This window comes from Callospermophilus lateralis, chromosome 13 (genome assembly GCF_048772815.1).
Source record: "Callospermophilus lateralis isolate mCalLat2 chromosome 13, mCalLat2.hap1, whole genome shotgun sequence".
Classification (NCBI taxonomy): domain Eukaryota; kingdom Metazoa; phylum Chordata; class Mammalia; order Rodentia; family Sciuridae; genus Callospermophilus; species Callospermophilus lateralis.
This window is the reverse complement of record NC_135317.1, coordinates 17,341,846-17,413,934: the sequence shown is the minus strand read 5'-3', so window position 1 is coordinate 17,413,934 and position 72,089 is coordinate 17,341,846.

Sequence of the window (72,089 nt, the reverse complement as noted above, 5' to 3'; positions counted from 1 at the left end):
TGCTTCTAATACCCCATGTCTCCCTCAGGACTGAGATAGTGGACATTCGCACTTAGTACATGTTGGATTTTCTCTTCCTTCCAATGAGCCCCCATCCTGTGAAATGAATGAGGCTTAATGTCAAAGCAGCAGTGAGCAAATCAACCACCCAAATGACTGGCGATGGCTGGCAGTGTGTTCCTACTTGGGATTGACACTTTGTCCACTGCAACAATAATAGCCATAGAAAATTCCCCTGAGAAACACCGAGGGTGAAGAACTATGCATGGAAAAAGGTCAATTCCATTGTTTTTCCATGAAGCAAACGTATTTTAAAGAACCGTTTTTTGAACCAAAAAATTTCAAAAATTGAAAGGAATTAAGAAGAGAACCCTAAAGAAAGCCCACATATTTCTTGTGAAAATAAGAAAAACTGGTTCACTCAAAAATCACAAATTGCTTCTAAAATGCGTAGTTCAAGGAAGACATAAGAAATATGCACAATATCCTGGGCTCTGCTCACAGATGTTGGTTCCTTAATGCAGACACTGAAAAGTGGCTGTCCATCAGCAAGGTCTAAAATTTGGGAATATTGTTTCCCATTCAATATTTTTTTAAATTAATATATCATGTACACACCTATCTATAAAGTGATATTCAAACACTGGTCAAAGTCATGCTAAAAAGTTAATCTTAAACTTCTCTTACAGAAACTCTAACAATAGAGAGTCTGCATTCTTTCTTGGATTTTAAAAACAGGCTCAAGAGTAGTGTTACCACAGTCCTGGACCAGGAAGGGAGGGAAGAAGAAGGGATGGAGAGCAGTTAGCCAGTGGGTATGAAGCCCCAGCCAGATAGGCAAAACAAGGTCTGGGGTTCTCATACACTGAAGGGTGACTGGTGTGCCTAATACTGTATGGTACAATTCAAACTTTCTAGAAGAGAGGGTTTTGAGTGGTTTCATCACAGAGAAATGAAACATGTTTGAAATGAACATTTCACTAAATACCCTGAGCCGATCATGATGTAGTGTAAAATGTACAAAACATCACACTGCACCCCATAGAGAGGCACAATTGTCACCTGAAAATAAATAAGTAAATAAATAAAGGAACAGACTCAGATTTGGCAATGTGTGGCCTGCAAAAGGGCATATACTCCCTGCCTGGCCAGAGTCCTCTCCCAGGAGGGTGTGTGCCTATTAGTGGCCTGCTATCCTGATGCCATAGCCAAGTGACTTATAGCACTTCTATATTAGCCCCTAAATGTAGAGACATTTTAGCAAACCTTTAGGAAACATTTAGCTAATGGAGCAGGCATTATAGTGTAGCAAATCTGTCACTTAGCTTTATTTCAAATCAAGATGCATTGGCATATAATCTTGTACAGTTTTTAACTCAAAAGTGAATTTTTGGTGATGGCAAATTAAAACTCTATCAAAAAGGAAAAACTGTAAGAATTGGTTATCCACTGTCAAAAAGTTCTAGCAAAATTTGTGGCCTCTGCTGTTTTTTTCTTCATTGTGTTCATTTGTGTAGCATCTGAAATTTGCTCTATTTTTCAAATTATGTTTTGTTAAGAGGGAAAACTACGGAACTTAGAATTAACAGATCAATTCCTGGCTGATGTCTAAAAATTTAAATTAGGAATATCCAAATTAGAGAACCTTAAACACTCAACAATTATTTCTAATCTGAAATTCCATTCTAAAGATATACACGTATGTGGGTATAAAATTATTTTTAAAAAAACAACATTCAAATAAATTCATCTTAATTTCTCAATCTCACATACTGGCTTAAAAACAGAATTTGTGTGTGTGTCTTGGGTAATGGTTTTCTAACCACTTCTGGTCTTTGCTCCTGTCAAGTCAGTCCTGCACAGTCAGCGATCTGCTGACTCAGAGGGTTCCTGCCTGCCTAAATGGGACATGGCAACTCAGAGGGGACCACAGGAAAACTGCTGAAGGAACCAATGGAGCAGGCTCCAAGTTCACCCAGAAGCACAGACCATTAAATATACAGTAGCATGTGCTTTACACACATGTATTCTATGAATTCATTTCATAAACTCTTCCTTCATTCACATATTTTCTACTTTTGACAACAGCATGTGTGAGCGAAACACAGTTACAGATGAAATTGTTTTTTTCACGTCTTAGAAGATTGATGAACAGCTCACATGCATCTTCCTTCCCCAGGAGCTGGTTGCAAAATCATTTGCTAGTCTGTTGTTAGGTAGCCTTTGATACCAGGGATGCTACCCCAGTGGATCCCAGTTCTCAGAACTTCACTCAACACTCTTGACCCAAGACTGCCAAGAGACTCTGCAGGCATCTCCCTACTCCTTCTCCTGCCTTATCTTCATCAATGACAAAATGACCGGACCCTCATTCTCCATTCTGTTTGTCCTTATGTCTTTCCAGAGAGCTGAGGTAGCTTGTGAGCTGGTGAAACCTGAGTTTTTGCACCATATTCATGTGACTCGATTTGGAGAGGAGGAGGGTCAAGTGTAAACCCTTCCAGAAGGTCGGCTTGCCTCCCATCATGGAATGAGTGAAATCTGAGCATATACCTTGACAGATCGTACACTTATTTAAACCCTTTCCTCTTGACTTACAAATGAGCAACTCCTAAGCCAATTTCTGAAAAAAAGGGAAAATATCACTGGCAGCAAAAGGAAGAAAAAGAACTCCCCATCCGACTGTTAGTCACTAGTGTAGACAGGTACATATTGCTTGGGAAGAAGATGCAGTGAATTTCAATCCAGTTCATATTACTACTATCTATCCACAGAAAGCAAGGGAAATGCTGTGAGGAGCTCCAGGAACACAGATCTCCTTTATAGAGAAATTCCTCTCTGTTTTACCAAGGGGAAAGCTCTCTTCTACATTTGCTAATGTTCCATTACTGTATTGATATCATTTTTGTCTTCTGTTTGAATTTAAGTCCAAGAGGGGAAATATAATCACACTTAATTAAAAGAATAGACCACACAACTCAGTCATCACTGAGTAAAAATCCAGCCTGTGACCACTAAAGATATTGTCAGGTTGCACCAATTTCCATTGCTATAGTGATGATATATTGGATTAGTCATAACACCATGGATAAAAAATTATACTTGTAGATATAGCAATTTGACCCTGACAAAATGTGGGTCTCTTAGGTGTTTATAACTTTATATTTTCTTCCTATTCTTTTTATTTTTCAACTATTTGTATTTTTTTATTTCTGGCCTTAATTTTTCTTAAATTAATAAGTTATTATTGGGACCTAAGAAATAGGACTTCAATAAAACATTATGTATAAGCACTTGAATTGTTTTCCTATGTACCAGCCTATAGATCTGTTTGTTGGCCCAGAGACTGAGAAGCCAGATCAGTCAGATCCTTGGGAGTTTGAAATCTGGCTTGATACATTATATCACTTATATTTATTACACTCATCCTTTACACTCATCTACTAAATGCAACCTGTGGTATTGTTTTAAGGATTAAATGAGATATAACAATGGATGTTTGGACACACAGAAACCACAATAAGTTTTGCATATATTAGTATTAATATTTTTACCAAAGAATTTTTTCTGGAATAAAGGGTCAAACTGTGTTTTCACTACCAATCAATAATATTTTTACTACCAGCCATATGTTCTTTGAGGGCAAAGGATTCCAAAAAACCAATCAACATGCTTTGTATAAAACACATATTCCATTTCTACTCTGTAGGCTGAATTAAACCTCAATATCAAATGGATTTAATTTAAGGCAACATGTGAAACTAGGCATACTGTCTGTGCTAGACCTGCTTTTCAAAATGCATGTTATCTGAGCTAAAATATTTAGTTCTCTTCCAGATTTCCCACTACCTGCTTTGGGACAAACATAAGGGAGAGGTTCATGTTTATTTAATGTCACCTGGCACAGACAGACTGGAAAGGTTGCAGGATGGTTTGCTCCAAATCACATCTAGCTGCTGTGAACACTTGCTCTAGGAATGTACAACCCGAGTGGATAGTCAAGATGACTGGGGTTTGCTGAAAGCAGACTGAGGAAGGGATTAGCAGCTTTTCCAAGATGCAGGCCACTTGTGTGATTCAGTGTAGAATTACTCCTTTCACTAATGTCAGAGATGAGCATTTAAGTCCCATCAAAAGCATGTGTGTTCAATACCAAAGTAACTGTGAGCAGAAAGAAAGCAAAGGAGTAGAGGAAAGAGTGGCCAGTGAGGCTGCCAGTGCCCCCCAACCCAGCGCCTTTGGAAGGCTGGCTGTGGAGATACCTGCTCCATAGGGTGCATCCAGACCGCTGACCACAGCCCTGGGAGCACCACCAATGATAAGGGCCCAACAAAAAACTCACATTCATTCATTCAACAGGAACCCTGGCTTCCTCTCCAACAAGAATTTACCCATGAGCTTATGTTATTCTGATATCTTTTTTTTTTTCAGCAAAGGTATACAAGACAATAGAAAACAAACCACGTGTATTCCCCCATATCCCAAACCATGGTGATTCCAAAGAAGCATCTAAATTCACTTGAGCCTTTTCATTAATTAGCTAAATAACCCTAACAAGTGAGTTCTCCATTTCAGTATTTAGAAAGACAGAAATAAATAACAGGGAAACAACAACAACAAAAAAACAGTCTAAACAGTTGTAAATGGTGCCTCTCAAGACCCTGGGAGTGGAAACTGGTGGAGAGGGGGCAGGTCTATACTGAGGACTGCTACTATTTTATCATAACCCTGTGGAATTATTAATTTTTTGAATGGCAGAAGTTCATTACTTTTACCCAATTACATGTGAAAGAGATAAATAAATAAATAATGGAACACTAAATAATAATAATAAGATCAAATAACAATTCAGTTTCACTGTTTTTTTTCCTTTTGTGGAGGTCTATCAGTTAGAAACTGTGTCTAAGTGACTTGTGTTTGCTGTTTAGAAAGTTACCTGTTAAGTAAAACAGAACATGTAGCACCCTCGAGTCCAGGCCGCCCCACCCAGAGGGCCAAAGGCAAGCTTGCCACAGAGCCAGCCTTAACACTCTTTCCCGAGGCTCTGAAATGAAGGCCACCCAGCACTGGGCCTAACCCATGGCTGAGGTGATAGGGTTGATTTCCTTTCCCCTCCTTGCTTCTCGAAGCCTAACCACTGTATGAGCTAACACTCAGGTATTACACAAGCTTAAAGACTCACTGGAGATACAGGAATGAACTGTGTAAATCATACTTAAAAACAAAGCAGAATGGACATTTCTGGGCAATGTTTTATCTGGACCGTACCTTAGTGGAGAAACAGGCAGGTTTCCCAGACTGAGCAAGATGAAGGACGCCCACAGCAGTGAGGCTGATAAAAGCAGGAGGGAACTCGAGATGAATGCAATAGTGCTTGGAATTTCTTATGTTTGCCTCAGAAAAATATTCCAGCCTTTCTGACTGTTCCAGAATCAAGTGTTAGGGGGTAACATGGTAAATGCTTAAGTGGGAATCTTTTGGGAACAACAGGTGAGTCAACTCAGCAGTCAGGTCCAGGAGGATCAGGATCTCCACAGAGGACAGTGAGGGAGGAAGTAGGTGGAGAAGGGACACTGCTTCTTAGGGAGGGTAGAGACCTTTCCAGGGAAGGAAAAGCCTGTGGGGACTGGGGCCTGTGTGAGGGGTGAGGGTCCAGGGAATGCTGCTGTCCCCACAGGTGGCCCGCACACCCCAGCAAGCAGAACGCTTTCTGCCCCAGTAGACAAGATGGCGGCACTCTTCCTATGGGGATGGTAGCACCTGTGGAGGCTGAATGTGGCTTTGAAGAGGGCAAAAAAGCATCTTAGAAGATGCAATGGCTTCTGACCAAGTGGGCCCAGTTTATAAACACAAATATGATATGTGTGCTTGTTAAAGTTTCATGAAATGCAGAGGTCATTAGGAGAACAAAGTAAAAAATCCTTCCTTGTGGGCAATAATGAGAAATTTTCAGTTGAGAAACACTGGACTCAAGGAAAATGCAAAAGGAAAACTATGGTTGGAGAAAGATGCAACGTAAGTGGATAAAAATGGAGAAGGACCTCACCATCCTAGAAGCATAGAGCATTTTGTCCCTGAAAACCAATTTTAAAATTAAAGTCAGACATCTCAATACTCAGCACAAAAAGGTTCTTTGAACTAACAGGAGAGCACTAGATATCCACAAATCAAACTGCTCTAGTATCTAGATCACATTTTGTTTCAACATAAGATTTCCTCTGTTCAGCAGATTCCTCCAGACCAACCCCAAATATTAGGAAATGCAGCTCATGACCATTCTAAATTGTATTTGACCTTGAACTTCTATATGATCCCAGTAGACTATCTTCCTACTTTCTACACACTGACTTTGGAGCCACACCTATAGAAGTGCAGTTTTCTATTTTGATTCAGAACCCAGAAAAATGTTATCTCATACTCATGTGAGGTGGGAAAAATGTGTGCCTAACGGAGATCTCATGCCTTATGGGAAAAAGTTCAGAGTGTGTTTCATGAAAACGGTTCACAGAGTGTTGAAAATTGTGTGTTTGGAATTTGGTGGTCCCTAGTCTCCAAAGAAACAATGGCTCCAGTGGCTACCTTCTACCCAGCCAAATGCAGAAGATCTGCAATACTGGAGATGGCCACATCAACATTCTTCAAACCAGATGACTTATTACATTACTATTTTTTAAAAAAGCTATTTCTCAACAGAAAGAAAAAATTAGTTGGTCCTGTCAATCCCACTAATCCTCAGGCTCCCTGAGGGCAAGGTCCTGCTCCTTGCCCAGCTTTCTCTCCAGGGAGCGGGGATGTCCTGGCACGGGCGGCTCCTCTGTAATTATCTGACGAATGCACAAATAAAATGCATTATTTCTGAGTATGTTTAGAACTACCTCAAAGCTTGAAATTTTAATGTGAAAAATCTGATAAGAGTATAATATTTAGTTACTATAAAGCATCTCCGAATAACTGAAGTACCAGAAATCCTATATGCCAACTCCACTGGGGTTCTCCAGAGGACAGAACCAAGATGCACAGATGACCGATGATGCTGAGAGGATTTACGGATTGGCTTACGGGATCAGGGCTGGCTGGTTCCCACCACGGCCCTCTGCAGGCTGGAGAGCCGCGAAACCAGCAGCTGCTCGTCCAGGAATGAGGGCCTCAGAGGAAGAGCAGCCAGTGAGGCGGCCCGGCCGGGTCCAGGTGAAGGTCTGAGTCGCTGGGGAGAGTCTGCATGCAGAGGCTGAGGAAGAGGCTGAGCGCCCGGCAGCGCTCGCTGGGTCTCGGCCGCTAGGGAGGCAGAGGCAGGAGAGTCCCCGGGTCGAGGCCCTGCCTCAGAACAGAAAATAAGAAGGGCTGGGCGTGTGGTCAGTGGTAGAGAACCTCTGGTCAATCTCCAGTGCCAAAGGGGGAAAAAAAAAGAGGCTGAAGAATGGAGTCCGCCCTTCAGGGCAATGGCAGCAGCAACAAATGAGTTAATTAACCAAAAACCCAAAACCAAAAACCCCCACGGACCGAGAGCACAGCGGCTCGCCCGGGCTTCTCTCCCAAGGTCCTCGCGGCCCCAGCCCATTGGACAGCGGACAGCCCCGCCCACCTCCAAGGCGGGGCTTCCCCCGCAGCTGGGTCCTGCTTGGCACTCGCCTCTGGAAAGACCCTCCCAGCCGCACCCCGCAGTGTGCTTTGTCCGTGTTCTTGGTGTCTCCCAGTCCAGTCGGGCTGACTGTCAAGATTAGCCATCACACCCACTGAGGCGATTCTGCATCTGGTGGCACACAGGGGGCATCCCAGGCCAACCCGCTCTAGAGCCACCCGTGGTGGGTGCTCGCCTGTAGATTTCCTAATGCGTGACGTAGTATTCCAAATTCAGAAAACCCCGCTTCGTCTTCTTCCTTTACTTCCTTTTTAATGCACACACTCATAATTATGTAAATAAGCAAGTAAGGAAACAGAATTCTTAAAAATTGAGTAGCAATGAATATAGTTTGAAAGACCAGATTCCTGCCAGCTGGGAAGCTACCTCGGTTCCCTTAGAAAGTATGAATTTGGTTCTCTTGTATTTACTTCTAATGGAAAATTAGCATTATTGGAAAAAGTACCAGGCATACCAAAGTACATTTGATTGATGTGCTAATCTATTTCATTACTCTTCACATCTATGATCCTAGAATTCATTCTATATAAGGGCATTAGTGATAATTTTGGTATGGATGCACCCCTCTTTCACCCTCTCACAAAAAAGAAAGGCCCCAGGTGCTCTCTGCAAGAAAGAATAGTGTGGAGGTGGGTTTCTCAGTTTCCCTTTCTGCAATAAGAAAAACTAAAGTGACCCTGAGTATTCCTTTCTTCCTTCCTTCATTGGCTCAGTGAGCATAGTTGAGGGCCTATTCTAGGCTGGCCAGTATTCTAGAACTGGAGAGTTAGCAATTAAATATAGAAAGATGAAGCCCCAGACTCATACAGCTCATATGCAGAGGCTATTAACAAAATAAATGGGTGGGGGGGATAGGCATTATGTGAGGAGACTATGAAGAATTTAGACAAAGTGATTATAAAATGTGGCCTGATCAGGTGACATTTGAGCAAAGCTCTAAAGATTTAAGTTAAAAAGCAAGATGTGTAGGTTTGGGAGGAAAGAGTGTTTCAAATAAATATGATAGCAAGTGCAGATGCTTTGAGGTAGTATGTTCTTGGCACAGACAAAAACCAGAAAGGAGTTTTCACTTATAAGGAAGGGCTGCCTGAATCATCCACCCTGTATCTCCCTCCATCTATTTAAATCTTGCTGGTCCTTTAAAACATCTCAAATGAAATCTCTTAAAGGAAGAAATTTCTGGTATCCCTCCAAAAAGATTTGGCTTCTCCACCCCCTGAATCTGAAGAACAAGTTGGCTCAGCTGATTCTATTTTACAAGTTAACATATTTGTAGATTATAAACACATATCTAAGGTCAAGACTTTGCCACAAATTTTTATAGCCCCTTCTGAACCCAGTTGCCTTATAACAACCCTGTCCAAGCTGCCTAGGAAACCAGAGGCAGCCTTTAATTAACATGGATGTTCGAGAAATCTAAGTCGGGGACATTACTTCTTCACAGCTTGCCCTGGGTTGGACTTGGAAAACATATGATGTGGTGCCCTCAGTATTACAAAAGACAGGGTGAGTTTGGTTTCTGTGTTGAGGAGAGGATGGCTGGGGGGGGGGGTGAGGGGGACGGGGGGGAGGGGGGTCCTCCTGAGTGCGATTGGGGCCCGCTCTCAGTTCTGCAGTGGGGATGCCATCCTGGTCAGTACATGTGCCTTGCCTGATAGAGTTTTGGTTCATACTTTATTTTCTTTGGACTCCTGAAGCTAATGGTAGATTAAGTGAAGGGGCCAGGTTCAGAGTACCTAGTTTATTTGTTTATTCTCCTATCACACAAAAATGGAATATCTGTTTCCCATGCATCTGAAAAGGTAGCACAGTCCCCAGAGCCACCCGGGTATGAAAATACACACATATATATATATATATATATATATATATATATATATATATATATATATATATCTGTATTTGCAAAGCCTACTTAACTTCTTCAGATAAACAAAACATTGGTGAAAATACATTGTGAATCTCTGTTGGTTTCAGAAACAAATGTGGTTTTCAAAAGGAGCTTCATATTTTCCTCCATGTGAAAGGAGCAGAGCAGAATGCTAAATTGAAAAACAAACACCAGGGAGTAATAATAGGTATTTGAAACATGGAATCCATGGAACAGAACAGCCACAACTACCTGTCACTCATGTGGTACTAACTTTTTTTCACATCAAGTGGCTCATTTTGAACCTTTCAGAACCACTTGCTCATTGGACCCACAAATACAGATGTCTGCCATCTAGTGGCACAAATCATTGTTGGCAGCCTAATTTTTTTTAGAAAGCCTTAAGTATTTTTTTGAGAAAATGTTAATATAAGCCCCACTCAAAAAGGTCACAAATCTAATTGGTCACATTGTCCTAATATGCCCATCTCTCCTCTGGCCTTGATGCCAAGTGGAGCAGGCTTATCTAGAGACCCCCTTTTGAATACTAGTGGAGGTTCAATAGATTTTTCCTAAGGGTATAAATTTCATGAAGACAGCACCTTGTCTGGCTTACTTTTCCCTTCATCTTTAGCACTTAGAACACTGCCTAACTCAGGAACAGGATAAATTTAACAAACAAATTAATGACCAGGAGAAAAGTTGGAGGTTACCCAGACTGTGGCTCTCCTGGCTCCCGAGTCTATGCTATGACAGGAATTTCTAAACATCTAAGGAACAGAAGGATTGATAATTTCACTTTTTAAAAAGTTAGTATATTACTTAAAATTTGTGGAAAAGTAGTAATTGTATTGCATATGACTATTAAAATTCATGCATTTTTAGAAGGCCTATATAAAGACCCGTCAAGGACAGGAAAAACCAATCTATAACCACATTTCAGAATGTTCATGATAATCAAATGATTATGCACACAGGTGACAGTAATAGACTATTTTTAAATGTTTTTTGACCCCTAGATATTTGTATCAATAATATATGTTGTGTACTTGCTTAGAAATATAACCCCTAAGTAGAGCATCGTGGACATGCAAAAATATGGTCTGTTTAATGAGAGTGCCAAAAACAAACAAAAATGTCAAGAAATACTTATATTTGAGATACAGTTTCTGTTTTATAACACTTTGTAAATATTGATAACCACAGTTAAAAATATATATGTAGATATAGTAAGGTACATTTGATACAAGCAGTTCTGTCCTTATTCTACACCTGAAATCAGCCATTACCTGATTCTGTTTAAATTCTTGTGGGAAAAAGTACCCTAGCCTTTGCAAAGCCTAAGAAGCATCCTAAACTGAATATGACTGATTTTACCAGAGACAGAAGCCTATGATAAGATACTATACCCTTTGCCAATCCAGGCTATTAATCTACTCATAAAAAGAAAATTTAAAAATCTCTTTTTCTCTCTTCAACTTGTAGGTCTTAAAATTTAGCAAACACAAGTACCATGCAAGATATTAATTTAGAACACAGATTGACAGGCCCTGCCCCCATTTCTGATTCAGCTGGTCTGGTTTCAGTCCCCAAGTCTGCATTTTTAGCAGCTATCCTAGAAGCTGCTGGCGCATATGATCCTAGGCCACGGTTTTAGAAACATCACCCCAAATCCCTCTGATTGAAACTTTTCCGGGGTTACTAAGAACATTTAGGAGAGCTGAATGTAGCGCTAATGATCAGCCAGAAATGATGACCTGAAAATACAGGCCATTAGAATTACCCGGTGAGAGGGGTCATTTCTTGGGAGATGAGTCTCAAAATGTGAGGGTCCCCAGGGAAGCCGTGATATCCGTGCAGGCAACACTCCAATCAGGTGAGAATCAGCTTCTACTGGGGGAATTCTTTTATGTTCTGTATAATAGTTGAGGAAGACTGATTCCTGTTTGCTAATAATAAGCTATTTTCAATATCAGGATATTCAGGACACTTCTAGCCCTCAGATACCTTTTTCTCCCAGGGGGAAGGGTAACAGGGCCTCACTCAGCAACAAGATACTTGGTCTGAGTCTACCATGTGCCACACACTGTACTCAGCCCTTGGGATATATCTGTGACTAAAATATAAAAAGCTCTGCCCTCACAGGGGATCTAGGGTGTCATCCAATCCAGTGAGTTTCTACAAGATAAGAGTATAAAACAATGGGTGGTTCCTGATAAGATGCTTGAAATCTAAAGGAAAAGATGGGTAGCCAAGGAATTCGTGGTAGCAGAACACACATGGAAAGCTTGACAACAGAGATGAGTATAAGGAGCTCAGGCAGTGAGAAGATATGTTTTCTTGGGAATTCAGGACTCCTAATACCTGCAGGGCCACTATGGCCAACAGGGGACTGTCAACTTCAGGAAGCGTGCAGGCCTCTGCAGAAGCCACAAGACAGGAGGCACATCCAAAGAAAATCAAGCCCACTGATCTGACTTCAGGCCTCACTACAGAATAGGTAAGGGATTGGAAGCAGGGAGACAGGTGACGGGCCACTGGAGCCACTAGGCAACGGGGAGATGGGAAAGACCTGGGCAAGAGAAGGGAATAGAGGGAACAGTGGGAAGAAATTATTAAGTGGCAGGAAAACCCCACAGGACTCAGGATCTCCATGGCAAGTGTGAGGAGTCAAATACACTGGGGATATAGCTCAGTTGGTAGAGTGCTTGCCTCACATGCACAAGGCCCTGGGTTCAATACCCCAATCCCCAGCACCACCAAAAAAAAAAAAAAAAGAGTCAAATATGAGTTCCTAGGAAGATTGTGATGCAAAGGGGACACAGGACTGGCTTGGAGGAAGGTGACGACTCCAACATACAAACAGCACACTAAGTTGTCTGCTGAGTACTCTTCATAGAAATGTCAAAGGGCCATAAGCGGCTGGTGTGTAGCACTTGAGCAACAGTATGAGATGAGAAATCTGTGCCTGCTGATCCCCGATGCCCTAAAGTCACCTGAGGTAATCAAGAGAAGCAATGCAGGGAGAAGAAAACCAAGCAGCTGGTCCTCTGGAAGTGACTTAGCAGGAACCAACGCAGAAAACTAGACGTGCAGCCAAGAGACTCAGGCTTAGTAATTTTCGGGCCTTGAGTGCAGCATTCAACACCTCAGAGTCTCATTTTGCCCAAATATCAAATAAGAGGCCCAAACTAGATGACCTCAGAAGTCCCTGTGAAGTCCAAGTCTGGTAACGTTCTGCAGGGTCTCCAGGATAAAGGAAGGACAGCGAGGAGGAGCAGCTAGAGGGCTCAGGCCTCAAAAGACAAAGGCAAGAATGGTAACTTGAGGAGTCTTGGGGTCAAGGAAGGGGGCCAGAAGAGGAGTCCAGTCCAGCCTGCCACACGCACTCAGAGGAAAGGTCCTGCCAGAGGAGAAACAAAGTGGGAGGCGGAGCCCAGGGCAGAGGGGCAAGGCTGGGCAGGTTCTGCTCTGGTTGAAGCTGGACAGCAGCCATGGACTGCCTGGCCTGGTGCAGGCTTCTGACTTGGGCTTCAGTTTCTTGACTTAGCCTGACTTGACTTTGTGGCCATATCAGACTAATCAGAAGCTCCTCATGGCTCAAGCAGGGTCAGGACAGTCCCTGTGACTATGAGCTTTTTGAATTTCCAGAACTGACTTCCTGATCTTCTTGGCGTCTGAGTGGTCTGTCCTTTCTTTCTTTCTTTTTTGGTCTCATTCCTTGCTCCCGGTGAGGAACACATGCATGTGTATTACACAAAAGGTGTGAAAAGCAAGAGAGTGAAACCTGGTTTTATTGATCTTCTCTGACGTTATTAGTTGTTTCAGCTGGGGAAATTCCTTAATCTTAGTCGTGTTTCAGTAAATTTTTCTGTACGTATAGATTTAAAAGTGTAAAACAGTCTCTACACAAAGAGCATCATGGACAGCATGTTTCTGGCATAAAAACACACATGGAGACCAACAGAACTAAAAAGAGAGCCCAGAAATAAACCCACACATTTGTGGCCAATTGGTTTTCCACAAAAGTGCCAAGAACACACAAGGGAGAAAGGACAGCCTCTTCAATAAATGGTGCTGGGAAAACTGAATGAAGTCAGAACCTTATCTCGTACCAAAGACAGAAATCAACTCAATATGGATAACAGTTTACACGCTAGACCTGAGACTTTGATATTAGTAGAAGAAGGGCCTTGTGACATTATTTCAGGCAATTTTTTTGGGGGGGGATAGGACCCCAAAACCACAAAAGCAAAGACAGACAGGTGGGATAGCATCAAACCAAAAGGCTTCTGCACAGCCTAAGAAATTCAACAAGGATAAGCTCTGCACCCAGAAAAAATATCTGCAAATCATGTACCTGTTTTGAGTTAATGTCCAAAACCTGCAAGGAGTACAAACAGCTCAAGAGCAAGAAAAAAAAATAACAAAATTTAAAAATTTACAAAGGAACTTACAAGGCATACTACAAAAGGCTGGCAGGTATATAAAAAATGTTCCACGTTACTAATTACCAGGGAAATGAAGATTAAAACCACAAGGAGATATGCACTCATCCCTGTCAGTGATGAGATACTGCCTCATCACTATCCAATCAGAACTGGTGCTGGCAATGATATGGGGGGAAAAAGAACCTTTGTACCCTATTGGTGGTAGTGTAAATTAGTACAGTCGTCATGGAAAATAAGATGGCGGTTCCTCAAGAATTAAAGATGGAACTACCAGCAATCCCACTATTGGGTATGTATCAAAAGAAAATTAAATCAGTATGTCAAAGAGACCTCTGCACTCCTGTGTTCTTCACATTGTTCATAATAGTCAAGATATAGAAACTGAGCCTCCACAGATGGATGAATGGATAAAGAAAACATGGTACACATACACAATGGAATACCATTCTGCCCTAAAAAAGAAGAAAACCCTACATTTGCAACTACGTAGATAGACCTGGAAAACATTCCATAAACTGAAACATGCCAGGAACAGAAAAACAAACACCATGTGATTTTATTTATATGTGGAATCCAAAAAGGGAGACTGACAGAGTGCAATGGGAGGAGCCAGCGGCTGCAGGGGAGGAGATCTTGGCCAAAAGTACAAAATTTCCATTAGACAGAATGAACACATTGGAGACCTGTTGCATAGCATGGACAATTGGGATTAATAATAATGTACTGTACACCAGAAAATTGCTGAAAGTATGAATCTTAAGTATCCTCACAACAGAATGTCATGGAAATGAAGTGTTGAATATGTTAATTAGCTTGACTTAACGGGTTCATAATGCACACATATATTAAAGCAACACATTGCACACCAGGAGCACATACAATTTTAACTGTCAACTGCACATTTAAAAAGACAATTGTGGATTCAATGAGATATTGTCTGAAAATAAAGAATTCATATACATTATCACCACTGCTGTCATCCCCAACACCTGTTCTTTTCTCAGGATATCCTGCTTGACCTAGAAATTACTTCCTTTTCTCACAGTAGTTACTGTGTTTCTTGGTCCCAACACATGGCATTGTCTTTTTTTTTTTTTTTTTGACTTTTTTAAAAGTATTCCTTTACCCTTTTTTTCTTACCTCTATATCTAGGCTTATATCCATAGGCATCATTTAAGGCTATATATTTCTAAATTTAGTCTCCTGTTTTCTAAAGAGAATCCAAGAAGACTTATATTACAACTGAAAAGTTAAAAAAAAATTTAAAAAGACTAGAGAAAAAAGGGAAAATAGTTACAGAAAAACTGGCTACTGTGACTATTATTTTTAGGTCTGAGTTTTCAAGCAGCCAGTGCAAAAATACAAAGATAGTTTAATTCAATTACCACATAATTGCTTTTATTATTCCAGAGAGGTTCACTTTTTGATGTATTAAATAATATATAATATGAAACACATGATATTACAAGGAAGATACAGTAAATAAACCCGTGAACAAAGTTTTCAGGAGTTGGAAAGAAGATGCAGAAATATTCTTTATGTCTTTTCACAAATTCAGACTGTAGCAGTTTCATACCATTTCAAAGTTGTGGCTTCTTACTGCCTCATACTCGGGTTCTTCTCCTCCAGACGCAACCCATTTTACTGAGAACTCTTGGTTCCTCAAGCATACTCCTGCCTCAATTCTAACCAGAATATGATCCCCCATAATTTTATCAAAAAACTGGTTTTTTAGATGGGTTCACACCTTTTTGTCTGGGCTGATCTTAAACTCCTGGGCTCAAGAGATCCTCCTGCCTCAGCATCCCAAGTACCTGAAATGACAGGTGCAGGTTTCTGTGCCCAGTTTCAATGTTGTTTTTTAAAAAGCAACAAAATCCATTCATCATTATTAAGAGTTCTCCTTCCCAGGATATTGAAGAAATACTGATTTTGAGTTGTATGAAGATTTCCTTTCCAACCTGTGCTTTACACCAGACTCACTCATGCAGCAGTCTAACCCAAAGCTCACTTGGTGTTTTAATCTTATTTTTCATACTCCTCCCTAAATTGTAGTTTTGTTAAGTGTATTTTGTTAAATACTTGTTAAATCATTCCATTTTTTTATTCTGTTTATGTTCATTCATGAAACAAAAAGTAATATACATATACATGTCTTAGATCAACAGATGAATACATACATATCCAGAATCCAAAACATGTCACTTGTTCTTTACAAGTGAAGGAATGTGAAAGCTTACATTTCACCATAAAATCCAGCAATCTGAAAATGCATGTCATTAAACATGATAGGTTTAATCTGGCACCAAAGACACATGATCACTACTCCTCCATCAATGCATCACCCAGCATTACCCTGAAAGCGTAAGACTAACTTGGTTCTTCTAGCCAGTATCGTGTCTTACTGTTACAAATTGAAAATGTCTCATACAATGCTAGGAGCAGAGAAACTGCTGAATAAAGATATGCTTAACTGATAAGAAATTCAAAGCAAACATATTTCTACACTGCTAGACCGTTTTAAGTGAATTGATTTTTATGCAGTTAAATCAGTCAGTGTTTTGGAATGAGTCGTAGATTTAAAAATAGGGAGGTAGATTTATATTTCAAGTCAAGATTCAGAAATCTATTATTATCCCAGGTTTGTAGATAGTAAATGTTAAAATGTACATATGTGTTAGTCAGCTTTCTGTCACTATCACAAACACCTGAGATAAATCAACTTATAAAGAGAAAAGGTTTATTTTGGCTCACAGTTTTGTAAGGTTCAGTCCATGATTGATGTTCATCTGTTGCTTTGGGCCTGTAATGAGGCAGAACATCATGGTAGAAGCACAAGGTAGAGGAAAATCATCATCTCATGACCAGAGAGCAAATAGAGAAAGGAAGAGACTTGGTTCGTACAATCCCTTTTGAGGTCACTACCCCAATGACCTAAAGACCTCCCACTAGGCCCCACCTCCTAATGTTTCCACCACTCCCAGGAGCACCATGCTGGGGATCAAGCCTTTAGCACACAGGCCTTTGGCAACACTCCAGATCCATCGGAAAATTGCTGAGGACTACACATCAGATTTCTAACCATGGTTGGGGCCTCCAGTGTTGGACTTTTACTTTTGATACTATACACTTATGTAATGTTTGGATTTTTTAGAAGATACATTAACTTTTATAATGTGATAAGCAGCAAAAATGCTACATTTACATATTTTATATATCAATGTGCAGATGGGTCATTTCAGGGAAAGACTATGCTTTGACTTGAAAGCAACACAATATGGCATCTTCCCTCAAGAACTTCTCAGCCTGAGAGCTGAAATAATTTATTCATGTACACACACACAAAACAAGAATGGATGCGATCACTGATAAGGCTGAGATTCTGATAAAGTCCTGGAAGATGAATCCTTAGGGAGAAATGTCATTTCGAGCAGTCCTTGGAAAATTGCTAAACCGTGGCTCCCCGAAGGTGTGGCGGAAAGGGCATCCCCAGCAGCACAACAACAGGGCAGAAGGTACGGCAAGTACGGAGAACTAAGTGAAGGGCGACCTTGAGATTCAGCCTGAACTTAAAATGTAAATCAAGCCAGGGAACAGGTTGAAGCTGATGCAAGCCATTTAGTTGTTATTCAATAGATACTGGAAGGAGATGTCAAAGAAGGCATTTGAGAATAGGACAAAAATGGTCAGATTTTGACTTCAATGAGAGTCAGGCAAGAGTATAGTCAGAGAGATCATCTGGGAAGCTGCAAGAGGCAGAGGAAGATAAAAAGGTCCAACTTGAGACCTTCCTTCATAATGTGCTCTCAGCACACAGGAAGCATCTGCAGGCCCTGGAAGCTTGTTAGAAATGCGGATTCTCAGGCTCCACCCAGACCTCATGAATCAGAGTCTGCATCTTACTAGGGTTCTTATGTATTTGAATGCACACTGACGTTGGAGAAGCGATGAATTAAGGCATTGATAGTATGAAAGAAAAGTAACCAAGAGGTTGAGATATTATTTGGTTAAGTATTAGAATCTGGTGTCTGGAGAAATGTGGGAGGCCAGGGAAGGAAGTAAATCAAATGTACTCAGAAAATGTAGGAAGGTCCTGCTATTCATAGAAATGGGAACCCCAGGAGAGAAGCAGGATGAGGAAAGAGCAAGGAAAGCTACTCTCTCCAGTGAGCAGAAGGCAGTGTTCCTCCTGAAGCCAAGTGGGACCTAAAGAAGAGGAAATGTCTGTGAGTCACACCCCAAGAGTGTTTGAAACCATGAAAATGGATAACATTATAAAAGGCAAGGCAGGGAAAGGGCATGGGGGTCAACCAAGAAGGAAGCCCTGGCCAGCACCACACCAGACAGGAGATGGAAATGGGAGGCTGGGGAGGAGAAAGACAGGAGAGTGGAGAGCCGGGAGGTAGAATGTTCTGGAAATGAAGGGAGTTCAGAGATGTTCCCTGGGAGATTAGAGAAGCAGCCAAGGAAGGGCTACTGGTTCTAGGACTCAAGTGACAAGTGACTTCCAAGAGTAGTTGCTGGGCGCCCCCTCTGGAATCCAGTACTCAAGGGCTTGGCAGCGGAGAACAGCGGGATTAAGGAGACAGCAATGCTCTTCTCTGAAAGTGACCAAAAATGTGAAGAATGAACGTGAAAATCTGGAAGCGCACATGCTATCCAGCTGAGTCAACTTTACACTATCCAAACGTAAAGGTCTTCTTGTGGAATAGAGTCGAGAAGTTTTCTCATCCTGATTCCCAGAATCATAAGAAAGGCAAAGGAGTAGAGAGAGTAAGAATCAGATTTTTGGCTGAGCACAGCGAAGATCTGCTCTTCACTGCTCTCCAAAAATGGAATGAGCTGCCGGGCGAAAAGCATGAACTCCTCAAAACATACAGACCCCGCATTTTGAAGGACACTAATCAACTTGCACAGTAGAAGTTGTTCACCAATGACATCTGCGTGTGTCTGAATGGAGGTCTCACAAAGGATACGCCCACCTCCCAAAGCCGAGTGGTCATGGCTGCCTTAAGTGGAAAGGCAAAGTGAGTTCTTTGGGGAAAAAAATCCTGTCCTGGATTTTCTGGGTGGGACTTAGAGTACACACACACACACACACACACACACACACACACACACACACGGCTTACAAAGAGGAGGCAGTGTGACCACACAGGCAGAAAGAAGAGAAGGTAGTCACAAGGAAGGAAGGCTGACATCTACTCAGGAGGCTGAGGAAGGAGGATCCCAAGTCCAAGGTCTGCCTGGGCAACAGACAAGACCCTGTCTCAAAACTAAGGAAATGCAGAGGGCCACCAAAAGCTGACAGAAGCAATGAGGAGGGGTTTTCCCTCCTCCTCCCTCCTCTGCAGGAGTCTTGGAAGGATGAGAGCCACTGGCACCACCTGGATCTCAGACCTCTGGCCCTAGAATTAGAATGAATTCCTGTTTTTTTTTTTTTTTTTTCTGGGGGGCGGGTGGGTACCAGGGACTGAACTCAAAGGCTCTTGACCACTGAGCTACATCCCTGGCCCTATTTTGTTTTTATTTAGAGACAGGATCTCATCCAGTTGCTTAGCGCCTCACTTTTACTGAGGCTGGCTTTGAACTCAAGATCCTCCCGCCTCAGCCTCAGCCTTCCAACCTGCTAGGATTACAGGCATGTGCCACCATGCCTGGCTAAATTCCTGTTGTTTTAAGCCCTAGGGTATTATAGGGTATTTATCATCCCCTTTCAACTCTGAGATGTGTTGAGCTGTTCTCGTCTCACACTGATCTTACGCTCTTGGAAGGCAGAGCCCTGGACTCCCCTTTCCTATGCATCCAAACAGCATCCACAGTGTCTAGCACACAGATGCTGTGGCAAGAAAGCCTTGTGACAAAGATATACAGGCAGATGTCTATACCCCTCTACAGAGGGTCAGATGGATGGATTTATATGTTCTACTCTTAAGTATTCATTCAAGTGTATCTATGATGTAGTTATGATGTAGCTCAGTGGTGGAGAGCCCCTGAGTTCAATCCCTGATACCCCCCAAAACATACCATATTGTCCCATAAAAGTTAACTTTGGAGAAAAATCAACATAAATATTACCTTGAGTGTCACATTTAATTTTAAAGAGAGGAGGCACCATCAGCCTTCAGAGGAGATGAAGTTGGCTCCTAGATGCCAACTCAGGTGGCTCATCCTTTCTACCGATCGAATGAATCAAGCGATTGAAAGTGACTCATTTCAGAGAAAGCAAAGTGGTGGCTGCACTAGGGAAGGCTGGAAAGGGGTGGTGGGTCCTTGCAAGATGGGTGGACTTGGGGTTAGGGTGAGAAGAGCTAGGGTTCCATGCAAGGAAGCACCACAGCCATGCCAGTTTCCCCTCGGCTCTCTTCACAGAAGACCCCAGGTATGGCCTGCTTTAGGGCACATGTGGAAATCAACATATCATTGATATGGATCAAAGAACCCAATGACATTTGAAATTTACATGAATTCTGAATCTGTGAGTTAGCACCGGACGAGGTCCTCCTAGCAGTCAGTGCGGGCTGAATGGAACTTCAAATGATCATGCGCAAGAATTGACCCGTGTAAGCAGTAACCAGTATTCTCTCTAGTCTGGATTCCATGAGTAATTCCAGTGGGAGGGATATACTGCAGAGTGACAAGTGGCAAGTGAATGAGTTCCAGGGCCCCGTAGCTTCCTGAGATAAATGAGGCTCAGCAGAAGAGCGTTAGGACATCTCACCAGCAGAAATGCAGGGTCCCAGATGTAAAGTCCTGGCAGCCGCTCCTTCTGGAGACCCTCCCTGAAACAGGCAGAATGGGTTTAACTTTTGTTCAACTCACCTGAATTTTACCAAAACAGCAGAAGTTGGAGGACATCCAGCGTGGGCCAGGATGCCTAGGGTAGCGCCACTTCCTGTGGCATATTGGTGACTGAAGGTAAAATATGTCATGGCTCAGCTGTGAGCCAGGCTTCAAGGGAACAGCGGGCACAGGAAATAGACTAGGGCTGGGCTAGAACAAATGACCTAAGGAAGGAGGGATTAATTCACTAGTGGATAGTCAGCAACTCATGTTACAGTGGCCAGGACGGGTGTGGAGGACAGAGATTTGATCCTGCCAACAAGGACAGACAAGGAGATTTTATTTGTCAAGTGGAACTTGGCAGGACACATCTCCAGGCTGAAACGATACACTGTCAGGAGTGTGGCGGTACCTTAGGTCCCGAGGTTTGTCCACACCAGGGTTGAAGCAGACACTGAGAATAAGAGAATGGAGTTTTGCTCCTGGAGAGTTCTTGGCAAGAGCAAGGCTGACTGTCAAGGTCACTGCTAAAGTTTTTCCAGGCAAAACATTAAGTCCAGGACTGAAAATGTGAATTGAAAACACAAGATAAGCCTAGTCCTATGAAATGGCAAATACGAAAAGAAGACCAGGAAATTACTAGAACTCACTAGGGTTAGGCAGGCAAACCCAACTCAAGCTGACTGGGCCCCCGATCCCAGGCAGAGCAAGGTGGGAAGGCAGGGTTCAGAGCCCACACTGCATCTGCCAGCTTCTGTTTGTCTAACTCCTTTTTTTTTTTTTTCCACCACTGGTTTTCTCATTGTTCATATCGTGTTGGCTTCAGAGGAGCAAGTGCAATTGGTGAGGAGATGGCAGTGGCCCAGAATATTCCCTGTGTGGCCTCCTGTCATCACCAGCAGGCCCAGGCACAGGCTGCAGCTGAAGCCCCAGCAGAGGAGGGAGAGGAAGGTGCAAGCCAGACAGAGCTCAGGCCTCTGGAGGGTAGGGGCAGGAAGTTCCAACAGGTAGAAGAACACAAATCTTCAGCCCAAGGGACAGCTTGCCAGCAGCTAAAGAATCGACATGCTGCCAAGACTTTTGGACAGAAAGGAACACCCAGCTTCCAAGCCCCAAGCCAGAGGGCACCTCCATGCTGGGGCTCAGTGCTCCCACTGGGCAGTACTGAGAGGGTCTGGGTCCCAGTCAAGCACTGGGTTTCTGAATCTATTCAAAGGGCACTTGCATATGCATTTGATTCTCAAAACCACCACAAGATGTGGAAAAGGCAACCACCACCATCTCCATGTTCACACTGCAGAAAGAAATGCTTGAGGCAATCTTTATATAAGGCATGTCATGGTTCAACATTTTCAACAGATTCACTGCAACCAAACTATGTTTATTTTTGGTTTAAAGATGAATGTAACAGTGGAACAGAGCCCTCCAGGGTGGAGTCCCCTGAGGAAGGGGACACGTTTGCACCTCCCAGCCCCTCTAGGGGGGCTGGTGGAGGTAGTTGCACATTGACAACAGATTTGTGATGAGGAATCAACTTTGCATTTGATCTGAGCAATGAAAGACAAGGTAGAGTACACCAGAAACTAACTGCCCACTTGACAAGCTTTGTCTTGTGTCAAATTCCTTAGATGATCTCCTTATAAAATCAAAACTTTCCTCTGAGGTTGAAATTCTATCACAGAGTTCCATAAAGCTAAGAATTAGGACAGGCTTTTCACCAAACCAAAAGAACTTTAAAGATGACAAGTTCCGTGGATCATGTCACAGATACCATATCTAGGAAAGCACTGTAAACCTTGTTTCAATTCAACAATTAAGTATCAGGCTACTTAACTATGCTGATTTATATTTAAAATAAACCTGGGAGAGGAATTTGATTATTTTTTATTGGAGCCATATATGCCTTATTAAATATTCTTCTGTAAGGAAAGTATAATTTAAATTCACAAGTGTACTTTACAAAAGAAAACATTTCCAATTACTCACCCATCCTTTAAAAACCACGCTTGGAGGATAATGCTATTAGTCATAATATATGATGATATAAAATCAGGCTACATAAGTGAGGGATAGATGCAGCTCTACACACTCTGCATACCCAGTGGAGTCCCCTCTTCCTATGATTCACAATTAATTCATTGCTTATCTGAAGTGCCACTACTCCACAGCTGCTTTCCACATAAACTTCCTGCTCTGAAAACAAGACACGGCCTCTTAATAGTTACACTGAAGATGTCCAGGCCATTTAGGAGTGAGCAAGTAAATCCACCAATGTTAATGACATTATTTGGAAAGAACACCATGTTGGATCAAGAAATGACAAGACATTTTAGGTAAAAACGTGAAAAAATTAATTACATTGTAATTTACAAATGCAGAAGGCAATTTACTTTTAATCATATCCTTTAACTTTCTTCCTATTCTATTTATTAGAATGGATCCAAGAAATTCGAGTTCTGCCAATTTCACATTTTCCCCCACTAGGCTCACTTTCAACAGGTTACCTGCAATTAAAAGCTAAAATATGATTAAAAGAAATTCACATTTTTGCTCACTCTAGCTTGAAATAATAAAAAAAAGTTTTCTGTAAGAAAATAACCATTGTTTTTCCTATGAAACAAATAGGAAGGTCACACTCTAAACAGTGTTTATGCAGCCTTAAATAATCTTAAGAAATAAAGCAATATTTTAGTATTATCCTTCCCCAGGAAGAAAAAGAGGGTAATGAATATTCATAGATTTCTCTATGAATATTTAAAGAAAAGTTTTCTAAATAAATTTTAATGTGGGCTTAATACAAAACCCTTCTTATTATAGCACTTATTCTTTCTCTAAATCTTGACCAATTCCACATGTTCCTTTTCCCATACTACAATTTTGCCTCATTGAAATTTTCCATGCCAGAGGTTTTTTAAGTCTACTTTACATCTCAGATTCCCTTCCAACTATCAAGCCCATTTGAATTATTATCCACCATTACTGAAAAAAAACAGAATTTCATCATCACTATTTTCAAGTTATGTTCAATCTCACAGCTTCCCAGCCTACAGAAACCATCTAAATCAGACCTACAACCTAATTATTTTTCAATTAGTAATTTAACCTAAAGTTATATTTCCATATGGAAACCCCTTCAAAAATAGTATGCCCTGTAGCTTAGCAATCACTAATTATATATTCAGTTAATTGAGACAAACATGTAAAGAAAAATCTAAGGAAAGGCTATTTAGTGTTGGAAGCATAGGATGGGAACCACATGTACTGGAACACATTCAAGGGGGAGGCATGTTCCATGTCCATGTGCTCCTGGCAATATCAGCTTCATAACAAGAGGGTGCACCCAACACTCGTCTATCCACGGTATTTGAAACAGAAAGAACTCATTTTTAAAAAATATGTGGCCACCACAGTCCTGTCTACATGTATGTATCTGTTCTAGGTTCCTCATTTCCCCTTCTGAAATGTACATTCTCATGCATGATCTTTCTCTTAAGCAAATACACAGGCAATGTTTCAAACACAGGAAATAGTGATGAATGGTTCATGCAATATAATGATCTCATATAATTATTTGGACACATAATTATTAAACATTTTTTTTTCAAATAGTAACCCAGAAGAAAGGCTAAAATGGGGCGGGGCATAGATTATTTGTCTGGTTGGAACTCAGAAGCCAAAAGAGAAAGGAAAGGTCTGTGCAAAGCATACAGTGAAATAGCCAGTGTCCTTAACAACACAATTGCTCTGATGAATACATTTCTTTCCCAAGGAGAGCTGTGTTCACCCTGCAAACAGGATCCGCGGCAAGGGGTAGGGGGCACATATCCTCACAGATTTCGAATAGGTTCCTATAAGACTTGTACGCAAATGAAGGTTTGCCCGCTCGAAATCTGTCCATATGGATGCAATACTCAAACCTCTGCTTTCTCTTCACTTCCAACCTGCGTGCAAGAAGAGTCGCACACACGCAAGAGCACGCATATCAGGATCACAATTCCAACACGCACTCAGCCAAGTAGACAAGCGAAATCTACTGCCGTAGTTAGTTGTCCCCCTCACCGCCTCCGCCCTTTAAAAACAAGCAGAAATTAGCCCTGCTGTAAGGAGGCTGTGTGCCCGGGAGGGTTCCAGAGAGGAGATCCGGTGCAATTCAGCAGCCGCCTCTGCGCGAGTATAGACTGCCTGGGTCGGTAAAAGAAGCGCACCCCGGCTACGTACCTTCGCCCGCGTTATTCTAAGTGCAATATTTGCCTCTTTGCTCCCTGAAACGTAATTCCAGCAAGCGGCTCCGCTACAAGGTTGGCGCGGGTGCTCTCCTAAAAACCATAGGCAATCAAACGAGGGCCCCACCGGGCTCTTGGCACACAAGCGTGAGCACGTTAGTACACACACACACACACACACACACACACACACACCCTAGCAGCTCCCCCAGCCGGGACGCTTAGTGCCTTGGATCCGGCGTCTGAGGGAGAAAAAATCGAAGCGAAAGAAAGCTGGGTGGGGCGACCCCGGCTCTCTTCTGGCCACTGCTCGCCTTATTACCGTCCCATTACAGGCACTTGGGTGGGCGTCTCGGCATTTCCCACCCTCAGTCCCCGGAGCTCCAACTCCGCAGCAGACCCCGATCTAGAGGTTCAAGCCCCCACCCCGAGTCCCCAAATTGACAGAACAACCCCATTTCGTCCCCTTCACAGTTCCTTCTTTAAACTCCTCCAGCAAAAACATTTCCTACTAGCGCGAAAAACTTTTTCCTCCTTTAGCAAGGAGATAAAGCAAGAAACCAGGTCATCCGCTACCGCCACCCTCTTTGCTGAGCGCCGGGTGGCGAGCGCAGCCCTTACCTGGCAGCTGCGCTCCAGGTGGCCGTCCCACGCCGGTCCTCCACGCCTCCCCAGAGCACTGGGTCGTCCGGTCCACCGTCTCTTGGTCTTCTGCCGCTGGACGTTCAGGGAGCTGCTGTCCTTAGTCTCTCGCGTCCCTGGCTGGAGCCGCCCTTGGATTCATCGCCCGTCTTCCCAGAAGCGCTGCTGCCGCCTTGGCGGACCAACGAAGAGCATGGGGATCCGGGATGGCACCGACTTGCCCCGCGGTGTGCGCTCCCGGGTCCGAGAGCACTCTGCCCGCGGGCAGCTGCGGTCGCTCGTCACATGCCGCCACTGGGCAGCGGCAGCGGCACCTGCCCCAAAGGCAGCGCCCTGGACTGGGGAGAGCCGCCCCCGCGCCCGGGGCTCTCTTGCACGCTCTGGCCCTTTCTGTTCACGCCCTTTCCCCCCGTCTGCCCTCTCACTTTTCCCCCCTTCTCCTTTCTATCTCCTTTATTTCGTATTGCCCTTTTTCAAAAGCAGACAGAAGACGCTCCTAGTGGGAGGAGGGTCTGTCCCTCCCCACGAACTCTTCCTTGCCTGGTGGTGGCGGTCGCGGCTACTGCTGGCCCTCTCCTCCTCCCCTTCCTCCTAGCGTGCCTCCTCCTCCTCCTCCTCCTTCTCCTCCTCCTCCTCCTCCTCCTCCTCCTCCTCCTCCTCCTCCTAGCGCTGCTAGCGCTGGTGTAATGCACAAGCTGCCTAGTTGAGACCCAAACCTGCCCAGCTTCTGAGCATGCCCAGTTGCCCTGCTGGCGCCTGCTTGCCCGCCTCCCGCGTGCCGGCTTGGCTGGGGTTTTCCGCCTGGCAGGGGGCGAGGAAAGCCGGCTGGGTGATCCCGGGGTCCTTTCGGGTGGGCTCCAGGACAGTGAGCCTTATCCAGGAGAGCCTCACGCCTCCAGGGTGCCTCACACGTTCCCAGATTGGGCCGCCAGTGCTTCAAGGACAGATGCTGTTGGTCAGTTAGTTTCCTGTTCCCTTTTAAATTGGTTTCCTTGGACTGCTTGGAAGGCTTGGAAGGAAGTCGATTCCTTGGGCTCAATTTATCGATGAATGAACCCCAGCTCGGTTAAAATATATGACTCCGCTGGAAATCCGTCTCTGGGGACAGTCTGATGCATCTACTTTTTGGCGTTTAGTGAGAGTGTTTATGCGGAGGAATGTTAATAGAGGACATCTTGGCTTTTCCTCCTGTAGAAGTTTACACTTTAGGAAAAATTAGAGGAGAACCCGTGAAAAACACAGGCGTGCACGTGTGTGTGCACACACACAGACACACAATTCACTTTTTTTTCTAACGGGGGGGGGGGAATAATCTTGCTAGCCAGGCATTTAAAGCGCACATACAACTCAAGAGGAGTGTGTGTGTGTGTGTGTGTGTGTGTGTGTGTGAGAGAGAGAGAGAGAGAGAGAGAGAGAGAGAGAGAGAGAGAGAGAGACTGACTTACTATATACTACCAGCTAGTTAAGTAAGGGAAAAGTCTAGAGATAACAAAGTTTCAAAGATGCCAATGAGATTGCCCCCACAGCACTCTAGAGGTTTCCTTAAAAGCACTTAAGGAAAGATAATAGGAGAATCCCATAAGAAAGGACAAGCATAACTGTCTACTCTGGAAAGAGGAAGAAAGAAAGAGCAATTCATGAAATGAAACTTTTAATAACACTAAAGGCAACAAGATGATTCTAATTCCATTTAGAGTGAGAAGGTAAATAGGAAAAGATAGAGCACTCTTTTTGAAAAAAAATGTTAAGAGATTAGAGAAGTGGAAGTCTAAAAATTACTTTCGGATTTTATATTCTCCTCTAGGTAGAACAATTTTTAGGAGGCCAGGAAATAAACAGTGCTTAGAGAGAATTGAGGTCCTAATGGGGTGGGGGAAACACTAGTGAAAAAGTATGTGGCTACTTAAAATAATTCCCATATCCAGGTTCAGGTGAACTGTATGCAGAATACTAGACAGTATGTTGGTTCTAAGTTTGGTGTCCTATTTTTCAGCAGCTTTATCAAATTATTTTTCAGATGAAAATATAAATATACTTACTGATTTAAGAATGAACTGTACCTAAGGCAGTGCTACTTTGTAAAATATCAGAAATCAGAAATTTACCTTCGGATGCTGAGCCAAAACAATGGAGATAAACCAGAGCTGGAATACGTTTTGAAATTCTACATTTTGAGTTTGTTTAAAGAAATATTCAGGATAATTATAGGATTGATTCAATTATTAAATGGCATTCTGATCACAGATAAGACAGATAGCTAATATAGCCCTTATAATTAGATGAGTTGAAAAGACACATTGGTACAGCAGAAGATAACAGTGATAGTTTCAAGTGAAACACAACAGAAAATATACTAAAAGAGCTGAAAGAGGAGCAAGACGGACCAGATGTAGTATTAGAAGAAGTAACAATCAGGAGTGTTCCATATCAGATGAAAAATATCAGCGAAGAAATTCAAGAAGCTCATTGAACCCTCCACAGTGCACGACTAAGTTCACAAGAGGCAACTTGCTGAAAACCAAAGATAAAGAGAAAAATGTAAAAATGACCAGAAGTAGTGGAGTCATGAACTTGGGGGAGCAATGTGAATGAGTCCTGACTTCAGCAGAGGAAATCAAAGAAGGCAGGGTATAATAGGAAGTACAGAAGCATTCACACACAAGCAAACAAAAGTTCTTAAACTTGAATTCTATTCCCATTGAAAACAGTCTAAAAATGAAGGCAGAAACAATCAAAAAAGAGAGAGAATTCATTGTCAGGGGACCATGAACTATAAGAGCCACTGACGGCTGTTTTCCCTGCAAAGGAAGATGATCTAGGATTGAACCACCGAAGTGTAAACAGGAGAAAAGTTACCTAAGAGAGAAACACATCAAAGAGTAGCTATTTAAGACATAAAGGATGAGAATATCTTGTGGCACTTATACCATGTGTTGAGGTCATATACATAATGACAATATCCAAATGGTGAGAAAGGTAGGTATAAGATCCTGACCTTTGGTAATAGTCTAAGATACACTCTGTTTAGGATGATTTCTTTCTAGTGGAATCAATGAAAAAAATGATATCAAAGATATAACAAAAAAGTAATAGAGAAGATACAATTGAACTATAAACTATGTTTGAGAGAAAAAGGTTAAGAAGGCAGAGATTCGTGAACAAAGAACAAATGAGCCACATAGAAAACAATCATGAGATGCTAAATTTAAGACCCAGTTGTATTATTAATCACATCAAATATAAGTGTCCATTTAAATGACAAATGTTTTCAGAATGTATGAACAAGACCTTACTATTCCTTCAGAGGGAACACAATTTAAATATAAGAATATAGAAAGATTGAGAACATATAAATGGAAAAGTTCTACCAGACATATACTAAACCTATCAATATATTGATTTTCCTCAAACTGTTCTATAGTTACAATGCATTTCTAGTCAAAATCCCAGATATATGAGTGATGATATGTGAGTGATCTGAATAGCAATCATCAAGTGAACATATAGTCACGTGCCACATAAGGATATTTTGATGACAGACCACATGTAAAACTGTGGTTCCCCCAAGATTTTATTGCCTGGTGATACTGTTGTCTTCTTAGTTTGCATGAGTACACTCTATTGTGTTTACACAATGGAGAAACCACCTAACAACTCCTTCTGTTGTTAAGCAACACACTTAAACTGACTGTGGATCCCTAAATTTCATCAGACGGACCACTTAAAATGTATACAGATTACTGTGTATATTATACTTCACATTTTAAAAATGACACATAGAGTATCTGCTAGACCTAAAGAACTATCTCAGACAAGATGGAGAATACAAACTCAAGCACCATCTAACTCCCACTCTAAAGGATGAAGATGTCTGACTTGTCTAACACTCACGTAACAAGAACTTGGGGTTCATTGGTAAAAAAAAAAAAAAAAAAAACATATGCAACATTTTTCTGCTTAAGGGAAAACAAGTAGAAAATTTATGATAATTATTTCTTAGCCCTCTGCGTCAGCAGGATTGTCTTGATTCTAGTGATTGAGTCAATTCAACATATTTTAAAAGATGAGAACCAAGCGTAGAATAATTGGGATTCATATATTTTTTTGTGTGTGTTCTTTTATTTATCCACTGTTTTTATTTATGTTTATTTTAATTGATTTGTTTTTCTGATACTGGGGATAAAGCTCAGGTGTGCTCTACCACTGAACTCAATTCCCAGCCCTTTTTATTTTCTGACAGGATCTTGGTAAGTTGCTGAGGCTGGCCTTGAATTTGGAATCCTTCTGCCTCAGCCTCTGGAGTTGCTGGGATTACAGGAGTGCACCACTGAAACCAGCCTTAACTACTCATTTTAAAGCACAAATTTGCTAAATGCTGGGTACTGAACAGTGCACTAGGGAGACTAAGACATTAGTACGTAGTTACAGGGTGTAGCTCTTCTTGGGATAGTTGGAGAACATGAATGACTCTGGAACTTTAAAAGAAAGTGTAAACATATTATGTAATGCTACAGGAAGTAATGGGCACATAGGCATCAGCTGCTGATAAGGAAGACTTAGTCTAATGCTTATGAAGTGTCCATCTGACCTTAAGAAGAGTTGAGATTTTTATCTCTGGAAACATTTCAATATAGAACAATAATAATACCATTCAATTGTGAGTCCATGTTTCTGCCCAGCAAGAGGCTATACACTTTCTGTTTATTTTAACTAGTATCTTATCAGGAAATTCATATTATTACCCTTTTATGAATGGTAAAACTGGACAAGTGATACAGCAAAATCCAAATGTAGCTGGCCATTCTCTTTCTGATGAAAGTTTTTTTTTTTGGCGGGGGGGATGTTTACTGGGAATTGAACTCAGGGGCACTTGGCCAACTGAGCCATATCCCCAGCCCTATTTTGCATTTTATTTAGAGATAAGGTCCCATTGAGTTACTTAGTGCCTCACTTTTGCTTAGGCTGACTTTGAACTCATGATTCTCCTGCCTCACCCTCCCGAGCTGCTGGGATTACAGGCGTGTGCCACTGCATCTGGCTCAAATGACAATTTTTAAAGAACATTGCTACAGGAAGTCTTGCAACACTGGAAGACACATACAACCTATAAGATGGTTTCCAACTCAATGATGTTGCGAATTTATCCTGTATAGATGGGTAGACTTTGGTTTTGTGAAGTTTGTAGCTTAAACAATTGGATGAGTTTTCTTTGGAAGAAAATAACATGCATTTATGAATTCTAAATTAAGCACAAGCCCTTAGGAGGATCTTGATACAAGCAGGAGGCTCTGAAGGGCAAGTTTTTTCTTTTCCCAGTTAATCAATTCCTGAATATTGGTCATAAATGACTTTGATAAGGATCACTATTGACAGCTCCTCCATCAGAGTGTGGGAATGGAGATGACGGCTGCCTTTGCCCTGAGATGGCCAGGAGATATCAGAGAGACCAGTCAGCAGAGTTGTGCATGAGCTAAGAAAGTACAGTTGGAGAAAAAGGGGTGCAATTTGTGGTAAAAGTGAGAGTAATCAAGCAGGTTACCCTTGTCTCTTGGGTGTACTTTTGCCCGCCCATCTGTTGTGTGTTGGTTGGGCAGGGAGTAGCTGGATCTCTCTCTGTGTCTCCCCACCTCTTGGTGCTCTGGGGTTTACTCAGACTTCATCTGTCTTCCCATGCTCTGCAAACCCAACAATGGCTGAGGCCTCCCCAACTACTTGCGGCAGATTCATCACTACCCAGAAGAGGCTATCTTTCCATATCTGTTTCCAAATGTCCTATGTCACCTTGTAGACCATCCTCTCTCCAGTCCATCACATAGCGATACTATACTAATTCCTTTGATTCTTCTCCCTCTACCTTCAGTAAACTTCCAGTTGTCAAAGAATTCATCCTCTAAAACTTTCTCAAACTTGTCAATGGATGTGGGTTAAATCTGAGAAAAATCATGGAAGTTACCAATATTGAGAAAGAAATTAGAGCAGAAAAATGACTAATTTGCCAGTAGAGGCAATATGATTTCTAGAAATGACTTTTATTTATGTAAGTATTCACATAGACACAATATATATATAATGTTTTAGTGCCTTGGACACTTTTATTTGTATTATATTTATCTCTGATGTCATTAACTCATTTTTCAGTGGAGAAAAGATACTAAAATAAGCATAGGTGACTTGTTCAATGTGACAGAAGTGAAGAAACCTTGGAAATTGGATTGATACTCAGTTTTCTGTCACCCTCAAAATCAAAAGGTGGAGATTTCTGCTTAGGAATATAGGTGACCCAGGGATGGGAAGAGCTGTTCTTAAATAATAATGATATAAAACATAAAAAACTCTATTGTCTCCATTATGAATCAAATTGACTGTCCCTTATAATTGTTTTATAATATGTAAATTCAATTTTTAAAAGCATGTGTCTTATTGACTGTGGCTCAACTATAGTGTGATTTTAATTTGAGGATTTCCCTGCTGTTCTGCCAGATTTGAGTTTCCATACTTAAGAACACATATGACCAGGAACAAAACACGGTGATGCCATTTGCCCAAGTAAAAATACATAATTTAGAAATTGGATATACTTGTAAAATATCCCATAATGAATTAAAAATGCATGCATATGCACATTTATGTGATTCTTGGTCATCTGTTGAATTATTAAAGCCTATCGATAAGGCTTAATTACATTTCATCAAATACATTAGCTAATACATCCAGAGCTATTAACTATGTGCATTGTGCTAACATGTCCTGTAGGCTTTTCTAGAAAACATTTTGGCTTATAAACTTCTAATACTGTTTCAGGCTCTACCTATAGAGTTTTCATTTGGTCTTGAATCCTGAAGTTTTCTTTTCTTCTCCTTCCCTTCTTCGTGCCTAAAGACACTGTGGGGTTCTGAGTTATCTCTTTTCATTCATCCCTCTTGCCCATTTCCCTGCTTACTTCCCTTGTTTCCATGTTTTTCCTTCTTCTCTCTCTCTCTTTCCTTCTTCTCCAGAATTTCTAGATCTACAAATCTACAGTCCTCTCCCTCAACACTTCATAACCACTTATGATGACCATTTGTTAGCACTGTGTGTGACCTCATAGATTTTGTTTTTCCAGTAAAGTGCCTCCTCAGGAGGTTATTTTGTGTATCTCGCCATTGTTCTCTAATGTTAGGACCTTCCTCTGAACAAGTGGTTTCTCTCTCCTGAACTTTTGTGGGAGGAGTCATCAAACTACTCTCTCCACTTCAAGACTTGATCCTCCCAAATGCAGATAGAATAAAGGTTTTTTTGTAATTGACATCTTGTCTTTATTCTCTTTGTCAGGGCAGGACTCTTTTAAGCACATTCCTTATCTGACCTCCAAGGCCTTCTGAGTTTCAGCCCTTCTTGTGTATCCATATTTGTCTTATTTCAACCCTCATCCCAACTCCCACCATCCCCCATTGCACTTTGCAAGTTTCCAAACTCTCACCAACTCTCTCCTCCCCTGGGATGCTCTTCCTTTTCCCACACCTAGCTGATATCCTTGAGGTCTCAGGTTAAAGTCACTTTTTCAGGGAGGCTACAATCTAGGTTGGGTTTCCTATATACCCTGTACTCTTCCTTTTGAAAACAAAACCCCCAAATTTAATTCATAATTAAATTCTAATGCTGCCAGATGACCATGTGCTACAGATCTCCCTGCTTTTTGTATTGCCATCTCTCTAGTACACTGACTCTGTTCTTTGTTAAGATGTTTTTTTTTGGGGGGGGGGAAAGAGGGGCTTATTTTTGTTATAAATGACAGTAGAATCCATTTTGACATAATTATACAAGTATCAATGTTTATAGCATGGCAATTCACAATAATTAAACTTTGGCTATTTTTAATTCCTTACATTTCCCCAAAATATATTTCCCATAAAATTGTCAATCTTTTGTTACTTTACACTAAAAGTCCCTTGGGATTTTAATTAGAATAACATTTAATCTATACATCAATTTTGGGGGATAACTGACATCTTTATAATATTGGGTCTTGCAATCCATAAATATTGTATAGCCGATTATTAACTTAAATAAATATTCTTCTTTTTAAGAGAGAGAGACAGAGAAAGACAGAGAGAATTTTTTTTAATATTTATTTTTTAGTTTTCGGTGGACACAACATCTTTATTTTATTTTTATGTGGTGCTGAGGATCGAACCCAGCGCCCCGCCCCGTGCATGCCAGGCGAGTGCGCTACCGCTTGAGCCACATCCCCAGCCCAACTTAAATATTCTTTAATTTCTCAAAATGGCAACAAGTTCATCCAGACATAAATGACTTTAGTCCAGCTTGAGTTTACTTGAAACTCGATTTCTTCCATTACAGAGAGTTGCCCTATTTCTAGACGCCACTACTTCCAGGATTTTGTCTTACAGGACTCCAGATGGATGTTGGATGTGGTTTTGAGGGACCTCTGATTTGACCAGTCCTGAACTTCAATTGCTTCCCCCACAAAACAGACTGCTGAGAATTCTTCCCTGTGACCTCTTCTGCACAGCTCTTCAGCCATAAGGCTCTGGAGACAAAGGTCTCCAAAGAAAAGTAGTACATTGGGCCAAGCTCACCCCAATGTCCCTTTCCCTTCCTTGAGTGTGGTCCCTTAATGTTGAGTTGCACTTGCAGAAGTTCACTCCTTTAGTTTTCAAATAATCTATAGTTTTTAACCATTCTCCCCAGAGAAGTTGATTTGATTCAGTTATAAAAGTTGATAATGGAAAGTTATATTTCAAGGCTATGTATTCAACAGGTCCCAAAACATTCAAAATTGTTACATTTGCTTAGGAAAGACTGAAAACATGGCTGTAACAATGCCTGTCACTGACAATGGTGATGTTTTACCTGATTCTTTCCTTTGTTACCTGTCTTCTCTGTCTTATCCTGTATTTGTGCTTTCAGGATAAAACAATATACATAAAAACTATTTGAGACACACACACACACACACACACACATACACACACATATCTCCCATAAAAATATCCTAGAAGTATTGTAACCCCTGTGAACAGAAAAACACATTTAATTCAGCTTTCTGCTTCACCATCATAAATTTGTGGTTTTCCTTAAGTTTTCCTCTTAATCTCTGGTGGCTGCTGGAGTTCTTGTAATAAGGTCTATGTCCCAAACAAAACACAAAAACAAAAAGAAGGGGGGAAGGAAGGAAGAGAGGGAGGGAGGGAGGAAGGAAGGAGAATGTAAAGGGGCTTCTTTCTAACCTGGGATGGTTCACTAAAAGGTCAAAAGATACAACCAGGAACTGGTCCTGACATTTCACTCACAGTTCCATTTGCAGTGGAAGCTGTGAAGGGTGGTCTCTTGCTTATTATATAAGCAGAGTGTGTAAATAAGGAAAGCAGGGAATATGGATGTCAGATAAAAACACTAACCATCTCTTCTCCAATTTCTCTTTGGTATTAGGATTAATGTTGATTAATTCATGCACTTTGAAGCATTCCATACTTCTAGTTACAACATATTCTTGGAAACAAATAATTTTACGCCCTCCTTTGTGATTCTATTTCATCTGTATCCCTGCCCCACCAAACTGTGTATGAGGTAGATTAACCTGTCTCACATCACTGTTCGCACACATTTTATTGTCTTACTCAAGTCAGGTCGAAGATTAAATTTAGCAGAGGAGTCTTGAGAATAGCAAATTCCAATGGTTGTTTTCCTCTTATAAATTAGAAGTGCCCTAAAGGTGCAAAATAAATTTTACTCATTTACATATTCCCCATACTTAGTCAAAACCTTTTAATGAAATGTGGAAGCAATAGAAGAAGTTGTAACGAATAAATTAGAATGAAAATTAATGGAGAAAGAGCAAAACTTTTTCAAAACTTTCAGAGATGTGGAGTTTTCACTGACACTAGCAACATTTTTGTCTTTTTAATTAGTCTTTATATTCTTCTGCTGATTGTATCTTACTTTTTAAATGTCTTTATTAGTGCATTACAGTTACACATAATTGTGGGGTTCATTTTGACGTAATCACACATGCATGGAATATAATTTTCTCCATTTCAGTCCTTAATATTTCTTTTTTCATCTCCTCTCCTCCCTCCCTCCCTCTTTTCAACTTCCTTTATTCTATTGGTCTCTTATTTATTTATTGTTTTTTAATTGGTGCTTTATAGATGTACATAAAGGTGGGATTCGCTGTGGTATATTCATATATGTATATAGCATAATTTGGCTAATTTTATTCTTCAGTTCTTCCCTTTTCCTGTCCAATTTCCTTCCTTCTCAACCCCCTTCCTCTACACCACTGATCTCTCTTCTGTTCTCATGGGATCCCGTGCCTTTTTCCACTTATTTTACTTTGACATCCACATATGAGAGAAAATATGACATTTGGAGTCTGGCTTATTTTGCTTATCATAATGTTCTCCAATTCCATCCATTTTCCAGCACATGTCATAATTTTTTACTTCTTTATGTCTGAGTAAAACTCCATTTCTATAGTTTCCATATTTTCTTTATCTGTTCATCTGCTGACAGGCCTCTGGGTTACTTTCTTATCTTGGCTACTGTGAATTGCATTGCTATAAATACTGATGCACCTGTATCATTATATTATGCTGATTTTAGATCTTTTGGATAAGTACCAAGGAGTGGGATAGAGAGGTATGTGGTTCCATTACTGGTCTTTGGAGGAATCTTCACTCTGCTTCCCAACTGGTTGTACTAGTTTGCCGTTCTACCAACTACGTATAAATATACCTTTTCCCCAACGTCCCTGTCAGGACTTATTATTATTTGTATTCTTAAAGATTGCCATTCTGACTAAAATAAGATGAAATTTCAGGGTAATTTTGATTTGCATTTAGCCGATTGCTAAGGATGTTGAAAGAATTTTTTTTCATATAAAATTATCTGTTTGCTGATGATATGATTTTATATTTAGAAGACCCAAACACTTCATTAGAAGACTTCTAGAGCTAAAAAAAAAATTCATCAAAGTGGCAAGATACAAGATCAACATACAAATATCAATAGCTTTCCTATAGTGCAATAATGAATCTGAATCTGCTAGAAAAGAAATGATTAAAAGTATCCCATTTGCAATGACCTAACAAAATAAAAAAACTTGGGAATAAATGTAAGTGAGGAGGTAAAGGGCCTCCATAATTAAAAACTATAGAACGCTGGAGAAAGAAATTGAAGAAGATCTCAGAAGATGGAAAGACCTCCAATGTTCTTGGATGGGCAGAATTAATAGTATCAAAATGGCCATACTACCAAAAAATTTATACAGATTCAATGCAATCCTCATCAAAATATCAAAAACCTTCTTCAAAAATCTGGGGGAAAAAAACAGTTCTAAAACTTATTTGGAAGTATAAGAGATACAGAATAGCCAAACCCATCCTGAGTCAGAAAGGTGATGCTGGAGGCATCACAGTATCAGATCTCAGATCACACTACAGAGCTATAGCAACAAAAATGCATTGTATTGGCATGCAACAGGAAAAAAAAATGAAATAGAATAGGAGACACAGGGACAAATCCACAGAGTTACAGTCATCTGACATTCAACAAAGGCGCTAGAAACACGCATTGGAGAAAAGGTAGCCTTTTTAAAAAAGGACATTGGGAAACTGGCTATCCATATGTAAAAGAATGAGACTAGATCCCTGTCTTTCATCCTGCACACAAAGCAGCTCAAAGTGGATCAAAGACCTAGGAATTAGACCAGAAACTTTGCAATTGTTAGAAGAAAACATAGGCCCAACATTCCAACATATCAGCATAGGCACCGATATCCTTAACACGACTCTTAAAGCTCAAGAAATAAAACCAAGAATCAATAAGTGGACTGGAATCAAACTAAAAACATCTACACAGCAAAGGAAAAAGGCTACCGAATGGGAGAAGATCTTTGTCACCTGTCCCTCTGACACAGGTTTAATATCCAGAATATATAAAGAACTTAAAAAGCTTAACACACACACACACACACACACACACACGCACACACACACGTACACACACACACACATACACACACACACACACACACACCGAGCTAATAAATGGGCAAGTGAACTAAACAGATGTTTCTCAAAAGAATAAATACAAATGGCCAAAAAAAAAAAATGTCAAAAAGTGTGCAACCTGACTTTTTAAACATTATTAGCTGAGTTTTAACCCTAATGTGTGCATTAAACAAAGCAACCCAAGCTGCTTGTTAACAGATGGACCTTTCAGTTAGCCTCTATAGGTACAGATACTTTGCTTTCAATACATGCCAAAACCTTACTTCCTTTAAACCAAAGATAAAACAAAGTACACAACCACATGAAACCAATCCCTCATTTCTCAACTCTCTGGCTTAGTTAAGGCACTTAGTGTCAGAGTTCATGTGCATATTGGCGTTAGAAGTCACCCCACATCATTTGTTCACACTGAGTTAACTTTTTTCTTTAACTTCCTTTAAGTTTCATATACCTTAAGGTTGTCCCTAAGAAGATTCAGGCGTTGAGGTTTTACCTACATTTCAACCAAATGTTCATTTTTCAGCCCCTACCTTTTATGTATCCATTCTAAACTTCTAAACCAATCCAGTCTTCCCCTTGTAATCCTCTCTGTCATAAACTCATTATACCATCCATTTCATCCCAGTGATCAGAATGTGCTTTATTTGGGGTTTCTTCCTATTATTCCACGCCATAGTGTTCCCAATTATAAGGTTGGGGAATGAATGAAGTCCCTAGAGAATAAAACTCACCAGACAAATTGATTCCATGATACAAAACTTGACCAAATTGGAGCAGATACATTTTCAGAATTGTTCCTACTAAAAAGTTATTTGGGTTTCCAATTTTACTGTAATGGTCAGTAAATGTAAGAGTGGAAAGAAATTGAAGTAGATGTCAGAATTCATTCATTCACTAGAGGAGTACCTGCTGAATGTCAGCAGAGCCAGGCCCAATTCCTAGACACACTAGGATGAGCACAGAATTTCTCCTGGGGAGGGCGGGAGCGGGGAGAGCATAAGACTCACCACTGAATACTGATTAAGAGCTCAGGCTCTGTAGTTACACAGACCACTTCAAATCCCATGTCTCCCAATTAACAACTAGTTATTTAAATAACCTCTTTAAGTCTCAGATTCTTAAATTATCTCTTAAAAGTGAGAACACTTAATTCAGAAAGATGTTTTGAGGGATCATTGAGTACAAAGTTATTTTCACAGTACCCGAGACACATTGGATATCAGGAAAAAAACAGAATATATATTTTGGTAAAAATTGGTCCTAGCACCAGTGATTAGGAGAGTGTTGTAGGTCAAGTGGTAATATTTGGGGACTACTATAAATGGCTTTTGGACTCAGTTGTTAGTGTGGTCTGGTTGAGGTGGTGAGTCATAAAGCAAGTCTTGAAGGAGTGGTTGACTCTTAATCTGAGTCTGAATAGACATATAAAAGTATTCAGAAAAACAGAAGAAGAGAGAGCATCCATCACAGCAGGAGAGACAGGGGATCGTCACGGTGGGATGGTGTGCGGGGAGAACCCAAAACTGACCCTAGCACCTATGATTTTCCTGCCATCACAGTGTTTACCACAGATAGTCAGTGTGGAAGGAGAACACATGCCATGCTTCTGAATATATTGTGTCCTGGTTGCCACTGTAAAGCTTTTGCATTTCACTGTGTCATTGACAGAGCGCCACCTTGCAGTGGAAGGTAAAATGGGCAGCCATTGGGTGAAGTGGGTGTGGGGAGGAGATGGCCAGCCAAGGGAGTAGCTTACTCTTAGGAGATTGCTTCAGTAACAAAAGCAAGAAATTATGAGGAACTGATGCAAGGTGACAACTGAAGGGTGACAGCTGGGTGACAAGGGATGATGAGATTTTAAAGTGTGGCTGCTGGCTCAGGCGGTGGCTTAAAAGCAAAGGTAGACAGCATGTCCCCCAGCCTATCACTATTCTGCCCGCTGTGCACTACCTAGTGGTCAGCAGCTAGGAGGAGGGCAGAGCCATGTGGGCAGCACAGGCTTGGACTTGGACGAGCATGTGAAGGGCATGGGAGTGGGACTGTGGACAAGTGGGTGCAGTGGGCAGACCACCTTGTGCCATGGGAAAAACCTCACCATAGAGGTGAGAGCATTTGAGAACACCAGGCTTCTTGTACCCCAGGAGAGAAGTTTGAAGAAACCACAGCTGATGGCAGGAAAGCTCAGGCTGCATGTGACTGCAGATGGTGCATTTGCTCAGTATCTGGAGGGCATGGAAAGAAAGCCCAGGAGCAAGCTGGGAGACTGGACGTTTAGTGGGAGATTGCATCATGAATCACATCCCTCCAATGCAGGTCTGGGTCGTTGCTTAGGACAGAAACTAGCTATGGAAACAAACATACTCCCTTCAAGGAGCAAGTCTCTGGGCTGCTTCTTCCTTTTTCAAAATGACTTCCTTGAATTATCTTCATCACACATGTTTTATAGGCAACTGTTTCAAAGTGTTGGTTTAATAGGATCATCCCTCTGGCTAGTAAATACTTATGTTTATGTTGTTAAAAAAAGAGTGAAGATGGTGAGTTCAGTTTTTAATTTGTAGTGTTCAAGTAAACTCAATCAATTTTCTTTGGAAGATGTGATTGGAGACATGCATTGAGTATTTGGTAGTAGCATTCAGAGGTTCTAATGGTCCTCTTGCTTGCCATGCAGGTTGGGGTTCCCAGTGCATAGGACACAATCGAGTTTGTGAGCAGCAAGGAGAATGTTCGGGGATGTTTTCTAAATCATGGTGATGTGCCCATGGAGTCCTGGGGAAAATGCATGACTCCGAAACTGGAAGGAGGAGAGTCCACCTGGAAGAAAGAAAGGAGTTCTGGGAGTGTAGTGATTAGAACTGGGGGATGAACTGTCACAGAAACAGCCCCGTGAAGAAATTCCGGAAACGGGAGCTATCCCAAAGATCAAACACACCCGAGAGCTCCGGTAAAAATAATGATAAAAGCTGTTTTATTTTTGCATTTGGCAATTCAAATATTAATGAAGATCTTATTGAAGCTGTTTCTCTAAATGATAGGATTAGAAACCAAATTATAACTGGTCAAGAGTTAAGCAGCAAAGCAAGAGTGCAAACATTTTAAGAGATTAATTGACACATAATTAACAAAAAAACCCCCAAGTGTACATATTTATAGTGGACAGTTTGAGAAGTTCTGACGTAGGTGTGTGTGTGTGCCCACGACACCAGGACCGTGATCAAGGCAGTGGGACCATCCATCTCACAACCTCCGTCCCGGCCTTTGTCATACTTCTGCCTTCTCCTTCTTATTTTCTTCCCCTTGTAACCACTAATCTACTTTCTGCCACTATAGTTTGCATTTTTTTTTTTTTTAGAAATCTATGTGAATGTAATTATGCAGCCTTCTTTTTCTCTTGGCTTCTTTCATTTGGCATGGTATTTGGGAATTTATTAATACTATAGCATTTATCAATAGTTAAGTTTTTTAAAAATTCTGAATAGCAGTTTGTCTAAATAAAAAATATATGATATCTTGGGATTTATCCAAACTGTAGCACTTATCTGTGGTTAATTCTCTTTTTTAAAAATACTGAATAGTGGAGTTTGCCTACCCATTTACCTGCTAATGGGCATTTGGTTTTGGGCTATTTCATAAAAAGATTCTAAGAACATTCATGAACAGGTCTTACAGGAACATACTTGTGATACTCTAGTCTAAATACTCAGGGGTGCATTGATTTGTTCATACAGAAACTGAATGCTTTACATTTTAATGAACTGCCAAACTGTACCAGTCTATGTTCCCAGCAGCAGTGGGTAAGAACGGCCATGTGTCCATGTCCCCACCAGCACTCTGCATGGTCAGCCCCTTCAGCTTGTAGATATCCTGACAAGTGTAGAGTGATATGGGTGGTGCTTTCATTTGCATGTACATAATAATTACTGATGTTGGACATATTTTCAATGTGTTATTTGTTACCAGATTATCTTTGGTGAAAAGTCAATTAAATTCTTTGGCTCATTTTAAGTCTATTTCTTATCATATATAAATAGTGGAGACACACACACACATATGTTTTTTTTAATTGGTTGTTCAAAACATTACAATGCTCTTGACATATCATATTTCATACATTTGATTCAAGTGGGTTATGAACTCCCATTTTTACCACGTATACAGATTGCAGATTCACATTGGTTACACATCCACGTTTATATGTGTTTATCACTAAAGAATTTATAATATCTATAGAGTTATGCATATATCAGAATTTCTCTCATCTAGCCTGTATCCAGAATATTCTGGAATGGAAGAAAGGAATCCTGGTGGCTATTATCTTGGAGAAGAAAATGCATGTGGGCAAGGGAATTGATGGTGGTGATTTCGCTCCCCTACTGCTGAGCCACACAATGGCCCATAATCCCTGCTAAGTGGCTGTAGAGTGGTGGATCCCACTGGCTAAAGCACGGGCCTGAGGCAGAGTGAGCCAGGGCTTGCCAACCTGTCACTCCATAGAGTCCCCACCACACAGTGTAATAGCTTCCCCCAGCCTCAAGCATGCATGATCTGCCAACCTCAATCTCCTGCTTCTCCACCAGCGGGGAGAAAAGGGAAGTGGGACAGACAAGAATTTAAGTTTAGATTCAAGGCATCAGTACTTTTTCAAACCCTGATTACCATGAATTTGGACCAATAATGTTGACCCAAGAGCTAGATAAACCCATATTCTAGCGTGCTCCAGTGACAACCCCTATTGAGTTTTCTCTTCACCTTTGGGAGTTCTGTTTTTATTTGTACTTGAATAAGCCCTGCTCTTCACTCACTCACCCTTGGAAATCCTTGGAATTCATTAGAAGAGCCCAGAAAGAAAAAATTTGTGGTGAGCTGCTGGGGCTTGCTGCTAAGCTAGAGGGCATGGCCTGCCATTAGGAGCTAGCTGAGTGCTTCTCCGCCACAGAGGCAGTCAGGCAGGCCCCAGCCACCAGAGGAACTGGAGAAACTTGGGATGCAGTGGGGCTTGTTGAAGTGAGCTGGCATAATCATCTTCCACTATTGCAGGAGAGCAAGGTTAAGCACAGGAGTGCAAGGTTCAGCAGCTGAGCAGACTCACCTGAAGCTGGGATGTAGCACCTTAGTATCTTCACCTCTGCTCACGCCCCGGCTGCCTCAGGTAACTTCTGGTGCAGAACTTCATCGTGCAAATTTCTAAAGCCTTTTACGTCTTCAAGATAGTCATCTCACATTGACATTCCATAATTAGATAACTCCCGCATTCTGTCAAATGCTTTCCCCAGGCCATGTAATACTACCCTATTATCTGCTCCTATGGAGGACAATTTCTCTTCTTTATATTTCCTACACCTCAATAAAACGAGATTTTGCAGAGAAGATTTAAAGTGTCAGTTCGGATGCCCTGCGAAGTGGCAGCGGTTTGCAATCCTGTCATTTATTTCTACTCATTTTTCAAAAATTAATCCTGTCTTCTTTCACAGTAGGCATGACTCTCTCTCCTTGTTAGTAGTTCACTTAACTTTTCTCAACATTATTACAGCTCTGGGATACGAAAGTATGTTTAATTGCTCCATTAACCCACATCTTTTGTGCCAATGAGAAACAGAGCTTCTAGCAAGACACCCTACACTTCAGTCACTTAATAATGGACCTATAAACACACCCCAAAATGTCTTCATGCCCTGAGAAATCCCAGCAGACACCTTCACCAAGTTCTCTTCTGTGATATTCAAAGCTCTTGGCAGAGTTTTGCTATCAGTCTCACAGAATTTGTGGATAGCAGAGTAAGAATTGAGCAAAGAAAGGCAGGGATTGTTAAACACCAAAGTTGGAGAGTAGCTAATGGGGAAGGAGGAAGAGGACCTCTGTTCTTCCTTAATGCTATAAAATAATGATGTCGGCCATGGAGGAAGTAATGGTGTCTTCCACAGAGGAAAATATGGGGCAGAAACAGTGCAAATATGTGCTCTGAAGGGGGCAGTGATGGGTTCAGCAAAGAAAAAAGAAAAGAACGTTGAAGGAGGAGTTTGTGAAGTAAGAGGAAGTAAAGGAGAATTGAAGCAGGATGGTTGTGTCCCTGCACTGTGCTGGCTTTGAATCTAACCCTGCACATTGTGGCAGATCAGATGCTAACAGCAAAACCCCTCCTGAGTCGGTCCAGCTACAAAGCTGACCACTGACCACATGAAGCCTGAAAGTCCACACAATCTTCTTTTCTCCTGTTTTCACATGGCAATTTTGATCCTTGTATTTCTCAGGCAAAGATAATGGATTTCTCTTTTGAAATTCATATTTACATGATATAGGAATTCAGATACATAAAAAATATGCTCATAATTAAGGGGGAAGTCTACCTCCCAGATTGAATATATTGTACAGAAATAGGTGTCACAAGAAGAAAGACAGACATTTCTTTTGTATCCTGCAAATAGATGAAAAGGACATTCTATTGTATCCTGCAAATAGATGAAAAGCATAAGACTAAAATATAAAATTATATTATTCTTCCTTAAACATTGGTGGGGTAATTAGTACATAATTTCATATACTAGGCAGAAATTATTATCAATTAAATTTTATTACTGAGTAAAACGTAAATTCATCTGAGTTGAAAAAGAAAGCACTGGATAAATTTTCTGCTTGGGGTTGGATACTTTGAGCTGTGCACAGCTCCCCACCCTGCAAACATGAACTAAGGCTCCTCGCTCTTAGGAGAGTTTGACTGAGGCATTTGAACTTTATTACTATAAAAGGTTGTGAAAATGTCCTTCTAGGACTCTCACAGGAAGTTTGGAGTTATCAGATTGTTAACCTAGTTAACACTATTTTAAAGGTAAATTATAAGAAAAAGGGAGAAAGGGTCATTTTATTGCAGCAAAGCTACGTAACTAACTCCTTCCACAGAAGGGCCTCTAATAGAGCTTGTTTAGTCACCTGCAGGGAGCAGCAATTTCCTTTTAGCAATTTCTTCAATTAGGACAAAGGAACTATTTTACTTTTTCCCTAATATGTCTTTGTCAGACACTGTCACCAGTCTTGGTGAATTGGCCACCAACTATGGGGGCATTTGGAAAATACAGAATAGCCATTCATACCTCAGAGTTCTACCCTGCCCCTGCTCCTGGGTCTGCCCTTGCTTTCCTCTTGAAACTTCATCACCATCAGGGGACAATGCAAAGTTGAGGGATGGTATGAGAAGGTCACATCTTGGGTGACCAATTCATCCATGAATTACTTGAAGGGCTTGTATAGGAAAGGGGTAAAAATGTGGGGCTAGCATAGGATTTGTGGGCTTGTTTTTCATAGTAAATTTCCTGTTAGCATGGTTACTTTGTTAGGTTATTTAGAAGCAGAAAGAATCTGCTATTTACATAAATTAAATATGATATATATTTAAAATCATGAACCCCGTAAGCCTTAGGAACTATTTAAGCCAGGGACAGATTTGGATTCAGCAGGTGGGAAGTTACTCCAGATGTGGAGAAGCAAGTTCAGAGACAGGTAAAGATGACACTCCAAACCATGTCCAATTGAACACCTGGAAACAGGGCCATTGGACAGTTTTGTCAAAAATGCCTCTATGATTTCATGAAATTGTAAAATCAATATCTCAAGAAATCCTTTGACATCCAATGCTTTTATTTTAATAATTTAGGAAAGTGAATGTTTACAAAGATAAAATGACTTTTCTGTGATTTCACTGCCAAGTAGCACAGAATATAGGACTAAAAAATAGATTTTCTGTTTTTTTTTTCTTTTTCCCATATTCAGGGACACTCGGCCCCTGAGCCACATCCCCAGCCCTGTTTTGTGTTTTATTTAGAGACAGGGTCCCACTGAGTTGTTTATTGCCTCACTAAGTTACTGAGGCTGGCTTTGAACTCATGATCCTCCTGTCCGGACTCTCCAGCCACTGGATTTACAGGTGTATGCCACCCTGCTTGGACTGCGGTTCTTATTTTAGTGTTTTTCCTATATGTATCACTGATCAGTCTTTCTTCCAAAATATATATATATATATATATATATATATATATATAATCAACGTCAACAAGAAGAAAAATAGTGGCCATAATTTAAAATCATTTGTATTCTTTAAGATAAAGTCATGGAAATAGTCAGATTCTTGTAAATGACGTGAGTCGATGAAACAGGTGAATAGTAGAGGCACCGGTTCAACTTATGTCCTCTCTGATTCTCCCAAAGCCAGAACCTGAGGAAAAGAAAATAAGCAGTTTATTCCAGAGGAAATTCCAAGAAGCAGATGTGAAAGAGAAAGAGAGGAAAATGAGAAAAAGAAGGAAGAGGAGCCAGGTGTGTGTTTGATGCTGCAAATGCCCCTGTGAGCAAGAGAGGCTGAGCCCCACCTGGACCTCTGTAGATCTGTGGTGAACATTCCTTACCACTGTGCTCTTAGAGGGCAGAATGGCTGGGGCAATTATCTAGACTTCTGTCTCTCATCAGCAGAGGGTGGCTGCTGGAGCTTTAGTCTCTTACCTGTGCAGGTGGAGGTGGCTTGCCATTCCCAGACCTCCTGTGGCTAAGGAGAAGGTCCCAAAACAGCAAAGCAGAGGGACTCATGGCATTGGGCTCTTGTTGTGAGTAGGACATTTGTCCCCACCTCTGAGCCAAGACCAGCTGGCCTCAGGGGACTTTGCACAATGGATCACCACCATTGGCTGGAGCCTGATTCTCAACTATGAGAAAGTCAGAGGGCAGTTTTATGAGTTTTTATCAAGTAATAATTCTTATGAAATTGGAATTGAGTGGTTTCTAGTGCTCGTTTGAAGCAGATTTGTGGGTTCCTTGTAAACTAAACCATTAAGCATATATATTATTCATTGAGAAGATACAAAACTCCAGGAAGAAGATGGAATCAATATCAATAAAAATAATGCTTCTTTGAATTTATGCATACTTTTTACTTGTCCCTTAATCCTTTCTTATGTATTATCTCTTTTGGTTCTCCCAAATCTTTCCCTAGTCTCTGAATGTGCTGGTCTCTCTTTCGCTTCCATTCTTTTGTGGTATATAATTATTCCTATAAATGCTTCTTTGGAAACTAGAGGAGTATTTGGAAGATATAGGTGAAGTAAATCAGTTTCTTTACAAAGTCTCCCCTATTTTACTTGGAAGGCAGACTTAGCTGTTGACCACTCTGGTTATAATCCAGATTCTGAAGCTTTTGTTTCAAGGAGACAATAGCACTTCTAGATCTTTAATGTGCAAATTCAAACAAGATACTATTTATTACCTATGACATTGATTCATACTTAGAATAAAAGTTAATATCCAGCAAGGATATGGTAATGTAGAACACTTATTTAACAAAGTTAACAACTTGGAGTTTCTCAAAGGCCATATTTTTAAAGAATCAGGATTGTTAAAATTTCATTGTAACAGTTTTTGGTGTAGGATGGCAGCCTGACAATATCCCTGCCCTTCCAGAAAGCAAAGCATTCATTTCATCTGTTAGGAAATGAGGAGGCATCTCTAATTCTCAATGCCAAGCATGAAGATGCAAAATAATAAGTGGCTTGACAAGGTAGAGAAAGATCACATGTACCACAAAGGTACTCCTATAGAAGCACACTGGGTTCTTTGAAATGAGTTTCTTGCTCTCTTCAGTGAGAAGGGAGTTCATGTGTCCCTTAGAAACTGGAGAGACCTGAAGCTAGCCTCAGGTCTATAGGAAGGAATGTGCTTCCAGATTGGCTTTCAGCTTGGGGCAATCTGGAAGCCCAGATAAGAGCAGTTGGAGATTCAGTTCTGCTCCTGCCCCTCCAGAAGTCAGTTCAATATACTGGATCAAGACCAGGATGCATGCACTTGGATCTGGCCCATTAGTGGTCTCCCAAGGCCACATAGTCATCTCAGAGTGAAGTCTACCAGAAGGAATGCTCTGCCTCTCACTGAGAGCTTGAGAGCAAAGTGTAAGTAGGAATGGATAATTAAGCATCTCAATTTTTTTTAAAAGCCTCTAACATGAAAGAGAAGCCAATGACTAAAGACCAAGAAGGTTCAGAGGCAATATTGAAAGGAGACCTCAAATAAATCATGATTAATAGACTCAGAGGCATAGGGTGGATATTGGATGCACACAATAAAAGCAAAAATTATGAAGAAGGGTAGAGATTAAAGAGAGATCTCTGATAAGTTGAAAATGCCATAGCCCTAAAACTTTAAACAAAAGCAAAAAGTTCATAGTGCTAAAGTTAAGGAAAACTGATGGAAAAGACATACAGACAAACAAATGGATAAGAAAAAAGAAAGGTGCAATCATTTTAGGGGCAATTCAGGTAATGTCAAAATAATAGAAATTCCAGAATGATAGGAAAGGAGAAGAGGAAAGAGAAATTATACAGAAAATTCAACAAGATAAAGGATGTGAGACTCCAGATTGAAGAGAATCTGTGACTGTTCTGGATTACGGATTAACAAAAATCTTAGCCAAGTCACGTTGCATGGGGTTTTAAATAGCTAGAGCATCAAAGGCCCCATGGTGAAATGACAGGTCTTGTACAAGAAATCTGCTCAAAGGGTCATCAAGAGTCCTCTGAAGCTAGAACAAAATGATTCAAATAAGTAAAACCTGTGTCTCCAAATGTTGTAACTCAGTACAATACGAGGTTTGCAAACACACACACACACAAGGAAGAGAGAAAACCAAAACCCACGACGTCTTGTATTTCTCTACTCTGTCCTAGTTTCAGATGAGAATTCTCTGAGTTTTGTCAAAGGCCAGTCCTGCCTGTTCCTATTAGTGTCCTCTAGAACCCAGGTCTATGACTGGCTATCTCCTGCAAAGCTTTCTCTACATTATTGGATAATCCTCTTTAACACACAGAGAAACTCTGATAGATGTGAATGCTAAAAGAATTACACCTTTCATTTTCTTCCTAGCTCCTATTCCTTTTATTTACTGTTTCATTTTCTTTTTTAAAATTTGCTTTAATTAGTTATACATGACAGTAGAATACATCTATGCACTTTGATATATCATACATAGATGGGATATAATTTCTCATTTTTCTGAGTGTACATATTGCAAAAATCGTACTTGTCATGCAGTCACATATATGCATACAGTAATAATGTCAGTTTCATTCTACTATCTTTCCTATTCCCACATCCGCTCCCCTTCCCTCCCATCACATCCCTCTACCTAATCTAAGGTAACACTTTTCTTCCCTAGTGCCCCCATCTTATTGTGAATTATCATCTGCATATTAGAGAAAACATTCAGCCTTTGGTTATGTGGGATTGGCTTATTTCATTTAGCATGATATTCTCCGACTCCAACCATTTACTGGTGAATGCCATAATTTTACTCTTCTTTAAAGCTGAGTAATATTCCATTGAGTATATATACCACATTTTCTTTATCCATTCATCTATTGAGGGGCACCTAGGTTGGTTCCATAGTCTAGCTATTGTAAATCGAGCTGCTACAAACATTGATGTGGCTTACATCAGTGAAGAATCCACTGAAAGAGAAACTAGGAAAACTACTCCATTTACAATAGCATCAAAAACCCCAAAAAACTGGGAATCAATCTAACAAAAGAGGTGAAAGACCTCTACAATGAAAATTACAGCACACTAAAGAAAGAAGTTGAAGAAGACCTTAGAAGATGGAAAGATTTCCCATGCTCTTGGATAGGTAGAATTAATATTGTCAAAATGGCCATACTATCAAAAGTGTTATACAGATTTAATGCAATTCCAATCAAAATCCCAATAACATTCTTCATAGAACTATAAAAATCAATCATGAAATTTATATGGAAAAATAAGAGACCCAGAATAGCTAAAGTGAGAAAAGTGAAGCAGGAGACATTGTAATACCAGATCTTAAACTACACTACAGAGCTGTAGTAATGAAAACAGCATGGTATTGGTACCAAATAGACTTGTAAACCAATGGTACAGAATAAAGGACACAGAGACAAACCCACATAAATATGGTTATGTCAAACTAGATAAAGGTGCCAAAAACATTCACTGGAGAAACGATAATCTATTCAATAAATGATGCTGGAAAAACTGGAAATTCATATGTAGCAAACTGAAATTAAACCTCTCTCTCTCACGCTGCACAAAACTCAACTCAAACTCAACTCAAAAGGCACTAGAACAGAAACCCTGCACCTAATAGAAGAAAACATAGGCCCAAATCTTCACCAACTTCCTTAACAAGACTCCTAAAGCTCAAGAAGTAAAATCATGAAATTTATTTGCTGTTTATTCTTCACAACAAATCTTCTAAAAAGATCTGCTGAATTCTCATTTTCCCTTTTTGTAACTTCACATTCTTCCATATACTTTAGTGGAATTTGCACGGTTACAAAGACCGACTGCCCTCATCGGGCTTATTGACTATCTCCCTGCGGCCAGGGGAAGTGCTTCTCCGTCCACAGCTTCCTGTCCTGATCAACAGGGTTTGACATGGGGAAGCACTCTCTGTTCTTTGAAATGAGTGACTCGCTTGGGGTGATTGCCATGTGCTTAGTTTCTTGCAGCCCATGGGCTCTTCCCCCCATTCCGCTCCACTCCTCCTGATCTGTGTGACTTCCATACTGAAGAGTGGACTGGGATGTCTAATGGACACCTTGCAGCATTTCCAGGACAGAGTTTGTGCTGCTCCTGCTCTCTAGCCCCTGCTCCTCAGCCCTCCCCTTCCCCTCCAATGGCACCAGGGACATCCAGTGCTCATGGCGCTACATGGACATCATCCCCTCACCTACGGTTCAATTTCAAAATAAGTTCTGAAACTACCCTTTCACTATCTTTACCCTACCCTGATCTGAGCTACCATCACTGACCTTATGCCCGAGGCTTCTTATTCTTGACCTTTTTCTACACAGAAACAATATAATATCATTAAGGTAACCACATTATAACACTCCCTGGCATCTTTTAAATATTTCTTGTTCTATTTAAAATAAAATTGGACTTTCAATCATGGCGTACAAGACTCTTTATTGATGCTATCCATAAAACCATGTGGGTCACATAGGCAATTTAAAATGTTCTAGTAACTACTTTAGATAAAGTAAAACATGTGAGTTAGTAGCAAAAAATACTTTTAATCTGCTTTAATGTTGAAAAAAATCACTTCAATATACAAAGGATATGAAAATTATCAATAGGATGATTCCTTTTTTAAAAATAAAACCTTATCTTCAAAATTCAGTCTGTACTTGTCTTTACATCTACAACACATCTCAATTTTTGTGCTCCGTGGCTACATGTGGCTAGTAGCTCCGTACTGGAGAGTGCAGTTCTACATGGCCTAGCCTTGATTATTTCTCCCATGTAGCCATCAGTTTTCCTATCTGTGGTCATGCTCCAGTCAGCTGACCTGCTTGCTGTTCTTCAGATACACCAAGCTTATTCCCACCTTAGGTATTTGCACAGCCTGTCATTCTGTGTAGATTTTGGTTCTCCAGGGTGTCACCTAATAGGTTTCTTTTTATCATCAGATAATCAGCCCATCCATTGCCTTCTTGGAAAGGTCTTCTCTTACCACCAATCAGAAGTAGCACTTGTTCCCAGGACATATTAGTCATGTTTGACATTTTCATAGAATTTATCTGTTTTATTTTTATCGGCTTTCCTGCACCACTGCAATGCTATCTTTTTTTCCCATTTTTTTTCAGTTGTAGATGGACACAATACCTTTAATTAATTTATTGTTATGGGGTGCTGAGGATTGAACCCAGTGCCTTACACATAGTAGGCAAGCGCTCTATCACTGAGCCACAGCCTCAGCCCTACAATGCTATCTTGAGAATAGGAGTTTTACGTAATTTGTTCATGGATCTTAGAGCAGTCCCTTGCATATTTTCTGAATGAATGGATGAGTGAATAAGTGAATGAAGGGATAGGCATAAAAATGTTAACAGTAGAAAGAGGGTAATTTCTTCCATTGCATTTTCTAAATTTGCTGTAGCAAACACATTACTTTTGACATTAAACAAATAACAATATAAATTTTGTAATAAGCTAACAAAAAATATTGTGAAGCTCCTGGATGCTGGATTATGAGGACAACCAGTGAAACAAGAGAGCATCACCTTGCCGGTGAAGAGATGCAATTCCCTCTTAATCAGAGGTGCAGCTGTTTTGCAGTATAGGTTGCAACACTTAGATCCTGTGATGACCAAGGTTGCAAGAGATAGATGCTGTTTATTATATAACTCTTTTCCTTGACATTTAACCTGAAGCCAAATTATAAGCTCTCATGCATTACATATTTTGTGAAAAAACATCACCAGGAGGCAAGGTGAAAATATTTGAAAGGCACAAGCAGCCCTTTGCCTTCACCCTAATGGCAGCACAGCATGGTGACATCTCAGGTGTTTGATTTCTTCAAATAGTTTAAATTTTCCATTTTTGGTCTTGGAAAGTTTTGGAAAGCATAATTTTATGGCACTGTACCCTGGAATGTAACATTTCTAAACATTCATTCCAGGATATTCTGCTGCCCTTAGCTGTGGTTGACTGGTTAAAGCCAAGGACCTGGGTCCTTTTACAATACAAGTTCTCCCAAGGGAAATAAAGCAAACAGCTATGAGCTATGCACAATTCAGAGGATGAGATTTTCAGAGCTTTTCTAATTGGCAGCTTGATGAAAGCAGAGTTTAAAGAGGTAAGGGCAAAGATGTTGGTAGAGGACAAGAGCTACCTGAAGAGAGAGTCTACCATGGAATTTTCTGAGCCAGGTCTGAGACAGAATAAAAAGATGGGCACGGCCTGTATGCAAGGGGATGGAGAGGCACTGGAGGAAATCAGCACCCTCTGCACAATTTGGTGAAAATATATGATGACACGGCAGGGGGCATCCATAGATACAGAGTCAAGTTCAAAGAAGAATGAAGAAAAATGTTAGAACTTGGAAGCACATACTAAGAAGTAGCAATCCCTAGATCCCTGTTAGAGGTTCATTTTCGAGATTTACATAGCTTGAGGAGTGGAAAGATGAATTAATTGTTTGGCATGAAACTCCAGAAACCTATCAACAGTGAGAAATGAGGCCTGAATCAGGGCTCTTAAGGACTCTGAATCACCTGGCTATTAGCCTGAAGTGGAATCAAGAAATCATTCCATCTTTTTCTCTTCCCTCAAATCTTTAGGTTTAGTGAACCGGTTTACACCTACTGAGGATGAATCATCTTTCTAAATGACCCTGCTAAATCATATGCACTTAATAATAAAGATTTTAGTGCTGTGTTTTGTGTGTGGGTTGAAGATTACCATTGCCTGACCACATCCTCACTAACCCTGAAACTGTCATCCGACCACAAATAAAGGAGTGAATTCCGCACTCCCCAAAGAGCTGATAAATGCACAGGAAGAGACTGCTCCAGCCTCTCGGCTCAGTCCTCACTGTACAAAGACAGTGAAGGCCTTCATCCGGGCCTCTTCTGTATTGTTGCTTTAATCATCTGCATCCTTGTGGATGATGTAATGACGGAAACAGCACACACTCTTGTTAAAAAGTAAATAAATCTACCACCAGGAAAAGAGAATTAGCTGAGGAATACAGGTTTATGTGGACAGATTTCCAGGCCTGAGTAAGCCAACCCAAGGCATGCAAACAGCGTCTGCAACATTTGTTGCAGCACGAAAACTATTTTCTTTTTCCATACCACAGAGAAATAAAAGGTGTTAGAATGTGGGCGAGTCAATATTACATACCTGAATGCTCTGAGTAGGGAAAAAAGTAATGTCTGTGTTTAAAAAAGCAATTGGTGGCCATAAATTTACCTCCTTCAACCAAGAATTCACATTAAATATATCAAATTTGCAATTATTTCATTTTATATTTATTAAAATGTAATACTACATTAACTTAATGGGGGAAAAGCCCTTTTTATGCCATTTGCTGTCCAAGAAACATTTTAACCTGCCTTAGCAGATATATTTTAAAAGCCTTTTTAATGCAGAAAATGTAAATTTTTTCTACTTTGCTATAGACCAAATGTCCATGTAGAGTTTTAGCAGCTAGTACAAAATTTCTTAATTGTAGAAGAGAATGGATGAAGTTAGAACCCAATAAAGCTGACTTCAGAATTTTTACAAAGAAGAAGCAAAAAAAAATATACATTAAAATTTAAATACTATGTGAGTGAAGAAAATGTAAACTATAGTGTTTTTCTTCCAGAAGAGTTTGATTTTTCAGGTGCCCCCAAATTAAATTTATCTGAATGTTATTATATATTTATTAAATACATACTTGTAGACCTAGGTGGAAAGACTTAAGAATACCAAGACAAAGAGAAACAATCCTCTACCTCATCAACTCTGAATAATTGAGTAATATCCCATTATTTGCTGTGGCATTTGTTTGACCAAAATCCAGAGTGTTGGATATTTCTCCACTGTGTTAGTCAGCTTTTCCTCACTGTGACCAAATGCCTGACACAAACAATTTAAAGAAGGACAGATTTACACTGGCTCATGGTTTCAGTTCATGATTGGCTGACTCCATTGCTCTGGGCCTGAGATGAGGCAGAACATCATGGTGGAAAGGTGTGGTGGAAGAGAGCTGCTGAGCTCATGACAGCTGGTAAGCAGACAGAGAGAGAGACAGAGAGAGAGAGAGAGAGAGAGAGAGAGAGAGAGAGAGAGGGAGAGAGACAGAGAGAGAGACAGAGAGAGAATTAAGGAGGCAGAAGAGAGGGAGAGAAAGAAAGGGTCTGGAGACAAGATAAGTCTTTCTTCATACTCTGGAGTTTAATTATTCAATTGGTTTTTCTAATTCATTGTGGTCATTTTGGAATTCTTTGAGTGTCTGAAAGAAAACACAGCTTGACTGCCTCAGGGACTTTGCACATGCTGTTCCAGGTGCCTTGGTCACTTTTCAGGTGGTTGGCTCATTTTATTCTGTCCTCAACCCAGTGCCATTCATTAAGAGAACCCACCTAATACATCCTCCTGTGCAGTTTTCTCCTCATTCACTTCCATCCATTCATAAATTCTTAGCCTGTGATCATTTTATTTATTGGTTGACTTTTTTCCCTAATTCATTTTTTAAAAATTCACTAAAGTCTAAGTTTCATGAGGGTAAGGGTCATGTTTACAGTCTTCCTGGATGTATCACTACAATCTTTATTGGTACTTACATCTCAGAAATTATTTGTTGAATACATGAATGCTGCCTATTAAGGAACTGTGTGCATGTTAGAGATATCAACCATCCAGAAGTTCATCGTTCATTGCAAAATATTTATTGTTCTCTCATCATTGCATTTTTTCTTTTCTTCATTTTTCCTGCTAAACTCCTTTAATTTTGTATTTATTTGCAAATTAATAATTTTGCAATTATTCACATTTATCCATTCCAAGATTATAAATATATTGTCCCACATTTAGAACCTTACCTACTAGGGATTGCATAAAATCTCATGTGAGGTGGAGATCTTTTTATATAATAAATAATAAAAGGCCATTTTCTCTGTGGAACTTATTAAGTAGCCTGTCATTACCATGCTCATTGAAAATATCACTCTTCTTAAAGATGAGGTGTCCCTGTGTTGCCCGAGATGACCTCAAACTTCTGTACTCAAGCAACACTCTTCACTCAGATTCCTGAATAGCCGGGACTGCAGATGCATGCCGCACACCTGGCTCAGACATGGGGCTTTTTCCATTAACACACATATGCACACACACACACACACATACACACACAAAAAAAAAATGAGCAAGGATTTGCACATTCAGAAAGCTGTATTATTAAAAGGTATGCAGATATGTTCATTAAAACTGATATTATATGTATTATTATTTTTTCAGCTGTTCTAAAATTTTGGAACATGTTTAAGATTTTTTTTTGCTTTTGAGGATTTGTTTTTGGTTTTGTGGAGTTGGATTAGACTTCCATAATATCCTGTTTTTCTGTTGCACGTTAAGATTATTTTAACCTCCTTAAGATTTTGAAGCAATCATTTTTAAAAACCTTCCTTTCAGCACCGGGTGCTCCAGGGTCATGCAGCTCCTTCTCCCCACATCTCCAGACAGCTCTGATTCCTTTTACAGGAGATGGTAATTTAAAAACCGAGATCTGGGTCTTATGTGATGTTTGTCTGTTTACTTCATCCTTGAATGGTTAAAGTTAAAACGTTTCTATCTTCCTTCCTCCTGACCTCACCTTTCCCCAGGGAGTCCCTCTGCTTCCCAAGAAGAGTTCTGGGCCACTCTAGAATGGTGACCATATGGTCCATTGGGATTCATCCTTCCTTTGGTGCCCCTAGTGGTGGGCTGTGGGAAGTGCTCCAGTGTGGCTGAAGCCAACCCTCTTCCAACAATCTTCCTTTTTCCTTACCTGTGTGCAGGTGGTAGGAGTGCCAGAAACCTTTCTTCTCTCCTCTCCCCTCCCATATTCTCCTCTCCCTCCCCTTTCCAAGGGCAATTAGATACAGGAGGAAGAAATGTCTAAAGACCAGGCCAAAAAGCCAAGGGCATTGCAAAACATGATTGACTGGGGCTACCTAAATTGGTAGCATTATCCATGAGTGTAAATACTGGACACGGCAAACCTAGCTGTGGGGAGACAGGCAGATGCTCCGTGTGAGCCACCAGGACCTGGCATTGTGCAGGCTGCAGACCCGGAAAGAATATGATGCATGCTAATATATATGTTCAAGACTCAGTCTCTGTCTATGTGTCTGTCTCTGAATTTCTTAAAGTTGTGCCCTAGAAATGTGTTTGTTATAATTACTCGAGGTGTTCTGAAAAATCAAGAGACTTTGGGAAGGAGGATAAAGGGATCAGAAATGAACGTGGCCCTCAGATAATTATTGTGCCTGTATAAGTCTGAAAAGCATTCCTGTCTAGCTCCCACTTGGTCTTTTTCTAAAAAATACAAAAGGCACCTCAGATCACCTTAAATATTTCTGGGAAAATACTTTCCTCCAGGTGGTTGGGTTTTTATAACTTTGACCTGTTACTTCCTGCTGCTTTACTTTTATGGGGTTTTCTATTTCTGCCACTGGATGTGAGGTCTTTCCTTAGCATCTCTGGTTTTGAAAACTAAAGTATAGGGAAGGGATTCCTGAAGAACTAGTGAAGAGAACATTTCTTTATTCTTACTCTCATTTCAAAGCAAAACAAATGCTTATAATATTTTGTTGATTTTGCAAAATCCTTTGGCTAGGATTTAAATTCTGGTATCCCTCACCAAAACTATTTCTCTCTCTGACTAGTGGGAATTGTGGGAAATGGTTAAGTGAACACTGTCAGGAGAGAGATCAATACCTTATTTTGAACATTCGGAGTCATCAAAGGACAGGAAGGGGATCTTATTGGCAATGTCTTTGAATGTGGCATGATGGTGGTCCTGTACTATTTTATTGATGTTGTCAGTTGCATCTGAGAGGATGACTGCATGTTCTCCTGAAAAAGCCCAGGAAGTAATTTATATTGCATAAAACATTAAGCCCTTTTTGTTTCTAACAATGCTTCACGTGATGTTTTAGAATACTCAATTCCAACTGCAAAAATACTACATAGTTCTGTTTCCCTTTTCTTGAGACATAGGACTTTTAATTTCTCAAAAATTAAACGTTATAGAAAATGTTCTCTTTTCTCTCAATCAGGAAGACAGTAAATTGAAAATCATTTAGGAATCCTGCTTTGAGGGCCAGGTCCCCATAGCATCATTGTTCTTGATAATCTGATTACAGCAGGTGGCGAATTTTCCCAGAGCTTCTGAGTGCTCTGCAGCTACGGGGAGACGTGGGGCAAGAGAGCCTTCCAAGGAAGTCGACTTGAGTGCCTGCCGGCTGTATCGCTGTGCAAATGAACACCTTCCCACATTATTGCCCGTCTAATCATTAACACGGAGGTATAAACTGTCCCATTCTTCACGCCTCAATCACCTGCTGGAGAAGGAGCCAGGAGCCAGCTTTGTCTCCATTTACCAATCTTCCCCCAGGGAATAGCTGTGCTTGGTCTCTCAGAACCTCTGTATCTTCTTCTCCACGGACTCTTCTCAGACAACAAAACTGCTGACATCACTTCCACCTAAAACACAAGTGAAAACGATTAAACAAGCTGCAAACCTTCTTCTCTTGTGGCCTGCCTCCTCTGGCACTGCTCCCTCTCTCTTCTTTCTTCGAGGCAAGGTTCCTAAAAGAGGAGAGCACACTCAGAGCTGAGCAGAGTGTCCCTCCATCCTCTCCCTGTCATCTGGTTTCCTACCCTTCTTACTCTTAGAACTTGTTTCTAAGAACCTCTCCAGTGAGTGCTTCTCTGGCTATTTAAGCTTCCTCTCCCCAGCCTATGACAACGTAGTCTGTGTCATTTAGGGCAGATTGTCCCCAAAATGGTCCCAGCAGCTCTCGCTTCTCTGGGCTCTGGCATTGGTGTGATTCTCTGCTTGGTTCCCTTTGGGCTGGTACAGTGGAGAGTTCCTCAGGTTGTACAGGACAGTAGAGTGTATTTGACATGTCATACATCCATGGAGTATAACTTACCATTCTTGTGGTTGTACATGATGTGGAGTTTCACTGGTTGTGTATTCATATACGAATATAGGAAAGTTAGGTCTGAATCATTCACTGTTTTTCCCAATCCCTGGTTCAATCCAGTGAACCTCCACTACTCTCTCCCCTCATCCCTGTCAATTGTAAGTCAGCATCTGCATAATAGAGAGAACATCTGGCCTTTGGATTTTGCGGAATGGCTTATTTCACTTAGCACGATAGTTTCCAGTTCCAACCATTTATCAGCAAATGGCATAATTTCATTCTTCTTTATGACTGAGTAATATTCCTTTGTGTTTATGTACCACATTTTCTTTATCAATTCATCTGTTAAAGGACACCTGGGTTGGTTCCATAGCCTAGCTATTGTGAATTGAGCTGCTATGAACATTGATGTGGATTTTCAGTTTTTCTAGCACCATTTGTTGAAGAAGCCTCTTCAACATGTCTAGCATGAGATAACCATATGTATGTGGGTTTGTCTCTGTGTCTTCTATTCTGTATCATTGGTCTACATGTCTATTTTGGTGCCAATATCATCCTGTTTTTGTTACTGTGGCTCTGTAGTATAGTTTAAGGTCTGGTATTGTGATGCCTTCTGCTTCACTGTTCTTACTGAGGATTGCTTTGGCTATTCTGGGCCTCTTATTTTTCCAAATGAATTTCATGACTGCTTTTTCTGGTTCTATAAAGAACATCATTGGAACCTTAATGGGAATTGCATTTAACCCGTATATCACTTTTGGAGTGTGGCCATTTCTACAATATTAATTCTGTCTGTCCAAGAACATGGTAGATCATTCCATCTTCTAAGGTCTTCTTCAATTTCTTTCTTTAGTGTTCTATAGTTTTCATCCTGGAGGCATTTCACCTGTTTTATTAGATTGATTCCTAAATATTTTATTATTTTCAAGGCTATTATGAATGGGATAATTTTCCTAATTTCTCTTTCAGTTGATTCATCACTGATATACAGGAATGCAATTTATTTATAGGTGTTAATTTTAAATCCTGCTACTTTGCTGAATTCATTTATGAGTTCTAGAATTTTTTTGGTGGAGTTTTTGGGTCTTCTAAATAGAGAAGTGTGTCATCAGCAAATAGCGATTGTTTGAGTTTTTCTTTTCCTATTTGTATCCCTTTAATTTCTTTCTTTCGTGTAATTACTCACACTAGACCTGTTGAATAGAACTAGTGAAAAGAGCATTACTATCTTCTTTCAGCTTTTAGAGGGAATGCTTTCAATTTTTCTCCATTAAGAATGGTGTTGGTCTTGGGTTTAACATATATGGCTTGTACAATGTTGAAGTATTTTTGCTATTTTTTCATGAATGGATGCCATATTTTGTCAAATGCTTTTTCTGAATCTATTGAGATAATCATGTGATTATTTTATGTAAGTCAGTCGATGTGATGAATTATGTTTATTGATTTCCATATGTTGAACCAACCTTGCATCCCTGGGATGACCCCACTTGATCATGGTGAACTATCTTTTAAATATGTTTTTGTATGTGATTTGCCAGTATTTTATTAAGAACTTTTGCATCTATGATCATCAGAGGTATTGATCTGAAATTTTCTTTCCTTGATGTGTCTTTGTCTGGTTTTGGTATTAGGGTGATACCAGCTTCATAGAATGAGTTTGAAAGGGTTCCCTCCTTTTCTGTTTCATGAAATAATTTGAAGTGTATTAGTATTAATTCTTCTTTGACTTTCTGGTAGAACTCAGTTGAGAATCTGGTCCTGGGCTTTTCTTTCTTGGTAGGCTTTTGATGGCATCTTCAATTTCATTGCTTGAATTTGATCTGTTTAAATTGTGTATGTCCTCCTGATTCAGAGTGGGTAGGTCATATGTCTCTAGAAATTTGTTGATGTCTTCATGATTTTCTATTTAATTATAATATAAGTTTTCAAAATAGGTTCTGATTATTGTCTATATTTAGTAGTGTTCATTGAGATATTTCCTTTATCATTGGAAATTTTAGTAGTTTGAGTTTTCTTTTTCTTTCTCTTTGTTAGCTTGGCTAAGGGTTTTTTCAACTTTTTGTTTTATTGATTTTTTGGATTGTTTCTGTTGTTTCAATTTCATTGATTTCATCTCTGATTTTAGTTATTACCTGTCGTCTATTGCTCTTGGTGTCGATTTTTTCTTCTTTTTCTAGGGCTTTGAGATGTAATGCTAGTTGATTTATCTGTGGACTTTCTATTCTTTTAATGAATGAGCTTAATGCAATGAACTTTCCTCTAAGCATTGCCGTCATTTGTCCCATATATTTTGATAGGTTTTTATCTCTATTCTCATTTACATCTAAATATTTTTTAATCTCATCCCTGATTTCTTCTGTTATTCATTTGTCCTTCAATAGCATATTATTTAGACTCCAGGTGTTAGAATAGCTTCTGTTTTTCATTTTATCATTGATTTCTAATTTCATTCCATTATGATCTGATAGGATGCAAGGTATACTCTTTATTTTTTTTATATTTGCTTAGAGTTGCTCTGTGGCCCAAGATATGGTCTATTTTAGAGAAAAATCCATGTGCTGCTGAAAAGAAAGTGTATTCAGTCATTGATGGATGAAATATTTTATATATGTTAAATCAAAATTATTAATTATATTTTTTAGTTCAGTGGGTTCTTTGTTTAGTTTTTGTTTGGAGGATCTATGCAGTGGTGAGAGAGGTGTGTTAAAGTCACCCAGTATTAATGTGTTGTATTCTATTTGCTTCTTGAAATTGAGAAGGGTTTGTTTGACATACATAGATGCTCCATTGTTTGGGGTAAAAGTATTTACAACTGTTATGTCTTGTTGATGTATAATTCCCTCAAGCAGTATGAAGTGTCCTTCTTTGTCCCTTCTGATTCACTTTTGATTTAAGTCCTTATTTGGTAGGAGGATAGAAACCCCTGCTTGTTTATGAGGTTCTTGTGAATGATATGTGTTTTTCCCATCCTTTTGTCTTCAGTCTGTGGATTTCTTTGCCTATGAGGTGAGTCCCTTGCTTTTTCATGTTGTTTGTGTGTCTACCCATCTAACAGTATGGACCGAAGGCAGTAGAGTTTCTATCCTGTGTACTTATAGTGTTCCTGAAGGTCTCTAGTTCCTCAACTAGAGAATTGGTTTCACACCACAAAACAACCAGGAGAGCAGTCTCCTCTATTTTGCCATTTTCTGCAGTCTGGTTCACATTTCTGACCCTAGTAAAATCAGATGACAAAATTAAATAATATTCTTGCAGGCAGAGACCTGCTGTATTAGTCAGCTTCCTGTTACTATAACAAAATACCTGACATAATTAACTAAAAAAAGTTTACTTTGGCTCATGGTTTTGGAGATTCCAGTTCGAGACCAGTTGGCCCATTGCTTTTGGCCTCTGGAAAGGGTGGCTCATCAGTGCTGCATGATCAAAACCATTCATGTCACAATCCAAGAAACAAAGACCAAGATGGGAAAGGTCCAGGGCCTCACAATTCCCTTCAAGGTCACCTCCCCATAACCTAAGGACACTTACCAGGTCCACCTGCTGAAAAATCACATCTCCTGCCATTGATGCCACCCCTGGGACCACATTTTATTGCATGACACTTTGTGGGACATTACCCAAACCATAGCATCTGCTTGTGTATCATTTCAGATAAAGTTAGACTCCTTTGTAAGGGTGAGTTCTTTTTGTAGGCTGCATCAGTTATATTTCCTTCTTAGTTTTTGCTCAGTTTAAGATATGGAAGGATCCCATGAACATATTCCATGAGCATCATGAAAGTACTAAGGGCGGAGAGGGCGCCTACGTCTTTATTGCTTCCTTCAGTTCTTTAAATAATGCCCACACCTTTAGTGTTTTCTCTAGTTCTTCAATGACAGAGTTTTTGAGTTGTGCCCCCCTATAAGCACACCACAATAAATATTTATGAAATTATAGATCATAAGAACATGACTATATTAGTAAAAGGTCATTACCCATTTAGACGTCCTCTAAAGGTTAATAATTTAACCTTTTAGGTGTCCTCTAATATCTGCTTACATGCAGGACAACAGATGTTAGCTCATTTTGCAAAGAAATAGTAAATCCACATTTTGTAAATGTCTTTGGGAAGTTTATTTAATTTCCTATAAATTTTTGTGACATATTTGGGAGCGAGTATTTGGGACAAGGGCCAAAGGGACTCTCCCATGATCTGCACATGAAGCCCTTAGGAAGAAGAGCCGGACAGACTCACCATGAGCATGCAAAAGCTGTTTAGCCTAAAATACAACTTATCTCACCTACTCAGAAGTACTTGAATGGGGCTGTGCTTGCTTTTTGGGCCCCTGGAATTTAACCTTGGAATGCTTTTATTTCCCATCCCCATCCCACATCCCAACAAAAACAACTTCTAAAAACATTAAGAAGCAGAGTCCACAGTGTTGGACTGGTGGCCCTTTCTGACCGTCCCCATCAGTTCTGACTGGGATGGTGATTCCTATTTTCACAGAAATGATTTCTGATTAGTGATGCTTTTTTTTTTCCACTGTAGGCCTTGTGTAAATAATTTCATTTCTTTAGGGTCATGTTTTGTAGCTATTTTTACTTTGTCTACTTGTTTTTTCTTTGTCCAGTTTCAATAAAGCAGCTGGAAGCGACATGAAAAACGGAGCTTACATTGGCCACTTGTATAATTTTTTTCCCTCTCTTTAGATTTGAAAGAGCTTAGGCCAAAAACACAAACCAGGGAATTAGAAGTCTAAAGTGAACCCTCGCCTTCATGATGACTGAAATGAATTCTCCATATTTAATCTGAAGTGAACCTAGATGAAAAACTTGATTCAAGCATTCTACTAAAAATGCAAACAGGTTTAAAGTAGTTTGAATTGTATCATTTCCAAGTTATAAAGTAACTATCCTGTTAACAATATTATAAAGTCCACAGAAAGAAAACTCACCCAGTTAAGTGTTTCAGAAAGTTCTAATGATGATATATTTTGGAATTATTTTTAAATTAATTTTCTGGTTTTGAGATATGTATAAAAATAAAAAATATTTACTATCCTCATAATGTTATAAAATACTCCTGATTGCTTCTTCCCAAAAGAAGAAAATAAAATAATTCTCAAAAATAATGAAGAGGAAATGTATTCATTGGTCCAATGTTTATTTCCTCTCAGCTTTAGAAGGCCAACTGGAGAATTAGCTAGGATGGCAGGAAGGAGAGGAGAACTTTGGGCTTGGAACACTGACAACTGGCTGAAGCTGCGAGCTGTAGCCTATGCAAGACTATTCTAGAACTCGAGTCTGAGTGCCTGGGTTACCTCCCAGCTGCACCATGCCGTTGTGGGACACTCCTGTCCTCTGAGTCTCTAACTCTTTGATGAGCACCAAGTACCTAATGTTTCCACACTGAGGCAGGCGTATGATGTGGAAGGCACTCTGTCATACAGTATACTGCTACCATGAAGACCTTTTCCCCTGTGAATCGAGACCCACTTGTAATTGGCCAACTAGAAACAATGTCTTATCAACAACTTTGAGCTAACATTCTTGTTTCTCCAGGAAGGAGCATGGAAGTGGAGGACGGGATGGGATTGCTGATAGTACCTGTGTGGGTTTCCATGGTGTCAGCAAGGCTGAAACAGAATCGCATCCATTAAACTGAAAAATGGTCTTTCCTTGTAGGATCCCAGAAAGGTTGAAGGTGACAGGAAAAAGTTACACAAAGTTCAGAGGGAAGCCAATGTCTATAAACTGAAACCTGCGAAGAAGGCACGGATGGGTTTTACTCCTTGTCATTCAGATGGGAGACAAGTATAGGTTCAATTATGTCTCATGCTCTACTCTGTACCTCGCATCCAAGGCTAATGAGTTCATCACGCTATAGGTTAATTATGGGCAAAGGAGGTTTCTCCTTTAACTTCCTTCCCTTATGTAATTAAGCAAGTTTGTAAGACAGAACAGGCCAAGCCAAAGTTCTCACTGAAACACACATCAACTGAGACACCAAGACTTATGCAGAGATCTGAACACATTTTACCTGACTCTTGGGGTTTTCATTCCAACACCTGGACCTGTATACTTGCTCTACATGTGAGGTATAGCTAGTAGGTTTCCTTACCCTTCGAGAATTTAGATGACTGTTATTGATGATGATGGTAGGAATGTGCACCCCCCATCAGAATTGAGTGTGTAGTGAATCATTTGAAGGAAATGATGTTTAGGTGGGCATTCTAACAATGGAAATGGTTTTGAGTCTGTGCAAATGTGCCTTGCTCTCCAGCGCTCCTCTGAACTAGTGGTAGACGTATCCAAGTACCTAACGGATCTGAGAGGTCGCTTAAGAGGACTCTGCTGGCCAAGTTTAGTGATGGAGTGACTCCCCACTGCTTCAGCACAATCAGAAAAGATAGTGCTATAAGTTCCCACTGGCTCCAGTGTTGCATTTCAATTGCTATATTTTATTGTTATTTTTTGATATGATTATTTTATAACCAAAGTTCTTTTTTTCTTCTCATTGAATATTTTACCTATTACCTTTCTCTAAAAATCTCTTGAAATCACACTCAAAGAGTATCGACATCTCTCTTTAAGTTCACTTAAGAAACAACTACGGCATTCGCTTCAGGAAAAAATCCTACTGAGTCCTGGAGGTGTGAACTCCATTCTCAGAGGGTAAAATTCACAGAATTTTCGTAATTCTTTTTCATTTTATTTCAGTTTTTCTTTTGAGTTTTACTTAGCTACAGAGATGGATTTACACTTTGGGAAGAAGCCTTTGCCTCTGATAATTTTTTTTAAATTGTAAATTATTTTACAATAGATGTGTTTTGGTGAATAATTCATTAGCTTCTTTCCTGTGCTGTCAATCATACGATGTTTTTCTTTCTTTCTTTCTTTCTTTTTTTTTTTTTAGCATTACACTGCTGATAGGAGCAGATTTTCCCAGAAAACCCACTGAATCTGCAAAAAGAAAAATGCCTGTTCTGAAATGAGTGCTGTTTTAATTGCTCATGTGCCCGTATCAAATATGAAATTTCACGTATCCTATAATTTACCTTTCTTTTCACTCATTTATTTTGCTCATTGAAAAGTAAAATGATTCCAGTGCTTTGAAACTTGCTTCTGCATCCTATGTTTCTGATTAGGTTATAATGAATATGGGACACAGGGGCCCATTTATTTAAGAATTAATTACCAATCATTGTTCTGGAATTGTTTATTAGACATCATCTAAAAAAGACATCATTTAAATGCACATCTGGAAGCAGTCTTAGAAAGCTTTTAGTTGAAACTCTTCATGGTTTAGGTAAATATTCCCAAGGCAAGTGCCATGAAGTGACTCTTCCAGAGCCGCACATTTCTGAGGACAAAACCAGAACAATAAATGACAGCACAGGGAGGGCCAGGAAGCAGAAGTGCCAGGGCACATTCTCTTTTCTATTCTTTGTGTTGACTCAACCAACAAGATCTACAAAGTATTTCATCACTGCATCTCTTGCCACCGGAGCTTGTCGGTGTGCCTTTTTGAATTTGGTCTGTTTCCATGGTCAGGACCGAGGCTCTCGGGCTGATCTCTGACTGCTAATCCTGAGGTCCCCCAACTGTGTGCTGAGTTACCTCAAGACATACAAGTGAACTCACAGAGGGCTTCCTGTGCTTGCCCAGGATCACCCCTTCTAGACGTCTTCTACGTGTATCCCCAGTTTGTAAGGGTTCAGCTGGGGCTGAACCAACCCACCTCTCCTTAAGTCTGATAGCATTTGTTGTTCAGTGAGAAACAAACAAACAAACAAAAAACAGGACCAGGTTACAAATTTTGGCTCTCTCCTTTCCAGTTATATTGCATTAAACAAACTACATGACCTTTTGAGTTCACTTCTTCACTGTATTATTGGAAATTAAAAGTGTACTTTAAAAGGTATATGTGAAGATTGAAAAATACAATGTCTTAAAACAGGATGCCCTATTATATAGTTGGTCAATGAAATTTAAAAACCTCTTTCTTATTAGTACTGTCTTAGGGCATTACTAATCTTTTTCTTAGTATGAATGCATTATGGTCAAACTCAACCTTCAAATTCATAAGGCTTATATAACTTTTTCTATCTCCACTATTTGAAACTGGGAAATTGGAGTAAAAATATCTTTAGATAATATGTAGGATGAGAATAGATTAAAGTTTCTAATTTTAGAAATTTAAATTTCCTTCCTTCCTTCCTTCCTTCCTTCCTTCCTTCCTTCCTTCCTTCCTTCCTTCCTTCCTTTCTCTATGATTTTTACCACTTTCATCAAGCACAACTTGTTTGCCCCAGTTGAGGAAATTATTTTATAATATTTATTTTAAAAAAATAAGTCTATCATTTCTATTTTGAGATGAATCACAGCAACAGAGGATCCTCAGAGTCCTGATGACTGTGTTTCCACAGCATATACTTCTAATATCAACTAGTCTTGGCAACAGTCTCCATGGCTTTGGACCACATCACACCAATGTCTATCCAGCTGCGTGCCTCCTCCCCCGCGCAGGCATCAGGAGTCTTGCTATGCCCTGCAAGTGCTTCTGGGATGCAGAGTTCTGAGCCAGCGTCTGCAGAATGCGGGCTTTGGGTTGTGGAATGCTAGGATTACGCATCCTGTGTTCTGTTCCTAAATTTGACAGTAGAATTCTGTTTTTTTTTTTTCCACTTCATAGTTAGAGATTGGTGAGTATTGGGACACCTACTCTCATGTCTTAAATCTAGTATTCAGATTAAAGTGCTGCTCCCAGCAGTGATGTTCTGTGTCTTGGTCATTTCTCCACATTTTGCATAAACTTCACATATGGGAAATGGGCAGTGACCTCTGCTCAGCTAGAAGGTGGACAGTATCAATAATTACAGAGCACTGGGGAATCCAGAGTGTTTTAATCTCTGTTTATAAGTAATTATGGCCCACTCAGCTAGACACTGATTTCACATCTTCAATTTTAAACAAGTTGTATTTCAAATATTTGGCAAAAATGCCTACTAGAGTGTGATATTTTACTAAATGAAGAAAACTTGTATCATTATAGCTTGCAAAGTAATTTGTTTCTAAAAATACTACGTGAAAAGCAATAACATTTTTAATTCTGCCAAGATTTGAAAAAAAAAATATGTTGTCTTTCCCTGTCTTCCCCATCCATATCTCTCTCTCTCCTCAAAATTACCCAGCAGTGAAGGTATTCTTCAGTTTTTTTTTGGCGGGGGGAAGTAAAGGGGGGTTATGGGGGGCGGTAGGGGGGATTGAGCTCAGGGGCACTGGACCACTGAGCCACATCCCCAGCCCTATTTTGTATTTTATTTAGAGACAGGGTCTTGCTGAGTTGTTTAGCACCTCACTTTTGCTGAGGCTGGCTTTAAACTCATGATCCTACTGCCTCAGCCTCCTGAGCAGCTGGGATTACAGGCTTGTGCCATGAACCTGGCTTATTCTACAGTTTTAATGAGAAGACTGTTGAGTCTCATAAAGGTGGAGTGCTATCCTCAGGTTCTTGAATCTGATTTGTGATAGAATTGGTATTTCAATTCAATCTTCTGATAATCACTTTTATTTCTATGCTACATCATAATTGCTAAGAATCTCAAAACACTTTTGTCATTCTCTTGCTAATTGTGAATACACCATTTTTGTGGGAATTTTGTTAAACTATTTCAAAAGCCATAATAGGCTCTACATTATCGAAATTATATATTACCTTTCTTACTCTATTGTACTTGCACAGTGTCTCAGTAGTGTTAAGACCTTATACTTTCCTGAAGTTCTAAAAAGGGGATTTCTCATTTCTTTAGAAAACTATGCTAAACACCTTTGGGCATAAAACAGGAAGCTTGGTGCAGAGGTGACAGTAATTATACTATAAATTCTTCTGCAATGTATATACCTGAACATGAACATTTAGTAAGCTCCTGTTAGCATCTTTACTCTTGAGTCAGTGCTCAGCTCAGACCCTGGGTGCATTTGGAAGCTCCTCATCTTTGGTTTTCTTATCATGAGTTCAAAGAAAACCTCAGCAAAATGAGGTGCTAAGCAACTCAGTAAGACAGTGTTTCTAAATAAAATACAAAATAGGGCTGGGGATGTAGTTCAGTGGTCAAGTGCCCCAGAGTTCAATCCCTGATGTGCACCACTCCCTGCAGAAAACAATTGACCAATAGGTAGTGTGTTTCCAAATCTAATTAGCATAAAATTGGACCAATAGCATTGGTACATTTTTCAAACCCTAATTAGCATAACTTTAGACCAATCACAGTAACCCATGTGCTATATAAACCCCTAGCGCTGCCAGTTCTGAGGAAGAAAACCCATGATCAAGCCTTGTGTTGAGGTGGAAGTCTTGTGTTCTTGTACTTCAACAGATTCTATTCTTATACTCACAGGTCCTGTCCTTTGGATTTCATTCTTCAAATTCCAAAGACAAAAACTTAGAAAGAAGAAGAAATTGAGGGCGAGCTGCTGAGTTGCTCCGTTGTGCCGGGCTGTGGCACTTCCGGGCTGTGGCACTTCCGGGCTGTGGCACTTCCGGGCTGTGGCACTTCCGGGCTGTGGCACTTCCGGGCTGTGGCACTTCCGGGCTGTGGCACTTCCGGGCTGTGGCACTTCCGGGCTGTGGCACTTCCGGGCTGTGGCACTTCCGGGCTGTGGCACTTCCGGGCTGTGGCACTTCCGGGCTGTGGCGGTCTGGAACGTTTGCAGAACCCTGCTGCCAGCAGAAGCAGTGAGTGGGTCTGTTTCACAGTATTCCTCCTTTTTACCTCCTAGAGGTCAATAGGTGCTGAACAATCCTATGCTACCTTTTCACTTGTGTTTTGTTCTCATTACTGGTAAATACAAAAGATGAATTTTGACTTTCTTTTCAAAACCCAGTGTATTCATGGGTGAGATATCTGAAAGGTAGGCTGCCAGGTCTTGTTGTAAGAAATTCTGAGCTATGTAGATCAAGAAATAAATGTTCAGGGATGACAAAAGGAACCCCTAAACAAATGTAACATGTCAGGTCTTGATTTACATGTGCTTATGGGCTTGTACATGTAAACTTACACATGTGGTTTTTAATCATATGATTAGAATTTTTCCCAATGTTTTAACTCCAGTTTTATCAGGATTTCTTCCCTCCAAAAAAAAATTATCTTATTTGCATATTTAAGCATTTCAAGGTCTGGAATTTTATTTTTTCCCATTCTGTGTTCACTGTGTAGAGTCAATGGTCTAGTGTGAGATGTCTGATGAAACCAAAGCACTACAATATTATCTTGTAATTCAGGCTGACATAGAATTGATCTGTGAAATATTGAAAACATTGAATTATTTCCCAATATTTGAGGAACTCTCTATTGCTCTTTCATTGTGATACTAGGTTTAAGCTTGGTGTGTAAGAAAAAAGAAGTTCAAATATCCAAGTTGATCTATCTTCCCTGCTTCTTGTGAGGTCACAGAGCCGGTGACAATTTGAGTCAGTGAATGTTTGCTGAGGTTCTTTACTATCCTCAACACAAGCTAAGGTTGGGCTCTCCAAACCCACTCTGGGCTCAGGTCTGGGTTCTCACACTCAACACTAAATATTTACTCACCCATATGAAGTGAATAACAAGACATATGGAGAAGAGGTGGAAGAATTCTGAAATGTTACCTTTAACCTTTTATCAACTATAGTGTTCTGATATGCTGAGTATTCGTTAAACAGGTTTTCAGGAAAGCGTAAAACCATCAAACATCAGTTTGAGAAGGCTTTGTGGAGGAGATGCTTTTAAATAGGCAGCATTTAGATATTAGGGGAACTTGGAAAGAATTTCACACAGAACAAGATGGGCACAGTAAAAGATGAGGAGCAAACATGAGACAAGGAACAGATTATTTAAGGTGTGTCTGTAGAAGTGCTGAGATTTGAATGGGAGTCGTAGAGAATGCTCTAGATAAGTATGCTGAAGCCAGATTAAAAGGTTTTGGAAGTGAGAAAATAACAATTAACTCCAATGTCTGAAAAACAGTATGAAGTTAAACAACTTTTTGGAGGAGGCAAGAACCATGAATTAAGACAGGAGAGTCAATGTGGTCCTGGAAAGAGACCCTGAAGTGGAAAAAAAAAAGTGATGGAGTCACTGGAGGGAGAAGCATTGGATGATTAAAGAGGAGGACTTGATTTTATTCATATTGATTTGAAAAAGCAGTGAAACATCTAAGCGAAAGCCCCCAGTAGGAAAGATCACAGGTGCCTACTTCAGTGTTAATAGTTAGGGCTAACTGTCACCTTAGAGATAGCTGCTCACCATGGCTGCACGAAAGAATGGAGTTCCTGAGAATCTAAAAGTCACCTGGAAACTGGATTCAGGAGTCTCTCCTAACTCCCTGTCTGGTTCTGTCTTCATCAGAGGACATCCTAGCAGAGAAAAGGAATGAACTCAGAGGAAAAATCCATCCACAGAGGAGGCTTGAGTGTGGATGTTCAGAGAAAAAAAAGGAGTGGGTGAAAAGTGTGAGAAAGATCCAGAGAGGAGAGGTGGGCTCTGGGTACTTACGTTCGTGGAAGCTCAGGGAGGAAACCATCTGTGGAGATGGTGGTGCTCACCTGCCAGAGCTCAAGGAGAAGGATGACAAGTAGAAGCCATTGGATTTAGTGATGGAAACTGAATTGGAAAGTTAAAGGTCAGTTAGTGGTGGGAAGAGACACCAGATTGAAAGAGATTCTGAGAGAACAAGAAAGGAAATAAAATGCTTTTAAAGAGATTTGAAAGATGGTCAGTAATGTTTATTAATTAATTTATTTTCAAAAGAAAATAATCTTAGATTTGCAGACTGAGAAAAAGGAACTCGGTGAGAGAATCTGCATAGGCCAAACATGGAGAGCTGTGAGAATGTTGCTCCCACAGGTGGGAAGGAAGGGCTTCAGTGCATAAGTTCGCTTTGGCAAAGCGTGGGTGATTTACATCCAGACCAGAGGGAGGGATGCCAGGAGAGGTGCAGCTACATGATACAAGGACTAAACAAAAAATATAAATGTGAACGTGTATATAAAACATTTATTTATTGGTTTCTGGGTTTTGAGTATAATAAAAGTCAAACTCACTTACTGTCATAATTTAGACTTTGAATGTCCTCTGAACAAGATCATGAGTTGAATGCATAATTCCCAAGGCAGTAAGGTTGAGAAGTGTGGTTTTTTAGGCAGTGATTGGATCAGAAGTGCTCTGGCCTCATGAGTGGATTGATCCATTTGGTGGATTAATAATTTGAAAGGACTTACTGGGAAGTGGTGAAAACTATAGGCAGATGGGGCATGACTAGAAGTAGGTCACTGGGGGTGTGGCCTTGGGGATTACATTTGTCCCTGGGCCCTTCCTGTCTCTCTCTCTTTCTCTGCTTCCTGGCTGCCTTGAGCTGCACATCTTTACTCTGCTACGCCCTTCCACCATGATGTTTCTGCAATGGAGTTGGCCTACCATGGACTGAAACCCCCGAAACTATGGTCCAAAATCAGTCTTTCCTCCACTTAGTCGTTCTTGTTAGGTAATTTGGGCACAGTTCAATGAAAAGCTGATTAACACACTTACACAAAGCTGATGTATGGAGAAGAAAATTAAAGAGGCTAATGAGGATACATTAGTTAGAAATGCTTTGGGACAAAAACAACAGAATGGCTAACCGTGTCTTAAGATTTTTACCTGCTTCCCCTTACAAGAAGTGCAGGTAGGCAATTAGCTTGTTCAGCTACTCAGCCCTACCCTAGTGCTGGGCCAGCTTCTGTGCCTTTCTCTGGCTTCTCCTGTAGAGTCCAGTCACCATATCTTCATAGGACAAAAACAAAAGCTGGAAAGAAATGGTGAAGAGAGCACATTTCCTCATGGCATTGTCTTTTATTCAAGTTTTGCATCCCCGGAGAACTGTCCCTTCTTTCTCAGTTACTCAGAAGTGGGATATAGACATTTTTATACAAAATTCAAGTTATTTCTGTCCATTATTCAAATTAAAAGGTTAGGTTAGCAAGAAAGAAGTGAGGCAG